This window comes from Medicago sativa, chromosome 2 (assembly GCF_051527215.1).
Source record: "Medicago sativa cultivar Bolivia chromosome 2, Bolivia_mono, whole genome shotgun sequence".
Classification (NCBI taxonomy): domain Eukaryota; kingdom Viridiplantae; phylum Streptophyta; class Magnoliopsida; order Fabales; family Fabaceae; genus Medicago; species Medicago sativa.
Window position 1 is genome coordinate 2,027,858 of NC_140750.1, and position 72,089 is coordinate 2,099,946.

A 72,089-nucleotide genomic window follows, 5' to 3' on the forward strand; every position below is an offset into this window, starting at 1 on the left:
AAATCATAAACCAGTTGAAAATATGTTGGTCTGGGCTGAAAAAAATTCTAATCTCTTAACTATGCTATTTTGTATATAATTCTTGGATTCATGTTTGTAAAAAAAATACTACTAAGGAAGGAATCTTGCATGACCGTGTCTCAAGAAACTTACCTCTTAGTTAGATGACAAAAGATGCTCTGAATATTATAATCAAGAAAGCAAACAATTTGGAATGACAACTGAAGGTATCAATATATGCAACTCCGGGTATAGATGTGAGAGATGTAATGAGAAAGAAATAAACAGAACATTTAATAAATATACTAAAAGTTGAAATCAAAGGTATTTGAGCATAAACATAAGAGTAGCAGGAAAGTCTCATAAAGCTAGGAAGCTCCAAGCCTGATTTAAACTTACAAATAAAGAGGTCAAATGAAGGAAAAAGAAGTTATGAAATAGAAAACAATCTGCCCATCTTTTAAAAATGTAGCTTCCAAAAATCTTACAAAATTTAGGAAATAAACAAAACACCTTTGAATGCGACAGATGAATAAAAGATATGACCTGTATAGTCACACAAAATAAGAAAGGAAAGCCTTCCTTGTTTCATAGATGTAATAAAAAAGTACATAAGGCAGGTACCCTATTACTAGGAAACTTTGTTAAAATACATATTGCTTCCAAGATAAACCAATCTTACAATGAAGTTAGACAATAACTTTTGTAAGCATTTCTATTAATTGGAAAAATTAACGAAATGAACCAAACACAACCCATACTTCTATTAGGAAGAAATCCTATACACCTAAACTACTCTTCCATTGTTCTGTTTATCTACAATGCTCCAAAATTGTGATGAGCATTTCTCGATAAACCAACCTCTCAGTATGCATACAACAATTCAAATGTAAACATAAAAATTACCTTCCACAACAATATTGGAAAGTGGAGTAACAAATCCATCTCTAATTAAAATACATTCGCGATTAAGAAGGAGGTGTAGGATGCAAAGATGACAGCGGGAGCCTCTCCTTTCTAAGTTCCTTGACAATGGCAGCAAGTGCTTCAGGATTGACCCCAAGATCACAGAGGGCAATGAGAATAGAAAGTGCGTGACGGTCTAAACCCGTGTCGAGTATATTGGACATGTGAAATGCCAGGTCCAAAGATTCTCGTGCACTTCTGGCAGCTTCTGGATCCATGCTTAAAGCTGAGATGTGAATAAGATATGTTTACCAGATCAGAATCGCAAAAATGAAAACACCTAAACACATGTTAAAGTTACCCTCCAAACAACTATCTGAAACCTAAAGCCAATTTTTTAAAAACCTCATGTGGATCATACAATTAATTACTAGTGCCTGGTGAATCAAGTGGACCAATGTCACCACTACAAAGAACACAACGGGATCAAATAGAAAATTGATACGCGTAGGAAGTACAAAAAGTGCAGTAGGATCACAAACTTCATATAACATGAACTTGAACTAAGTCAACTAACAAAGAGAATTGATAGTATAGCCTGCAGTAGGTTCACAAACTTCATTCAACTTTACAGCCTGTTAGTTCCATTTAAAATTGGAATAGGCAATTGCCTCCTGGAATCGGACTAGAGTCCCATTTTCCTAAAAGTCCTCCTAACTTGCCTTACATAAGAGCTTCCCTTGATACCACTAGTTTTCCAATATGAATCACAAAATTAGATGATGCAATCCAATTCCAACCTAATCAGGTAAATCAATAACACCAATGATTTTTATCATTTCTCATGTTACAATGATGTTGCCAAAAGAATAGCATGTGCAATTTTTGATCGATGAAACATGTTAGGCAAACTAGTAATTTACTATTTAAAAAGTTAATTTTGTTATTTATAATAAAATGTGATGTTGAATCATGAATGAATATCTAATGACTCCTATTATAACTTAAGTTTCAAATACAACTAAAGTTATGAGTAATTTGATCTTCATATTTGCATCTTTGTGACTGCATAAAATCCAAAAATCGCAGTTATGCATTAGTTGATTAGGTAGGTAGAGAGTACTTTGAGCAGGTATTGTAATGTGGACAACATGGTCACCAAAAGATTGTAAGATTTGCTTACTAGATAACATAACAATTCCAAGGAACCCAACCCATTTGTATCTGATGAGTGAAAGTGTGATTCTTTTTTATAGGGTGACTAAATTTTAATTCTTAATCGCCATTAAAAAGAGAGACATGGAGGAACTCATTTTCTCAGTTTCCCCACACTGTCATCTTGAAATTGACATCTAGAGTGTGTCGACACTACAATGTATTGAATTCCCGAGTGTGTGCTTCTCTAAGAACCTAACCTACTCTACCAACACAACACAAGTGATATGATATGTTCAAAACCTAATTAATTGTTGCAAGCAGTCACAAAAATGCAAATCTGAAATGTTGAATGAAGAAGATTAAATTACTTGTATTTGATATTGATTCAACATATCAGATTTTATTATAAGTAACAAAATCAAGTTATAAATTGTTGCAAGTTCATAGTCTGGGTTGCAACATCTAATTATGCGATTAACATAACAATAATAAGAATTAATAATACTTAATCACATTCATTGTTGCTAATTGATTCACAAACCTGCTGTTGGTGCCAAGGTGAAGAACGTTTGCGGCGGTGGAGGGCAGAGAGTAAGAAGAAGAAGAAGAAGAAGAGAGATTTTATTTTATTTTTTAATAATAATAATCTCAGTCACGTGTTGAAAGTTGAAACTTCAAAATACGCAGACTTATTTTTGACATGCTTATAAAATTGAAATATATTAAATAAGAGAAAAGAGATATGCATTTTAGAATCTTTTAATGTTTAAATTTTTTTTTAATGTCAAAACTTAAGCACATAATTTCCTCTAACACGACACCTAAAATAATTTTATTAAACGAGTGTCGGATTTAGAGTACTCAAAACTCGGATTTGGATCCGCTATCTTTGAGGCAGAAAAGTTACAGTGACTTTATGTCTATCTTTCTCCTTAGCTCTCTCATCTTTTATAAAATATGCTAAAGTCACGATGACTTTCCAGTCACTAAAGTCATTGAATCTCAATCTTCAAAACTCTTACACTTGTGTTTAGCTTGGCGTTAAATACGTGAAACATGCATCATTGTGGTTGTTCTAAACAATCATTTATTTCACACAATAAAACTTTGACTCTTACCAAAGTTGGTTTCTATAAATGAATAATAACTTGAATTGTTGAAAACATAAGTGAAAGGACTAACTCGTTATATTGTATGTGATCAAATCATATAAATAAAAAAGTTAAGGTAGAAACTAGTAACTATAGATTTGAATTCAAATTTGTGATTTCAATATAATGTTACAAATCATGGAATTTTGTTACAGTTACCTCAAACTTATTTCTGGTCTCCTATGAAAATTCTTTTCATGGAAACCAAATAAGAAAAATGGAAATAAAAACTAACTCAATGTAGAGAGGATTTGAAGACTTGTTTCAAATCCTCACACTCAATGAATGCTTCAAGTTTCCAACATGAAGCATGTGGTCCCCCAATGGAACTTTTCTGTTACCAAGTTCATCAACCACACTCAAATCATTGCAAACATCTACCTTGAACCTAACCATTCCTTCTGATTTTCCTGCCAATTGCACTTTCTCAAAACCCAACAAGTGTTTCTGAGGTGCATTGTGCACATTAGGAGGGGTAAAGAATAATAACACTGAATGGCTACTGCTCATTTTCCCCATATTCTTAACACTAAGATGAATATCAAATGCCAAGTTTTGACAATGCTTATCGGCAACATCAAGTGACTTGCATTTCAAGGAACGACATTCGTGATCCTCGGCTAAAGGAACAGATACCAACTGAGGTGCTTTTACTATCTTGTGTTCAACGGTTCCGAAGCTCATTCCATCTCCAAATGAGAAAACAGTTTCCCCTTTATAAAATCTGTAAGTTCTACCAGGGTAACCAGTAGCAGGATCAGCCCTCATGTTCATGTTTGTCATTGGTACCTTTTCTACATACGATTGTGGATACCATGTCATTGGTAGCCTTCCACCTGAATCACAAAATCATCGACAAATGTCAATGTTGTATATTGCTTTGATTTTAAATAATGTCTGCGGCAACAAGTTGGGGTGCAACATCAAGTTGTATCAGCAGCATTTGACTGTGATTTCTAATATTAGGGAAACTGTGAGCGACTTACTTGGATTATAGGAGCCGAAAATGACATCAGCTATGGCAGCTCCACCAGCTTCGCCAGGGTAGCCAACCCACAAAATGCTTGTGATTTTATCATTAGTTTTGGCAAAGGAAACATCCATGCCTCCACCAGACATTATGACAAGAATCACAGGACCCTTGGATACATTTGCAACTTCGTTTACTAGTTGTTGTTGCTGTCCTGGAAGTAGAATGTTAACTCTGTCAAGACTTTCTGCCTCTATAGCTAGATTTGCACCTACAACAATAATGGTAGCATCTGCAGAGGCTGCAATCTTTGCGGCATCGTCTATCTGAGCATTGGCACATTGCACATCAGGACATCCAGGAGCGTAACTCGTAGGAACAAATGCTGTTAGGCCTTGCAAGGGAGATGTATACTTGCAAGGGATGCCTGCAAAATTTCAGTAACTTGTCAAATGTTATGAAGCAATGACACATACACGGACACTGATACAATACTGATACCGACAAGACACATAGACAGTATTTAAAAAATAATAATTAAGGTGATCGAATGTAACCGCATGTGTCAATTGTGTGTCTGTGTTGGACACTGAGACAACAGATGCATTCAAATAGATATATTTTCTGATCAGTTAGTATATTTTATGTTTCTACATAGATATAATGGATGCATTTACCAAAACTTCATATTATATCAATAATATGGCCAAATCATATACTTATGCAAATTGCTGAGGTAGGAAATTTTGATACCTTCATAGTTTCCAATCATGACCCTTGTAGCGTTAGCATTAGGTCCTATAACTGCCAATGATTTAATGGCTTTGGAACTTAGAGGCAATGATCCTGGACTATTTTTAAGCAACACAATCCCTTGCCTTGCAGCTTCACGAGCTAACTCTTGATTCTCTGGAGTGCAGACATCCTTTGGACCAAGGTTTCCATAAGGTTGCTTGCTTGGATCACCATCAAAGAAACCAAGACGCATCAATGTTGCCAAATTGTTCGATACAGCATTGTTAATGGATGCTTCATCCACAAGCCCTTGCTTTACTGCCCCTCCTGTATATTGGCCAAGATAACTTCCACAGTCCAAATCTAAACCTGCATGAAATCAAAATTTACATACAACCAAGATCAGTAAACAACTAGAACAGCAACCCAGTCCGAAAGTAAAAAGATACAAAAAACACAAACACGCGATATTTGATCACATAGTTCGGCCAATTGTGCTATACATTTCAGATTGCAGAGTACAGTTCGTGTTTAAATACTACGACCATATCCAACAAGTGTAAATTGCAAACCAATAATTTTTCAGTTAACTAACACAAAATGATTGAAAATCCAGCAATTTTCATTGGAATATGTAAGTACAAATTTTCTCATATTTTGTTTGTTACCTGACAGTATGGTTTTGGCTGCAGCTTCTTCAGGAGTCTTAGTATAATGCTGATCTTTGAAAAGCACTTCTACTGAGTCACAATCAGAAACTATATATCTACATTCACCACATAATAATATTCATATTATTTAGTGTGAAAACAACAAGAATAATGAAATCTAACCAAATGACATTTAAGAGAATTATAAGTTACCCATTTAATTTCCATTTGCCTCTGATAACTCCCTTAAGGAGGTCAGGATCTGCACAAGTTGGTTTTCCATTAACTTTATTGTAGGAACACATGACACTAGCAACATTCCCATCAATCACACAACTCTTAAATGGAGGTTGGAATGTGTCATCCAAATCTTGCTGACTCACCTAACAAAATCAACAAACAAAAAATGATTTTCTACATTCATAACCATTCAATCACCTACTAAAGTGATTGAATGTGGCCACGTGTGTCGATATCGTGCAAGGGTCGGACACTGACTTGTGTCAGACACTCATGCACGCTTTCAACCTGAAGTGTCGGCTTGCTAGTACATGTACAATCACATTATCTTACCACAGCATCGAAGGTGTAACGCTGAACACCTTTCCAATTATCAACATCATAAGCTGTGTAGTGTTTGCAACAAGCAGCAACCTTAAGCTTGTCGGAGTCTCCATCATCAGTTTGCTGCAAACCTTTCACATATCCTGCTGCATATTTGCTACTTAACAAAGGGTCTTCCCCTGGTGTTTCTTGTCCCCTTCCCCATCTTGGATCTCTGAATATGTTAATGTTTGGTGACCAATATGTCAAACCAGCCAACCCTACATTGTACATTGCTCTTGCTTCATTTGAAACCACCTGAAATTACCATAAATTAACCCTTAACACCACTTTAAACCCTTTTTATTTTTGTAGTTTATTTTGTCTATAACCTTAACTTTTAGTACTTGATAAATGACAAAGTATATACTTCTGCAACAAAATAAATGAACTTTGCTTTTTCATTGGTTAAAGCAATTAATTGTACACTTTTGCTTCAATATGCAAGCTGGAAAAAAGATATACTAATTTGGCAAGTTCAAACTGAGAACTCACCCATATTTTTGTTTCATTTATTATTGTATTGCTCAATTTAACATTTGTACCTAAAAGGCTTTACTAGCTTTTATGCTAAATTATGCTAAAAGCATTAAAGAAAGGATGATGAAAAATAAACAAAATTCAACTATATAACTGCCACCATCTACTTCCTTTAATCACTAACTAATATACATTTAACCTCATTGCTAAACCACCTACTATTAATACTGAAACCTACAAAATTCAACAACAACTAATATCCTCTCAACTCCATTTTTGAAACTAGAGATCCATCCCTTGAAAAAATGCTATAGAGGTCAAAATACTTGTGAACGTGGCATGCCATGATGGTTACTTCTTTTAAATGACATTTCACATTCAAAATCTAACCAATATCTGAATTTTTCTTTAAAAAAAATCCACCAACTCCAATGAATAAAATTAACAACATTTTATGTCTTTATTCAATAAAAGGTTGAAAAACATCACCTTTTCCCAGTTTTTGAGAAGCTACTCCCAAGAAAGAAATTAAAAAAAAAAAGAAGAAGAAGACTTCTTTATGTGTTCCACAATAATCTATCTAAAAAGGGTCTTGTTAACCAGTGCCCCAAAAGTGGAAATTTTAAATCAAAAAGAACACTTTTTAAACTTTTAATGCAATGACTGCACAACTTTCAAAGCAGGATACTACTATATTTGACTCCTTAACCAGTGCCCCGGGGGCACTGGTTAACATTTCCCATCTAAAAAACAGTCCCAAAATGAATTAAACTATCAATTTTCAATACGATATTAATCACTTTTTTTTTTCTCAGACCATATCGTCTGATTAATACTAATTTCATCTCTCCGAGACAAATAAATAAAAAGAAGATGAAAAGAAAACTCACACTTCCAATGGCTTGAAAAAGTGAAGTATTGAAAGAAGCTGCTGTGAGAATTGGCATAGGAAAACTAGTAGCACCTGGAACCAAACTTGAAAAATGTGTGCCAGGACCAATGTTAGAGACTCCATGAAGTGCTTCAGACCACCATTCATACTTTGGTATCCCAAGTCTACTCACTTCAACTGCAGAGTTTCCAAGGTTCCCTATCTTCTCTTGCAATGTTAGCCTCTTCACCAAGTCTGAAACCCTATCTTCCACAGACAATGAATTGTCACAGAATCCATAACTTGATACATTCGTATTCTTGGCAACATCACAGGCAAAAACAGTTGATGTTTGACCATAAACATGGTTACAATTCAACAAAACTGTCACATAGAAAATTGAGAAACAGAGGAAAACAGAGGAAACCTTTGGTTCTCTGTTTTTTGTGTTGGCCATAACTGTAATGTAACCTCTAAAAATCTTAAAAAACAACAAAACAAGCAAAAGGGTATGTTTTATTATGTTTATTTTCTATGAATAAAATGAAAAATGTGTCATTTATGAACACTTTGTTTTTTCTGATGTGTGATGGAGAAGAAGATTGAACTTTGAAAGAAACACCCTTTTGAATGCAGTTGTTGTTTTTTGGCGGAGAGCCAAAAAAAAAACAACTGAAAGAATCAATGTATTGTGTCTTACGAATCTTACCTTAACTTTGGTCTCTGTGTGTGTCTGTGTTATATACTTTTATATATATAGATATACACTTCTGCATAGTGCGTGCAAGGTGGTTTTTTTAATTATTTTTTTTCTATTTTGGTTGAATTATTATGTATAAAATAAAGTCAACATTTGCTTGCTACGGTAAATCATCACGTGAGAAGAGTACTTTTTTGGCATTTGTTTTTGTTTTGGGGTGCAGTTAAAACAGATTGTGAAAAGTGAAAAAAGATTGCTACAAAAATAAAATTAATAAAAGGGATCATATGGTATTGAAAAGAAAAAAAATCTTGTTCCTAAAATAATAATTGATGATTGCATGAAAAAGGGTTCTGTATATGTGAGGTAATTGTGAATCTTGTGAAGTCTAGTTGGAGGGTACCATTTTTTGTATATCCCAACTTGGACCTATGAAGCTTTTAGGTTGTATCAAATAATGATAATGAATTTAAGGGGTGTCATTTTCATGGATAATAAAAGCCTATTGCACTTAAATGAAGCATATATTATGTGGTACCAAGTATAAGGTAATGGGTAAGTATTTTATGACCTTTGTTTGTGTTAGATGTTTGATCATTAAAATGCCATGTTGGATTGTTTGTTCATGTATGGTGTCCTCAAAATTTTGAGAGTAGTAACATTTGTTAATGATATAGACTAGAATTTAGGTGGTATCTAAAGTTTGAATAGAGTGTATGTTAGGACCAGTTTCTTTATTGCAAATAACTTTATTCGGTTGGTGGTTCAATTCTTGGAAACAAAGAGAAAATGATGGTATAGAAGAATAATTGAAATGTAGATATGAAAATATCTCATAGCTCATTGGAGACAGCAGGAATATGGTTGAAGTTTAAGGTCATGAAGCCCGTGTTTGTACAGGGGCTAAGCAACTTAAACTTGACTCAAATAAAATAAAAGATTAATTTATTGAGAGTATAAAAAAATATTTATATATACATTCAATTAAATTACATTAAAATATGTACATTTTATAGATAAGTTTATAAAATGTTTACATGATATGATTTGGTTGATAGCATGTGTAAAAAAGTTTTACATTGTCGTTGTATATAAATTAAATTCACAAAATATACTATTTTTATGTGTCAAAAATCAATTTGGTTTCGAGGTTGAGTTCGAGGTTAATTCAATTGTTTGTGCAATTTGATAATATTGATTTTAAGATATGAATGATGTCTTCCACTCAAGCAAGACCAAAACCTAAATTGGTCATGTCAACTTGCATGTCTCTCATTACAACTTCCTTCACAAACTTGTGGGTTGAGTTTATTAGGCGACAAATCATGCTCTTATATAAAAGGGCACAATATTAGCTAGTTTTACTATTATTTTAATATCCCAATTTGTACTGACCTTATTATCAATGAAATGTTATAAGCAACTTTATTTTAAAAAAATGTCAAAAATCAAAATAGTATTTACTATTGAAATAAATAATAATATTCAATTGAATTAATTATTTGATATTAATTAAATTACTATTTTTATAGCTAAAAAAATAAGTCATGATATTTTGAATTCATTTTAACGAAAAATTAAATTATTTTTAAAATAATCAAAATCAAAATAATACTAGTAAAAATATCGTCATCGAAATGAACACAAGTGATTGGTGGGGTTACTACTATTCTCTACGTGATGGGCCCGCACAGTCTCAGTTTGGCCAATCATAAAACCGTGAAGTCTAAGTTTGGGTCAGTGGGACCCATCCAGTGGCCTGCAGAAACAAGCAGATAATGTAGTAGGGGTATCTTGGTGGAGGGGACTCTCTTTGTGGGGTCAAATTTGATTCATTAACCAGTCTTATTGCTGAGGCATATCCTACCTGTAAAGCACCCAATGAATCATCATATTATCCAGTTTTCAAAAATATATAAAAGTTTTTCTTTACAATTATTCCCCATCTTTAAAATTAGTGATCTAATAACCGTTTCCATATGTTAATTTACAATTTTGATATTTAATTATCTATAATAAGAATTACAGAAGTTAAATTTAAAAAATATTTATCGAGAAAAATTCAACTACAGTTTATATATTACGTTATTAATATAAACATAAGGTGGAAGTGGCGGCGGTGGAGAGATGAGGTTGTTGTTTGCGGCAGGAGGTGGAAGGGGGATGAACAAGAGTGGTTGAGTTGTGGAACAGAATGGGGAATATTTTAATCCTAACCCTTGATTTTATTTTGGCCACATGTCACACATCTATGAAGTGAAAAGGGATAAATGGAGACTTGGTAAATGGAGCAAAGATGCACTCATGTCACACATCTATGAAGTGAAAAGGGATAAATGGAGACTTGGTAAATGGAGCAAAGATGCACTCAAACATAAGATGAAAGTATGTTCCGTTAATAATGTCAGGGTCGGTCTCGAGAGGATGCAACTATTATCGCCGCTTACTCTCGTGCATATAGTCAAATTAAATTGTCTATTTTGAAATGGAGGAAGTGGTGTTCGTATTGTATTGTACACCAAAATAATTGTTTGGTGTTTAGTTTGTAATAATTTGAAGGGTTAAATATGTGTTTGGTCCCTATAAATATACCAACTTTTCGTTTTAGTCCCTCTAAAATTTTCCTTAAACTTTTAGTCTCTATAAAGTTTTCAATCACTACTTTTGGTCCCTATTTTTAAGTTAAATTTTGTATTTTTTAATGAAATTGTGCAGAAATGTGTAGAATATTGTACAAAAAAATCCCCCAAAAAATTAGAATTTTTTAACAAAACATAAATTAATTATGAATTTTTAACCGTCAAACATATAAAAATTAATATTAAATTCATGTTTTGTTAAAAAATTCTAATTTTTTTTGGGAGAGATTCTTATAATATTATGAATTTTTCTGCAAAATTTTATTCAAAAATATGTATTCTACATATGAGTTTACTTTAAAAGAGGGACCAAAAGTGAAGATGGAAAATTTTATAGGAACTAAAAGTTGAAGGAAAATTTTAGAGGGACTAAAACGAAAAGTTGGTATATTTATAGGGACGAAAAACATATTTAACCCTAATTTGAATATATCGGATTGGATAATTCAGATTTCAAAATGAAAACCATTTATAGGAATTTGAAAGAGAAATATCAGTTGCAAGTAGCAAGTTGCAAGTTGGTGCAGCAGAGTGGTCAGTACTAGTATACTACACTTTCGTGTAATAAAAATGGGCCAATGTTATGTCTGGAATTCATTCTTGACGTTATTCATTAATGCCTCTAATTACCCGCGAAGCTTAACAACAATTATCTCTCTTATCATAACTTGTCTGCTAGCTAGGTTAATTTGTTTTTGTTTTTATAGATTTTATTAATAAGTCATTAAAATATGCAAATGAATAATTACGTTGAGCTAATTTGTCCATATCTATCCACACATGACATAAGTCAATTTGACAGACAAATATAAGACTATGTGCAATGGTGCTGTTGAACCTGACATTAAACAAGCAAAAGCACTGCAATGGCATGTTGAAACTGTGTTGAATGAACTGCTGGACGAGAGAGAGGATTAACGGATTCAACACCAATTAATCTGACACAGGATGCCACGTGGCGGCGTGCAATTGGCGTGCAAATAGGATGCTCGCCATTTCACATGGCATGCAAAAAAAAATTAAAAAAAAAAAAACAAATAGGATGCTCGCCATTTCACATGGCATGCAAAAAAAAAAAAAAAAAATAAATAAATATTATGCTCTCCATTTCACATGGCAAACAAAAAAAAATAGTAAAAAAAAAACAACAAATGGCGCCATTTGATATGTTAAACATGGAAAAAAAAAATTAAATACTTAAATATACATGCTCGCCAAATAAAATTACAAACACACACAAAAGTTTGGAATGTTTCGTGATTGAAGATGATTTGTATCGTACTAAATAAATTGCTTGTGTGTTGTGTGCTTTTTTTTTCTTGCATTTTAAGTTATTTGTGTGTTGCGTGCTTAGTTTGTTGTATTGCATTTTAAGTTAAGAAAATAAAAATAAATTATTTAAATAAATTTTGTTTTTACAAAAAAAAATGTTAAGTGTTTCTTTATTTTAATTTAATTATAATCGATAATTGTAATTTTATGTAATTATAAAAACAAAAATATAAAATTAAATAAGAATAAGAAATAAAAGGTGGTGGGGTAGAGTGTTGAATGAAAAAAAACCATTGGAGAGGTTAAAGTTGAATGAGTGTTGAATTAAGAGAGAGAAGATGATGTGGAGTGTTGGGAATTGAAAAAGTGGGTGTTGAAGGGTGTTTAATGTTGGTGACCATTGTAAATGGTCTAAGGAGTCTTGCTTTTTCGGTGATCTAGAAAGCAACTCAAGCTTATTCTGCCTACTGCCAACAACCAACGTGCTTCAATATTTGATTTCTTATTTTTATATGTAAAAGCTGCTTAGGGTAAAATCAACCATTGATATTCCAACATCGAATTATTAATTCTAGAGGAAATTAAAATTAATACCATAAAAGAAAAATAAGTCAAAAAAGAGGGGGGAAAACACACAAACACACAGAGACACAAGGCACCCTACACAAGGGAACAAAAGAGTGGTTACTACATGGACAAATACTTTTCAACCAATAAGTCATTCTAGTTAGGTGGTATTTGGTTTAATATTTTCTTATATTCTTTAATTATTACTACCTATCATTTGGCCACATTTGAAAATGTTAACCTTCTAAATTTTGTTCGGTGTAACATCCAAGATTTAATCATTTATCATCATGTTTTTTATTTTTATATATTTGGTTAATAAGTTAAGGAAAAAGCTATGTAATATTGCTGACTTGTATTTAGAGCAATTTAAAAGAGTATAATAATAAAATATTTGGACATAATGGAAGGTTCGTTGCACATTTGATTGATCATGTTAAAATTTAATCTTGGTGATGGTGGTTCTGGGTAAGGTATGGAACAATGGTGGACCAATTTTATGTTTTGATTGAGCATTGTAAGTAGTGGAACTTAGTTTTCTTCCTTGATTCCTTTTGTTTGTTGCTTTTAATTTCCATCTCCTAAAAAATATGTATTCATGAATAACAATATTATCCTAAGACACACGTACATCCTGTAAAGCATCTATTGTGCGTATACGTGATCATGGCTTAACTAACATTAATTAATTAATTATACTATTCTGGATCTTCAAATCTAGATATGGACTGCATGCACCCAATGCATATCCTATAGTTTATTTAAAAGAATCATAACCTCATGTGTTGTGTTCTTAATCAGTCCAATAATGAGATGATAACTACTTATATTAATTCTCCATAAAATGGTAGGCAGAACCGCCACATCCTATTTTTTTAGCTAGTTTGTCACATTCCATTATATTTTGGTCTAATCCAAATTAGTTGTATGTGATGTGATTCAGTGATTCTTCTAAAGAATTAGACAATCACTACGTTACTATAATTAAAAGTAAGACTATGATTGATAATGAAATGTGTCACATATAGTCATGGCCACTAAAAAGGTACGTACATCACATGAGTATCTTTCAATTTCATGGCTCATTTCAGCGTAGACGGCAAGTGTGTGATAGATAGATAGATAGACCTATTATTATGGACACGCAGCCTCAAACATATCTGGTGGTTGTGCATTGCTCAATATATACTCAATAAAAATGTGATATTGATTGAGAAAATATAATATATAATTTTAATCTCCGATTCTTAGAGAAAAAAAACCTAGTAATCAGGAGTTTGGTTTGGAGAAAAGTAAAGTATATTCCTATTAAAAATTGAATTCGGATTTTTTCAAACAATACATCGATCTTAGAGGTATTCATTAACCATATGAACTGAATCATTTAGTTAATGAATGAAAACTATTATCTTCAAGAAAATTACTCACGTTTTTGGAATTCAAATTTTTTTATATACATATGTTAGGGCCTAAATTATAGGTTTGCTCTTAGGTCACAAAAATCTCAGAAACGGACTGAATACTTTTTTTTAAGAAATGGTTTAATGAGACTAGTAGGATAGAATTTGGCTTGATACCTCTTATTTTCTTGCAACATTTATGTGTATTTTGACTATGTATTTGCAGATTCATTCTCTAGAATTGGCTCTTTTATGTTCTTGGGGAAAGAATGTCCCTTTAATGTTTAAACTTGCTTTCTCTACTACTATGAAAACAAGTTTAATAATTAATGAAGTTTTGTTTACTATATATATGTAATATTCCAAAAGGTTTCTGAGTCTATAAGACGTAATTTATCCTAAACTAGTTTTCATTAAAAATATATATATATATATATGTGTGTGTGTGTGTGTGTGTGTGTGTGTATTGTGATGCTGTTCATCTGTTTGAATGAGAAAAACAAAAGAAAGGTCAGAAAAACGCATTTAAAAAAATAAAGAGAAGACAAAATAGGGAGAAAATATGTTTCTTTTTAAAATAAAAAAAAATCGGGGAAGGTTGAAACTTTTGTCCTTTCATAAATCTCAAATGACAGACAATATAAGAAAAAGAAAAGAAAACAAAAAGACCACCTACGAGGGATAACACTTTTTTTTTAATGGCAAAATATATTACTAGTATATATATATAAGGAGATTAAATCTCAAGTATTACACAAAAATGAGAAAATAAAACCACCAAAAAACCCCAAATCATAAGTACCTAGGCTGAAGAATATATGCCAAATATTTTCCCTAACGAAATCCTCCCAAAAAAATTAAAATCTTTGCAAAATTGCAATCTCTAAAAGCGCGCATGAGAGTTTTGGGAGCAGAATAACAAATAGTACAATATCCTAAAAAAAAAATAATAATAATGGTACAATAGGATCTTAGAGTTTTAGAATGTGTTAAATATATTTTGTTACTTATAAATATGTCAATTTTTTCGCTTTTAGTCTCGTAAAATTTTTGTTAGATTTTTAGTCTTTCAGAAAATTTCATCACCACTTTTAGTCCTATGTTTTAATTAACTCATGTCTAGACTTCATATTTTTAATGAAATTTTACATAAATGAGTATAATATTATGTCAATTTGTCCAAAAAAAATAGAATTTTTAACCAAATATAAATTAAATATGAATTTTTATGTTTTTGTTGCTTAAAAATTCATATTTAATTAATGTTTTGCTAAAAATATTTAATTTTTTTGGGAGAGATTGTCATAATATTCAACACATTTTTGAAAATTTCATTAAAAAATATGAAAACTAGATATAAGTTGACTAAAAAATAAAAACGTATTCATAGTGATGAAACACTTTTGAGGAACTAAAAGTCTAACTAAATTTTTAAGGAAAATGCTTCCTATCGCGACAGGAATTAAAACGAATTTATCCCGAACAGTACAATTCCCACATGCCTGTTACTGTAGCAGAATCATCTTTTAAATCCAACCATCCATTTATTCTGCCAAAGAACGATCTAACGTTGGAAATTCTTCTGGATGAATTCGCTATGTTGTCCATCGGGACATACAACACTAATGAATTTTTAATGAAAGTAAAACAAAAAGTTAATAAATCTATAGAAATCAAAATCATATTTAACCCTTTTAAAAATGGAAAAAGATTGGTGAACACCCTTCTCCATACCACTCTTCCATACACCCCTTATGTGGCATGGGTATTTTTGAAATTTCACACAACTTGCTCTTTCTCACCCTCTTCTCTCTCTTAGATCTCCCTTTCTTCTCCCTCTCACTCTGCCTCTCACCCTTCTCCCTTTCTGCTTCCTACTGCAAATATGGAAAGTATATATTTAGAAGTGGTTAAGGAATATCTATGTTTACTCTTAAATCTTTTAGCTTGCATTCTGTTAGCATAGCTTACGGATGATAGCTGACTGTGTTTGTATGTCATGTCGTGCACTCATGCTAGATTGCAATGTTGATGATTGCTGGAATGGAATGGCATATTGGCATGTCCTTTTCCTTCTATATGATTTTGCTGTTTAAAAATGAAGATGTTGTAAGCTTCGGGTTTTTCAATCACATTTAAATCTTGGTCCTTTTTTTTGATATATCATGTTTGTTTTGGTCATTCGTTTTGGATCTATCAGCTGCATTTAATACTGACAATATTATTTGGGATGATACTTAGTTGCTTCCTTTCTATGGTTGAATCAGCTACAGTGAATCCCAAGGTTTTACTTGAGCTCTTCTCAATGTACCATGATTGGCAAGAAGAAAGGGTCGAAGAACATGTTTTTGAAACGAAATCATTGATAGAAGTCAATAAAAAATCCGAGTCAAGCTCAGAAGAATCAACTTCAAGCAACTACGTTCAATTTTTTGAATTTTATTTTATTATGTGATGTACTAATTCGGCCAATTTGTAATTTACATGTGAAAAAAAAAAATCAATTCGAGCCAATTTGTCAGTGATACATTCAAAGTTACCACCATCCATGTACTTTAGATTATTAAGAGCATCATATTTTATGTTGTTAGGTCAGATATGAGAATGACGGCCAATTTTGAATGCAGGGAAAAAATGGTTACGCCTTTGACAAATTATGGTTATATTGTTCGTTTATTTGGTTATCTGTAACTTACATGTGCAAAAAATAGTGGTCACGCATATGTAAAAATGTGGTCATACAGACCATATATTTGGCTAGTTTTTCTTTCCCAGGTGTAAATAATATCGTTTTAGGCAAATCGAACGCATGATCTCATTTGATCACTGCATTAAAAGCCTTTCAAACGATAAATAACTTCTTTTACAATCTGCAAGTTTATCACGCCTAAAGACGGACAAGTTCTAATTTCTGAAAAAATAGTGGTCACGCATGTGTAAAAATGTGGTCATACAGACCATATATTTGGCTAGTTTATATTTCCCAGATGTAAATAATTTCGTTTTAGGCGAATCGAACACATGATCTCATTTGATCACTGCACTAACAACCTTTCCAACCATAAATAACCTGATTTACAATCGGCGAGTTTATCACGCCTAAAGACGGACAAGTTCTAATTTATGAAAAAATAGTGGTCACGCATGTGTAAAAATGTGGTCATACAGACCATATATTTGGCTAGTTTATATTTTCCAGATGTAAATAATTTCGTTTTAGGCGAATCGAACGCATAATCTCATATGATCACTGCACTAAAAGCATTTCCAACCATAAATAATCTGTTTTACAATCAGCAAGTTTATCACGCCTAAAGACGGACAAGTTCTAATTTCTGAAAAAATAGTGGCCACGCATGTGTAAAAATGTGGTCATACAGACCATATATTTGGCTAGTTTATATTTCCCAGATGTAAATAATTTCGTTTTAGGCGAATCGAACACATGATCTCATTTGATCATTGCACTAACAGCCTTTCCAACCATAAAAAACCTGATTTACAATCGGCGAGTTTATCACGCCTAAAGACGGACAAGTTCTAATTTATGATAAAATAATGGTCACGTATTTGTAAAAATGTGGTCACACATACCATATATTTGGCCAGTTTATATTTACCAGGTATAAATAATCTTGTTTTAGGCGAATCAAACACACAATCTAAATTTGATCACTACACTAAAAGCAATTCCAATAATAAATAACTGATTTTACAATCTGCGAGTTTATCACACCTAAAGACGGACAAGTTCTAATTTCTGAAAAAATAGTGGTCACGCACCTTAAAATATGTGGTCACACAAAACATATTCATATTCATACTCTGTCAATATCTATCTTAAGAACCATAAAACCATACATAGTGCGATTAGAAGGAATAGTACATTACAAGCTTAGTGAGTACCATACTATAGTATTGTTCAAGAAAGTTAGTAACTAACAACATATTATGTTTCATTAATAACTAACATGGTCCTGGTAAATTTAAAAGAGCATAAAAAAATTTACATTAAATTTTGATTACGCCACTACATTATTTTTATTCTTCCTCGTATCACTCTTCACCCACGGTGTTCCAAGAACCCCGCTCTTGACACGATTTCTTGACTTGTCTTTTATTCGAGTGAACACGGTTGATGCTTGGTGATCTTCATCATCTGATACATTTGATGATCTTCATCATGTGGATACCCGAACCTTTGCTTGGTATTATATTGTAGAATTCTCAAGCTTCACATTTGGTATTCTTGCACCCATCTTGTTCAAGTTATCATCAATTTTCTTTGGCATGTTAGCCTGTTAAAAATCCAGCCATAAAAGGCCATCGTACTCTCGCCAAATAGATGAATCACAACACCAATCATATACTCTAGCCAATTAACTCTCTCCCAAGCTCAATATGACAACATTAGAGGCCATCATTTCAACACTAACACCTGCATAACAGTCCCACAATACAACACCAAAAACTGAACCAGAACACAAGCTTACGATGAAAAAAAATTGGCTGCACTATAGTGAAGATTGAGCAGCTTGAATTGACAAATAGAGAGATGTGAAAGCAATAATAGGTGAAGCAAATAACGAGAATTTTACAAAGGTTTAACACAAGCCTTAAACCATGTGATCAGAGTCAATTCAGACTTAATTCAAGCTATGGATTCACTTCAATGCCGAGTCAAACAAATTTGGATCACGCAAATGTGTCCATGACAGAGTTTTCAGACAACAATTCAGCTTCAAAATTCAGCTCATTGTTCATTAATGATCAAGGGAAAGAAAGCAATTCAAGCAATAGCTCAAATATGAGTACTATTTATCCATCTCAAATGAGAAGTACTGTGATGGAAAATAATAATACAGGGTTTTATTGGGATGGATACCCTTTGTTTCAGTTCCAAGTAAATGCTATAAAATCTTATGATTATGGAACTAGTTCACGGGAAGAAGGACAACTTCAAACTCACAAAAAGAGTCATGTGTAGGCCTGCCATCTTCTTAAGAAGATCAAAGTTGAGGTTGCGTGGATTATCACTATAAAACCATCATAGAGATAAAAACAAAAAACCTCCATTAAATCTATGTCCATTTGATGAATGTGTATAAAGAAAAGAGTTGCAGCTGAATATCATTATACCTAACATAAATTGGACATCCACCAATTTCATGAGTTGCGCCACATCAAAGGCTACCATACGATGGCAGAGACAATGCAACAGCCCCAAACCGTCATCCCTGCGCAAAACCTGTCTAGAAACAACAATAAAACTATAACCATTAATGGATTAAAAGTAATACCTTAGAATGAAGGATATCAAGAGCTATAATGCCCTGTTTGCTAGTTTTGTTTAAGGGATGGCTAGATATCTGGGTATATGTCTCTAGAGCGTCAACAGAATCCAAAGTTACAGGAATCTGAAATAAACCATAGAACATGTCACAAACAAGTTAAATGTATATAATAAACACCATGCACCAGCAGTGCAAAGTGGCTGCAGCCACTGCCTCCTCCTGTCCACATCACAACCACATCCAAGATCATCCTTAAACCAATCCAAACCCCCACCTCCCCTTCAAAATATAAAAACCAAAATTCCAACAGTATAGAACATGAAATTTCAACATGCAACCCATCTCGCATCAATCATGTCACCGTTCTCAGGACCCAAAACTTGATAGCAAGTCTCCATGTCACATTCTTCATAACATTCATGTATTTTTCAAAAACTAATAATATTCCCAATATACCATGAACTCTAGGTATGGAAAAACATTCGAAAGAATATCACTCCACCTTTTGATCAATTAAGCTAACCAGGAGGATTGTATTTAATTTTTTTTTCCTCTTTGGTGCCTATCGTGCAATTAATTTATCGCTAATGGATCATACTAGTGGCTTCTAATGTCGAAAACCATAACTACATAGCTAAAAATCCGTCACGTAGCAACCTTAATATACCTAGAATTGATGTCAGATTTTGAATTGGATCACTGTGAAGACCCAAGCACAGAGATAATTCAAATGTCTAGGTAAAACGAAACCCTAGAATTAGAAAAATGAAGACGAACTTATACAAATTCGAACCTAAATAAACATAACCCTAACTGTAATTAACATTGATCCAAATAGAGAGTCACATGAGAATGAAAAAAAAAACGATTAATTAAAGAAATGGGTTAGAAGAAAGAACCTTATTTCGCCTTCCACAACTTGCAACAAAAGGGAGATGAATGAAGGAAAAGAGAAGAGAGGTCGGTCGGAGAAGAGAAGAGAGGGATGAAGGAAAAAGGAAAAGAGAGACAATTAGTGGAGTGTGGGGCCCACTATGCCACATGTCATTTTTTTATGTGGGTGTAGGAGTGGTATTGCCACCTATGGTGGTATACCTATCAGGACTCTTTAAAAATCGTGAGAAGAGATTTATGAGCAACTAGCAACGTTACAATAGTTGCAATGATTATTATCCAATAAGGTGTTTTTGTATATTCAAAGGCACATGTCAATTACAATGAGTAAATGTAATGGAGGACATTAGAGAGTGGATTAGTGATTAGCATTGGCTCGTTTATATTCTACATATTGAAGGTCGGTAGCTACCTATCTACAAGGACATAATTGATGTTTTGCAGTAGTGCTGAAGCAGAAAGAGATTATGAATCTGAATAAGGTTTGTTGAGTTGATGATTGTTTTCATTGGCATTGAAACCATTTGCACTTACCTTTACTGGCCCACTTTTTGTTTTATGATATTACAATCATTATTATTGCTACTATACTTAAGTTTCTAGGATATTTTGTACCCAGGAGAAATGTTTCTAGGATATTTTGTATACCATCTTGTTATACCCTAATTTTGGACCTAAAAATACTTGCTCAAAATGTTTTTCCATCTCTGATATGTGCCTATTACTATTGAGTAATTGCCAATTTGATATTGTTTTACCCTGATATTATACTATGTTTTAGCTGCATGTTTTACTGTCTTTGTTTTGAAGAGTTTTCAATTGTGACTTTGTCTATGTTTTCTTGCATTTCAGGCCATCCAAAAGGTTTTTCTTGCATATCAAGTCATTTGAAATTGTCTCTGATCAATTGCATGTTTCTCTGCATTTTATTTCAATGTTATTTGCAAAAATTCATAAAAAAGGGTATTTTAGTCATTTCCTGCATTCAAACTCATTTTAATCCCTGAAAATTGTCTCTGAGTCTTTCCAATTAGTTGGTATAAATTTTTGCTTCGATTCCATGTTAAAATCCATTTCAAAAATTGCATTTGAGTCATTTTGAGTCAGTTTAGTCCCTAAGGGCATTTTGGTCATTTCACACAAAAATTTGACAGAGAGAGGTTACTTTGAAGTACCTCATTTGTGTAGTTGGTTCATTTTAGTCCTTTTTGTGTTTTTTATTGGTTTCACTTTACGTTATTTCCAATTTACATTTTTTACCAAATTTTATTATTATTTGCATTTTAGTCCCTATTTTCCTATTATTTTTATTTTAGTCCCCATTTTTCTTTTATTTTCATTTTAGTCCTTTTGTTATTTTTCTTTTAGTCCTGTTTCCTTTTATTATTGCATTTTAGACCTTTGCAGTCCAGTCCTTGTTTCTAACAATTGCAGAAAGGTCCCTTTTGTCCAAGTCATCAGTCCACGCCACATGTCACCTTCTGATAGGTCCAGAGGCCACTTGGCAGCCTATAAAAGGCCACCTAAGCCCAGAACAGTAAAGGATCCCAATCAATACACGCCACATCACAAAAACACCTCTGGAATTTCTCTCTCTGATCTCAAAGATCAAAGCTCAAGAAAAATTCCAGAACCTCAAGAACATTCATCAAGAACTCAAACCCTAACCGTTTCAAACCTTCAATTCCAAACCAAAACTCCACAAATTCGCACCAATTTTTACCAATTCCACAGAATACAAACGCAATTCACGTTCCATCGCAACAAAATTCAACAATTTCAACGAATTCGAAGTGGTTCTCAGAGATTCACCAAGGAATCATCATCATCGAACCCTAGCCTCTGCAATTTTAGCATGAATTCGCCACCGAAGTGACGAATCGTACGAGCACAGAGAAGAGGTGAGAAGAAGAGGAATCGAAGAGAGAAGAGCCAGTTCGACAAATTCACAGAGAAGAAGCAGAAGACGAAGAGTGAGAAGACGAAGAAACTCCGATTTATTTTCGGAGTTTGAATCAAAACGTTCACCAGAAGCAAAAAGGAAGCATCAGAACATTTTCTCACCATTTCTTTGTTCAAATCTCCGATTTCCAGCAGGTAAACCTCATATTCTTCTTCTTCTTTCGAAGTTCCACGCTCTGCCGTTTACAAGTGCTTTTCATGTTTAAATCAGTATAGATCGAAGCATTCTGAGTTGTTTTCTTCAAAAAAGTTTCAAGATCCAAAACGTTTCGAAACCGTAAAGGTTTAGGTCCGATCTACACTGATTCATGGAGTTTTTGTGATTTATAGTTTGAAATTTGTGTTCGTTGCGAAGAAACGAGTAGAAAGATGTTTAGATCAGGTTTTTCTGAGCTAAGAGGTGGCAGTTAGGTTTCCGGCACCGGAATCTTCACCGACGGTGGTCAAACCCGCCGGAGAAGATGACCGGCGTTTTAGAGAGAGGGAGGAGCGTTTTAGGCTTAGAGAGAGAAAGAGAGGTGTGAAGTGAGAACAAACCGGCCTATTATGCTTTTATATAGGTGTGAACCGGACCGGTTCATTCGAACCAGTCTGGTTCACCTTTGAACCAACATTTCCACCATTAGATCTAGGTTGAGTTTGATCTGGATCAATCCAACGCTCCTGATGCGTTTGGATAATCCAGATCCATTTCCCCTTGGGCTTGGGCTTAATCTTTCTGTTCATTTCGTTTCATGCTTGTTTTTTTGCTATTTTAATACTGCTGCTTGATAATTACACCCCTGCCATGCCTAAAAAGCCTTAAAAAAAAATCTACAAAAATTCATGCATGTTCCTTGTTCATTTTGTGATATTTCTGTGATGATTTTGCATGTTAAAAACTAGTAAAAATAATGTAGTAATTTTCTTGCTTATGTGTGATACTTTGTGTAAAACTTGAGAAGATCTTGCATGATCTTGACTCCTAATCTTGAATGTTTGATATGGAACCTTACTATATGAATTTTATGAAGATTGTGACTTTGAATTCATGAATTTGGTGCTGCTTGTGATATGTTTTGTTAATGCCTTGTATTCCAAGTTTTGTTTGTGAATAAATAATGTGGAATTTGCCTAACTTTGGTCTTAGATGCTTGGTAGAGTGTATTCCTTTAATCCTCTTTGTGAAAACTGAATTGAAACTCTTTGGGGAACTCTTTGAAATATGAGGATTATAGGTCATATTCAAACCTTGCATTGGTGATGAATTTTTAGGTCTATTTCACATTATTTTTGCTTGTTTTTCATGTCAATTTTCTTACTTTTGTTATGATAGCTTTTACTTGCCCTATATCTTGTGCTACTAACCCTTTCATTTCATGTTTCATTCATCCATAAGCATATCATCCTCCATCTTATATTCTTAGCTTTTGTTTCTTGCAATTTAAATTTTGCCAAGACTTAGCATGTAAAAACTTAGGGGTTTTGTAATTTTCTTTATGCTTTTAAATTCTTGCAAGACCATAGCATGTAAACTAGGGCCTATGTAAAAGGACAATGGACTCTAATGATGTACACCGACACAAGCACCGACACATGCACACACATCACATGGATACTTTAGATGAATGTTTAGGGAATGTATGCTTTAGATGTATGCTTAGGAATCACGATACTTAGAAAAATTCTCTTTCCCAAAAAACATGAACAACTTCACTCAAATAATTTTCCAAATAAACCTTGGGATCAAAATCCCATTGGATTTCCCCTTTATTTTCTTAAACAAAAATCTCAATGAACTTTAATCATACTTAGACTTCTTTCTTGCAAAATAACTAATTCCACCTCGCATTTTTCCAAATCTTATGTCCTTGAGACCTCTCTCTCTCATTCTTCAAAATTCCATGTTCAAAATTAAAATCAACCAACAAAAACAAAAACATTTTTTGGAAGAGAACTACATGGAGTTTGATCCCTTAAAAGGGTATGTAGGCAAGAAGTCAAAACTTCTCCAAGTCCAATAAAACAAAAATTCAAACACATTCTTCTCCCTCCAATTCTTAACCTAGCAAACCCTTAGGTGTAAATAACATTTTCCAATAGCATTTAAAAACAAAGCGCGCGCGTAGAAAGTAAAGACGGTTCCTATAGGATACTATAGTCGTTATGGGTGCCTAACACCTTCCCATGACGAAAACAACTCCCGGACCTCGATTCTCAAGGGTTTTTCTTATTTTTCCCTTCCCAAGAAAAAATGAGATATCAAAGGTTAAAAAGGTTTAAACTTAATCAATGTTTGACACCCGGAAAACCAAGATAAAACACATCTTTCTAGTTCTAGAAAGGAAAAAGAATACCCAAAAAAAGTTTCTAGGATATATATTTGGATTTTGCCTGTCTCACTATTAAAATTGTTCTTTAACACCCAAAAATACATGAATACTTCCGACAACAGGTAATTGTCGTTTGTTAAATGATTTCAGCGACAGTTAAATGTTGTTGCTGGTAACTTTTCAATATTAGGCCTAAACTCTTCCACCTCACATTTCATTCACCATTTTCTTTCCTTCTTCCATATTGTTCTGGACCGGCTAGATCGCACAATCCCATCAAGACACGTGGATCGATCCCACAAAATAAAGCATAAGAGTAAATAGGCAATTACCCCCATGAAATTGTAAGTTTCGTCAATTACCCCCTGACATTAACAAAACTTCAATTAACCCCTTGAAATTGCACAACGTTAATCAATTTACCCCCCCCCCCCCCCCCCCCCCGTCAAATTCTTCTGTTAGTCAACATGACGTTTTGCAAATACCCTCCTGAAGTTTTGCACTTATATGCAAAATGCCCCCCAAACTTGAAAATTTATATTTTTTTTTATCTTCTTATCCTTGACTATGAGTTGTATGTGAAGTGAATGATTTCCTTAGTTGCTTACCAATTCAAAAAAACTTTTCAGGCATAATCAATTTTGGCACTCACAGTATCAATTCTTTTTCAACTAATTGAATACGACTTTGAATGTTAGATGGCAAAACCTATAATGCATAGCTAGCTTTCATCTTTACTGGTAGTTGCAAACAAGCATCTCATCATTGTAGTCTTCATGCTAGCTTGAATGGTTCTATTCTTTGCAAAAGGAGATTTCCACATTAACATTAGATTTCAATCAAACAACTCTAGTGAATTATTCTTCATTATCACAGTATAACCGTTTTGCATATGTTTTCCAAAACTAAGCAGATTGCATTGCATTTCATATACATATAACACTTCTTATAAACCATATTGCCTTTCATTTCTTCAATTTCAATTTTTCCCATTCCTTCTACTATTAGAGTTCTATGATCATTTAGCTTTACTTTTGTAGTTTTGCCAATATCAATTTCTTTCATCAATCCTTATTACACGTCATACGATTAGAACTACTAGTATCTAAAAATCATATTTCTAAATTGCATCTTTAATTACCGGTTGTGGTCACCATTAATAAGAGAGGATCAAAGTTTGAATAATCTTGTGAAATCTTTGCCTCCTCATCATCTTTCTTGTTTTGTAGTGCCTGAAAAGTTCAGTTCACATACCAAGGAAATCATTCAATTCACATACAGCTGTGAACCCCGATACTTCAAAATGGATGACGTATCGTATCCCCTGCGTATCCTGCACCGATATCTGCTCGATACTTCCCGATATGTATCAAGAGAGTATCCGAAGATTAAATTTTATTTTTTTAAAAAATAATTATCCGATACTTCCCGATACGTATCAGGAGAGTATTCGATAATTATCCTACACCGATACCTACCACAATACTTCTCAATTAATGTTAACTAAAATAACTTAACTCTTGAGTAAGTGCTTCTTTTTTGGATCATATAGTATAGCACTAACAATGTTCCTTTTGATATATAGTATAACACTTACAGTGCTCTATTTGGGATATATTTAGGGGTGTTCGCGGTGCGGTTTGGTTCGGTTTTGAGCTTAAAAGTCATCCAAACCGCGAGATAAAAAAGCATGCGGTTTGGTTTGGTTCGGTTGATTTTTAAAAAGTCATCCAAACCAAACCAAACCAAACCAATGCGGTTTGGATTGGTTCGGTTTGTGCGGTTTATCGCGAGATAAAAAAATATTACATTAACTCTAATATTGCCAACTTGTTACAAAATAAACATAGGACATTTTATTTTGTTGTTTATATGATAAAATATTAAGTAAAACTTATATCAAAATAGGTAAAGTTAAGAAGAAACATAAGCATGAAACAAATTATTGGGAAGTAAAGGAAACAAATTCATCACTGGAAATGAATAGAAAGAGATGGAAAGGAATTAGAATCGAACCTGATGGTGCAACAATGGAAAAATCGAATCAAAAGAGATTATTCTTGAGCTATGTAATTGGGCTAGTACATATTTAAGTAATATTCATTATTCTTGCGGTTTGGTTTGGTTCGGTTGCTGAGATGCAAACCGCAAACCGAACCGAACCGCGCGGTTCAATGCAAAAGTCATCCGAATTCATCCGAACCAAATGCGGTTTTTTGCGGTTTCGGTTTGGATTGGTTTGGTTTGCGGTTTTTCTATTGGGTTGGTTCGGTTTTGAACACCCCTAGATATATTGTGTATGTAATTGACTAATCATCACTCTCTTAATCGTCAATATTATTTATATTTATGTTGATGTGCTACGAGCCTATGACTAGTTTCTTTTGTTTGTTAATATATTTGCATATTAAAAAATGGTTATAATTATAGTGTACATTTAATTATATAATTTTTTTATTAACGTATCTCAGCCGTATCGTATCTTGATTTTTGAAATTTTCCCGTATCGGCGTATCGGTGCAGTATCCGTATCGTATCTCGTATCCGGGCTTCATAGGCTCTCCCCCATTACAAGAAGTGTACAGGGAGCAACACAAAGAACCAAAGTTAAATTATAATAATAACCTCAAACACTCAACAAGATTACCCTAAAAACAATGTAGGTTTAACCCATTATTGGTGTATATCAAAATCTAAACCAGCTTCATTACCGACTAGAAAAAATATATCAATTTAATTTTATCAAACAATTTAGACACTGCCTCTTCGTTGTCTTGAAAACAACGTGACTTTCGTTCTAGCCAAATAATGATCAAATTATGTAATAAGACTAATTAAATTTTTATTTAGATAATTGATTATTTAATTAATTCATATGGACTCAATACGATGTCTAATGAACGATTAACAGAATAATGGGAAACCTAATGATCGTCACATAAGAGGCTATTGTCTGAATACACGGTATATACATACTTTCTCTTCTTCCCATTATATTAATTCATCCAATTTGCATAATAAACTTTACTTTGGATCTTATGGCTTACGGTTATTTGCTCCAAATCTCTATGGATGTTATTTGAGCAATTTGGATATATATTCTTCTTTTTTTTGGATCCAGAAATTTCGAGATTTTTTAAAAATTTATGCTAAGAATCCATAAATTCATATTTGTTCTTTGACATCGATGGCCATATGTTTATTGATGCTGCATGTGAATTTCTTTTAAATCGGCCATATAATGTATAGATGGTTACTTTTGTCAAAAAATGTTTAGATGGTTACTTTATTCATGTGAATATTTAGATTTGGGAAAAATACTCTTTTCAGAATCGAAATTAAAGAATGATCGAAATTAGAGACATATATGTATATAAAATGCCGGTGTAATTAAATCCATTTCGTGTAGCCTGTTAGAAACGAAAACATCCTAGCAAAATGCATAAATGAAAACGGGTTAAAAGATGCATTACGTGCTTATGGACGTCAAATGAGTGTAGAAAGTAGAAATTTTCTAGTAATCCTTCTCCAATGACTAAGACCAAGATTTTGCACTGAAAAAATCGTACTTGAGGGTTTTTTATGTGATTTGTTGATGGTGATCGGATAAAGGCAACAGTGGCGTGCGGTGTTCCGGCACGGTGGCAATGCGGTTCAACGCCTCTATCGTTGAGAAAAGTGTTGCTGAGTATCATTGTATGTGTGAATGAATGAGTTGTCCTTGAGGAATGGGTAGAATCCTTATATAGACCAAGGTGGTGCAAACGACTTCTGTAAATGGCTCCTCATAAAAAAGTTGTTGAAGGACACGTGGACGGTGCAAGAAAGGCTAGGGCACGTTCCAGCGTGGTGGTCCACACCGTAACTTGCGTGTTCCCTCAAGGCATTATGCTTTGGAGTAAATAGGCAATTACCCTCCTGAAATTGTATGTTTCGTCAATTACCCCCTGACATTAGCAAAACTTCAATTACCCCCCTGAAATTGGACAACGTTAATCAATTTACCCCCTCCGTCAAATTCTTCTGTTAGTCAACTTGACGTTTTGCAAATACCCCCCTGAAGTTGGACAACGTTAATCAATTTACCCCCTCCGTCAAATTCTTCTATTAGTCAACTTGACATTTTGCAAATACCCCCCTGAAGTTTTGCACTTATGTGCAAAATGCCCCCAAAACTTGAAAATTTATATTTTTTTTTCTTGTCCTTAACTTAAGACCTATGAGTTGCAGAGAGCCTATCGGTTAATATATAATCTCATTTTAGCTTATTAAAAAAATTAAAAATATATATATTTATAACTTGACAATGCCGAAATACAATTAGTAAACAAAAAAATACTTAAAAAATTAATAAATTTGTAACAATATTTTTTGTTCTAAACAACTTGCCTAAAAGATTTAACCACTTTTTATATATAAGATTTGACACATAAAGATTTAATCAAACTATACCCGACCCAATCTTTGGCTATTTAAGCAAAACCTTAAAGCACTTTTAGGTTAAAGTTTGCTTCCAAACACCATCTCTCGTAGAAGCGATGGATAGGATAGGAAGTCTACCAGATGATATTCTGACTCGCATACTCTCTTCTGTTCCCACCAAACAAGCCGTAGCCACATCCATTCTTTCAAAGCGATGGATTCATCTTTGGCGTTACGTCCCCGTTCTCGACTTCACCGAAACCAACATGGAAGACCCAGAGTCCATTCGCCGCTTCAAGGAACTTGTGTCACTTCCGTCTTGCTCTCGCGAAAAGCCTCAGGTAATCATTCCATCAACACTTTCATCCTCGGCATTCAACGCTATTCCTCTCGAACTCATGCTCCCGGTGATAGGAATGGAACAACAACCCTTAACTTGGATACGATCAGAAGAACCATATACCATAATAATTTGGCTAGGAAAGTAACATTAACCCCTAGTTTGCCTATTAGAATATTAACTTGTACAACCCTTGTTGTTCTCAAACTCCGTTGGTTTTGGTTCTTTATGGATGCTAATTCTCAATATAATTTTCCCTCACTCAAAACACTACATTTGAAAGACATTTATCTTCATCATCGACATGAATTTACGCTTCTTCTGGATGCATGTCCACTCCTTGAAGATCTTCAACTATCTAATATACACTTTGACCGTTCCACTCGTTTCTCTTCTTTATATCGTAAACAACAATTAAGCGGCTCAAGCTTAAAAAGGTTGAACAAAGCAGATATAACCGACCATGGTTGCTATTTTATGGTGAAATCACTTTCAAATGTGGAGTTTCTACGCATACAACTATGCAAGGTTTGATAATGCATGCCAATGAAAAAGAATAATGTGATAAATTTCTATTTTTAATTTTGGCGAATTTTACCCCATGTTTTTAATACTGTTTTTTTAAATAATGTAGGGTTATTGTCCACCTAATGACTTTCCTACATTCCATAATTTGACTCATCTGGTGCTCAACTATAACTGTGATATAATTGTACAAGTGCTCCACCATTGCCCTAAGCTTCAAAATCTTGACTTTTATGAGGTATGTGTGGTAAATATAAGAAACGTATTTGATTTATTTTTCTTTTCTTATCGTGCATTTTTATGTACTCCAATCTAAAATGAGTGACGATTAAGGTTTTTTTATCCATATGTTAAAGGATGTGTCAATTTTACTTAACTAACCTTATTTACTATTTGGTGGAATGCTTTGAAAATAATGTGCACTCAATTAATTAAGATACAATTAAAACGACACTCATTTTTTAAATCGGAGGGATTATTATTTTAATCTATTATTAACTGAAGTTGCAAGGCACCAATTGACAGGATTTGAACACTACAAGAGATTTACAAAATTGGGTGAATCCTGAATCTGTTCCAAGTTGCCTTTCATTAAACCTTACAACTTGCAATATGCGGGACTTTGTTGTAGGCCAACAACGTAATAGCATTATGTTAGCAAGGTTTATTTTGGAGAATGCAAGAGTTTTAGAAACTATGTCAATCTGGTGCTACATGAGATGGCCTAAAGCACAAAGAGTATTATACTCATGTCCAAGGGCTTCTGCAACATGTCAACTTTCAATTGACTGTGGCTGCATGTCTACTTTTAAAAGGCATAACAAAAGAACTAAGAATAGAAGAGCTAAGAATGGAAGATAAACTTGCAGAAAAGGGTGAAAGGTATGGCTTCGGATTGAAACCACAAACAAGAAAAATATTCCTTTTCATTTGTATTTTACTATTTGATTGATTGTTTGGTTCACATAATGTTTTTGTCATCATGCTTGAATGATGATGGCAATCAAGTTACATACATCAACAACAATAACCAAGCATTATCCCACTAAGTTGAGTCGGCTGCATTTATCAAATTACATCATAATATTTTATGGTAAATCATATTTTGATTCAACTCATTAACTTCTAAATCTTTCCTAATGATGACAATCAAGTTACACAAAAAAGATTTTGGTTTCCTACTTTCCTTGAGGAACTTGTATGTTAATACTTACCATATTTAATTATGGGATAATATCCAACTTTTCTTAGTAATGTAGCAACCATGAATGGGAAGTTTCTTCCTAATTTTAAAGGGTAGTACAATAGGCATAGGAAAATAAGCTTTTGGTTTCTTGGTCACTTTTGCAATGTGTGAGTGAAGGACCATTAACTTAAATTGTTATAATTAATAAAAGACAAATAACAAACACGTTGAAGAAGGTAAACACTATATAGAAATATTTGGTTTTGTGGAGTCTATATATCCAAATTCTCTTAAAAGGTCACAAACATTGACATGATGAAGTGCTGAGCTGAAATCTATTAATGTTTTTGGCCATTTTGGTGCGATTTGCTATATATACCCCATGTAGCACAAAAATTTCAATATACACCCTCCTATAAAAAGAATTGGTTGTTCTTAATAATGTGCTCAAAAATTCATTATCGAAGAAATTGGGGATATTTTTTTGGACCCTTTATTCTTAATAATGTGTCTCACTAATATTAAAAATATCGATGATATTTATTATCCAAGAAATTGGGATAATTTTGATAACAAAACAAATTCTATTTTAGTTGAAAATGAGTCTACTAAAGAAATTAACCTTAATCTTGTCTTTCAAAGATTCCAGAAAAATAAATTATATCAATATAGTAATGTCAACTTTCTTGAAATGATTGAAAGAATTGCAGAATTGAATTTGATATATGCAAGATCATGCGAAACACATTCATCATTATGAAACCGATGTGAGATCACTATGAAAAAACCCGATGTGAGACGCATCAGCTTTTTTATTTTGTTGTTCTTTTTATCAATAGCTGCATTTGACATACGATGTTTTGGGGTGGTAAAATTTCAGTCTACTTCGCATGTGCTATTGTTATTTACTTCTAAGGTATTTTATTTTGATACGTGGATATTTAATATTACAGACCAAAACATCAACAACTTACAATTCATAACGGCTACAAGTCACAATACTTGGCTTGACTTGACTGGTAAAGCAGTTCAAGTCTAATTTGATATTTTACATTGTTCATCTCAAAACATACTAATTTAATATACAAGATTCTTGACTCTAAATAGTTCAAGACTTATAATTATGCAACATAAACAAAAGTATGCGCTCAATGTCACATTTTGTCTGAAACTTCACAAAAGATAATTATAATATAAACATCAGACGATAGTTCATAGTAGATTACTCAGCCGCATTCTTACCTTTGTATACATGTTCATCTAAAAATATAAATGGGGATGAGATCTACTTGCTCATGGAGTTTCTACTAATCTATAGTTCTTATCACTTGATCACCAGATTACAATATAATCATAATTCAGGCTGACAATATCATTTAATCAATAAAACTTAGATATTCCATACAACTTTGCATGATAATAATTTGTACATACGAAAATGTCAATTTTTATTTTGGTTTTCTTTTTCTTTTTCTTTTTTGTTTTTTTCTTAGCATGAAAAAGACAGACGTGAGGATATCCAACTCATCGACCCGTCGGTAAGGCGTTACATATAATAAACCAATACCTTTCAGACTCTTCTTCTCACTTTGTATATCAGTTTGTGGTAATGAAGAAATAACATACTATTTGTTTTTGGTTTGGAAGCATTTGGGTTTTGATTTTGCAATTGTTGGGTATATCTCCGGTGTGCCCTTGCGGTTGTCTGATCATGCGTTGTTGTTTAGTTCATTGAGTGGTTTCTCTAGAAGAATGTGACTATCTATGCGTACTTTTTTGGTTAGCCTCTGTTTGGGTTATTTGGCGGGAACGAAATTCACATTGTTTTTAGCACAAGGAAGAGATAGTGTCTTAATTTTTTGATAAAATTAAACTGATATCTTTTTTCGTGGCTGAAAGAAACGAAATCTGGTTTAGATTTTGATATACATCAATGGTGGGTGAACCCTGCATTATTTTAGGGTAATCTTCTTGTTGAGTGTTTGGGTTTTCGCCATCAATAATCATACATGTGTATCTTGTTACTCTCGACCTCTGTCGCCTCTCTGTCAAAGGCTTCTCTTTTTCTTCTATTGGATTTGGATTTCCATCACTCAAAACCCTTTCGTTGCAACTCATTAAATTAAATGGAATTCGAGATTTCATGTTGCTTCTAGCTGGATCTCTAATTCTTGAGGATCTACGATTGTCTGATATATACATTCTTGATTCTCTTACCATTCAATAGTTTAAAAGCTTAAGCTTACACAAATTGACTAAAGCAGATATCAATCAATGTTTGTATTCATGTTATATGATGAAAACAATCTCTACTTCATTTCTCTATGCGTAGATACATCCACTTTGTACTACAACATAGACTACAAGGTCCGTTTCGTTACGAATAATTACATGGATCAACATGTTGAACACCGACACATGACATGTGATTGGTACATTCAAATAACTTCATTTTCTCAAATTAATACTAGTGTTGTTGTGTTGTATCATGTACTATTTTTTCATATATCTCAATTGAATATACTTGAATGGGATGTCAAATAACAAAACTAAAATATGATTTATCTGAATTTTTTGTGGAGTTTTGCCTTAATTTGATAATGTGTTTTTTGTTACCTAATTTAGGTGAATCGCCTGCAATGCTGCAACGCTCTTATGATGTCATTACTGTCTTTCATAATTTGACCCACTTAGAGCTTCATAATTTATTATTTTTAGGGATGGAGCTCCATAATTATTGGAGTTTGGTATTAGAAGTGCTTCACCATTGCCTTAACTTTCAAAATCTCAAACTTTTTCAAGTTTGGGGCGCATATTAGTATTTGCCTTTGAGGCTTTAACCTACTCGTTGCTTTTCAAATTTTATTTGCCTTTGAGGCCTTAACCTATGCTTTGCTATTCAAATTTTATTTGCCTTAGAGATCTTAACCTACGCTTTGCTATTCAAATTTTCAAGAAGAAATATACAAGAAATCAAAATTAGTATTCAAATTTTCAGGAAGAAATATACAAGAAATCAAAATTGGTCCTGATAACTTGTCATTGGTCTACAAAAAGATAAAACGTCACATTACACCTAAGGTTTTATCCACCGATGATGGCAAGGTTCTCAAAACAATATCCTATCCTCTTGATCCGAAAAAATGTTGACTTCATACATTATTTTAAAGAAAAGCTTCTAGTCACCAAGCATAATGAGTTCATTAATCTAGCTTTCTCTACGGGAAATAAGTTTATCTTACTCTCAAAAACCAAACTATAGATATTTCAAACTTTTTTGGTGAAATTATTAGGCCACTTGAGCATCAGTTGTTATGTCATCCATACTTCAATGTAAACAACATTAGCATAACCATGATCAGAACTTTAAGGCAGTGTTGCAACTTAATTGACCCATTTAAAAATATTTTTTTTTAAAGGACTAACCTGATACAAACGTCAAAACTTAAAGGATCTCTAAATATATTTTGCATTTTTATAAGTCTTGTCAACTTAATGCCTTTATGGCACAACGTTAAGAATCCCAAAAATAGTTTTGCATTGAAAATATAATATTTTGACTCTTAAAAGTTGAACGCTCGACTTTTAAGATGAATTTTTCTAGGTTGAGCTTCTTAATTACTATGTGCACTTGGGGCACGTATTATAGTATTTGCCTTTCTATAAGGTTTTGTTCGTGAGTCTAATGGAGGGGAAGACTTTGGAAATAAGGAAGAAACAAGTGGAAGAAATATAGGAAATTAGGAGGGAAGGATTTTGGGGGGGGGGGGGGGGGGGGGGGGGGGGGGGCAAATTCCTCCTCATTTGGCTGAACTAAAAAAATATATTGGAGGATGGAGGGTTTATGTGAATTCTTTAAAATTGAATCTATGTTGTTATAATATAATATTCTTAAAATTAAAAATATATTAATCATAAGCATGACTGTATAATTCTTTAAAAAATAGTGAAATTTTTCTCTATTTACCCCCAAAGTCCTTCATTCCCCTTCCCTTCCCTCCAAACTCTCAAACAAGTATATTTTAATAGTTATAGGGGTAGTAAAAGAACACACACACACACACAAATGAGAGACAAGAAAATAATTAATGATGATGATGTTCCTCTCCTAATTATAAAATGGTAACAGATATAATTTAAAATTTGTCCCTAAAATAATAGAACGTTACAAAATCGTATGCGGTTATTTAAATAGCTATTTGATAGATATTAGATGCATATTTCCCTCAAAAAAAGATATTAGATGCATATTATATAAATGTAATAGTTGTTAAAATTTACAACCACATTGAGTTCTAACATATATAATATTCACTTTCACATGATATACATGATTCAAATAGTCATATTTAATACATTTTTTTTAAGGAAGTCATATTTAATACATGAAAAATGAGAAAGATAGATATTTGTTTTGTAAAATATAGTGATGGTTCATGGTAGTTGGTGTTGTTATTGTTTGTGATTGAAATGCATGACTCCAATAGCTTGGAGTCATGAAATATATGATATATATTAGTTATGTTTTTATAGTCTCTTTATTGATTTATTCAAGCAAGTTGAGAATGATTTGAGTTATTTACTTTACAATTTATTTTATATTAAAAAAAAATCTAAGTGATTTAACTTAAGTGGTTAAAGAGCTTCACCGAAAGGACAATTGGTTCTGGAAAACCTGAATTCGATTCCTGTGTGGAACGTTTTTTGGCCTGACTTTACTTACCTCGTGGCCGAACTTTGGATTACTAGTGCCTCTTTTCCCTAGAATCTGGAGGATTAACACCAAAAAATATCAACAAAAAAAGAATAAATTTAGTTGTTTATTAGAACTATGAATTGGTCAATTTTCAAGAAAGTAGTCGATTAAGTTATCTTCTGTTATTTATTGTGATGTTTCTTAGTTTATTTGTTTCATATGCATGGAGGTGTCTTGCTTTATATTGACTTCTTGTACATGCATATCTGGTACAGGGCCGACCCATAGCCTATCGAGGTTGGGCTATGTCACCGGGCCTCAACTTTTTTGAGGCCCAAAATACTATTTTTTTAACATGTAAGGAACTAAAATAGTTATTATATAATTAAAGCGAAAATAAATCAAGCATTGTGCATTGCTCTAGTGGTGCGGGAATGTATAGTTGAGTGCATGGTCTTTGGATCAAGTCCCTCCCACCTGAGCCATTTTTGCAATAATTTTTTTATAGTTCCTTATTTTAATTTTTTTTCGGGCCCAAAATTTAATTTTTTTCTTCAACCTTTGGAAGACTAAAACCGGGCCTAGAAATTGTTTAAGACGACCCTGATCTGGTAGCACTATTTTTTGTATATTTATCGCATAATTTTTTAATCTTCACTTTGACAACCCAAGTTTTTTATTCAAGCTCCACCATCGAAGACAAATGAAACAATTATAATAAGGAAATTGCTCTTCTTGATAAAAGTTTAATAGAGCCATGGATCATAGATACAAATTATAACAAATTATTGATAATAAAGAAAGAAGGAATAAGAAATTGTGTACCTTTGTGATTTAGGTTCATGAAGAACAACTGTCTATGACTATAAAGGGATGACTACCCTCATTCCGTTTAGGTTTAGGTTTTCACTGTTGAGAATGTTTAATCGTCTGATGGGGATGACGTTTGAATAGCTAAACGGTTGAAGGCATGGACCTCTCATTGGACTTAGTTAAATGGTCCAACCCATCACGGTCTATTTAAAAAGAATAACTCAATCACACATATTCATCAACTAATTAGTGCTTAACACAATAGACCATAATTTATAATATAATATTAACTTATAATAATTGATTATTGCCAATCCATAATTGATTAATTAAATAATTAATCCAACACTTCTCCCATAAAAAATTGCTCCATCCCAACAAACTGACGAAAATACTCACAACGTGACTTAATTCACGTTCGCTACATTGGTACATACCACAGAAGTTAACTCACGAAGGTTATAACCCAGCGTGAGTTAACTCATGCAGGTTATAACTCAAGCGTTAGTTAACCCATGTAGGTTATACTTCAGCGTGAGTTAAGTCACGTTGGGTTTAACTACTGCGTGACTTAAGTCACAGAGTATTTTGGTCTGTTTGTATGAAAGTGAACAATTTTTTATATGAGAAGAACAATTTTCTTTTAATAATACTACCTCTGGTCCTATTTACAAGAAACAGTTGACTTTTTAGGTTCATTGAATAATTTATGTACTCGGTCTAGAATATAGACCAAATACATCAATTACTCAATGAATCTAAAAAGTCAATTGTTTCTTGTAAATAGGACATGAGGGAGTATGAATAAGAGATAGGTACCATTATTTTAGTTTGCACAAAGCACTAAAAATCTTAGGATTAATCATGTATACAAGAATTTGAAACCAAAATATGACAACAAAACAAAGACGTCAACAGTTGTCTCGATACAAAACAAAGGCGTTGTCTCCGGTACGCGAGCCCGGGTAAAGATCCTCTCCATTTGTAATTTGTTTCATTTGTTGCAATTTGGAGAGAGATAGACACAAAAAAGTAAGTGGTGGGTCCTATCACTAAGTGGATCCCACCATCATTAATTTTTTTGTGTCTATCTCTCTCCAAATTGCAACAAATGGAACAAATCACAAATAGAGAGGATCTTAACCCAGCGAGCCCTATGGGTCTCGTACCGTACGAGAGCTGATTTTTAATTTTTTTTTTTTGTCTGTAAAATGGATTATAGCCATTGGATATGTTTGAAAGACAATGGATGGTTGGGATCTAAATGTATCTTGACTTACCAAAATAATTATAATATTAATTAGTAAAGGTTGTTTTCGGAACTGTGTTGAAAATTTGGAAATGTTCCCCAGGAAAGGAACAGTTTATAGATATTAAAATGTAACTTTTTTATAAAAATTTTAAATTATTGAATGTACACACCATTTTAATTTTAATTTGTAACAAACGGTCTTACGAGGTTGTTATAATTTAAAAAAAAATACTTTAAAAAACATTATATTGATACTAGCGAAAAGACAGGCATTCACGCGCCCGTCTTTCTGCTTTTTTTATTGCACTAAAGTTTAAAAATTATGAACGTTGTTTTCAATGAAATTTTGATTTTGATTAAAAGTGTAAATATAAATGATTGTTGCTTTCAAATTATTACAAATTAAATTAATCTTGTTTATCTATTTCAATGACACCAACAATATAACGAAAAAATATAATTTAAATTCTTATCTTTTTAATGACACCAACGACAATCATTTTTATAGAAAAAAACAACTAGTGTATTTACCCGGCGTTTGCCCGCGTTAAGGATGACCAAAATTTGGTATGCATGGTATCCACAAATTAAATTCATAACGGATTGGTACATGACGAATATCTTAATGGATACACACAAATAAAGAATATAGAATATTTTATAAAACTATAACCATTGTGAAGCCTGTTATACCCTAATTTTGGACCTAAAAATACTAGCTCAATTCTTCTTTTCTTGCATTTCAAGTCATTTGAATTTATCTTTGATCAATTGCACCTTCCTCTGCATCTTATTTCAATGTTATTTGCAAAATTCATGAAAAAGGGTATTTTAGTCATTTCCTGCATTCAAATTCATTTTAGTTCTTGAAAATTGTTTGTGTCTTTTCATTTGATTTGTATAAGTCCTTGTTTCACTCTCATGTTAAAATCCATTTCAAAAAATTACATTTGAAGTCATTTTGAGTCAGTTTAGCCCCTAGGGGCATTTTAGTCATTTCCTATGTTAAAATTTCTTTCAATCTTTGAAAAGTTGTCCCTGAGTCCTTTCAATTGGTTTGAATGAATTTTTGTTTAATTCCATGTTAAAATCCATTTCAAAAATCACATTTGAAGTCTTTGAGTCAGTTTAGCCCCTAGGGGCATTGTAGTCATTTCCTGTGTTAAAATTCCTTTTAATCCCTAAAAAAAATTGTCTCTGAGTCTTTTAATTTGCTTGTATAAACTCTTGCTTTATTTCCCTGTTAAAAAACCATTTTAAAAATTGCATTTGAGTCAGTTTAGTCCCTAGGGGCATTTTAGTCATTTCACACAAAATTTTGACAGAGAGAGGTTACTTTGAAGTACCTCATTTAAGTAATTGGTTCGTTTTAGTCCATTTTGTGTTTTTTTGGTTTCACTTTACGTTGTTTTCCATTTACCAATTTTAAATTCAATTTTATTTTAATTTTCATTTTAGTCCTAAAAATTTCTAAAAATTGCACTTTAGTCCTTTTGTTTCATTTTATTTCTTTTTTAGGTCTTTTTTAATTTGAATTTTAGTCCTTTAGGTCAAACTTTTGTTTTAATCCTTTTTAGGTCAATTGCATTTCAGTCCCAAAGTCTTAAAAATTGCAGAATAGTCCTTTTTTTAAAAAATTACAGATTGGTCCCAAAATTTCAAAAATTGCAAAAAAGGTCCTGAAAGTTCCAAACTCTGCAAGGCCGAAGCCAACCAAGTTCAAATCCACATGTCAGCAAGCTATTGGTCCAACATCACACATGGCAGCCTATATAAAGGCCAACTCATCAATGCACAGCACGGAGATACCATTCATTCATTGACACATCATCACAGAAGGTTCTAACAAACTTTCTCTCTCTTCTCCAAACCCTAACCACCGTAACAAACCTTCCACCATCACTTCCTCCACCGTAACAGAATCAGAAACCACCACAAACTCTCTAATTCATACCAATTCTCCATCAAATTCATCATCAAACATACGAAATCAATACAAATTTTCAGAAGATCAAAACAAAAATGTGTTCAATTCAGCAGAATTAGTTCGAATTTACAGAAGATTCTCAGTGATTTTCTGTGAAAATCATCATCATTCAAGCAAGTATTCGTCAATTGCGAAAACGAATTCCTTGCGATCACGAAGGATTTGGTGAAAGAGAAGAAGAAGAGAGATTGAATTCGAAGTGAACCAAAGAAGAAGAAGACGGCTTACCAGAAGAATCAAAGGCTCTCTTGTGGATCTTTGTTCGAATCTCCGTTCAAATCCAGGTATAACTCAAAGAACCTTCTCGTTTTTCGTTTCCAATCTTCATCGAAGGTTCACAATCGAAAATAAACGGTGAAACAAAGTGGATCAACAAGTCCTAAGACTTGTTCGTTCGAAAAGTTTGAAAAAGATTGAAAAAGCTTGAAAGCCGAAACCCTAAAATGTCAATCCATGAAGATTCACCGTTTATTTACGAAAACAGAGTTCAAATCCAGAATTAGTGTAGAAAATAGGTTAGGTTAGGGTTCAGTTTCAAGAAGATTCGAAAAAGATTTGAAACCCTAGGAACCGTAAGTTTAAACTCCGATCTACTTCGTTTCAATCACGATTTCACAAAAATAATCTTAGATCCGTAAAGAGGGGAGGAAGACGAACATTTCTGGGTAATTAGTCTAAAAAAAATAGCATCAGGTCGTCGGAGAAGATGAAGATTCCGATGAATCTTCATCTTCCTCCGCCGTCCTCCGCCGTCCTCCCCAGTTTCCGGCAAGATTAGTGTTTCAGAGAGAAGATGAGAGAAGAACGAGTGAAGAGAGAGAATGAGAAGAGAGAAATGAATTAGACCGGTCCACCAACCCTTATATAGATAGTTGGACCGGTTCGGTTCAGCTTTGGTTCCTCTGTCTTTGCATCCTGGCCGTTGGACTCAGGGTTTGATCCATCTGGATCAATCCTACGGCCTCTGTGGCTTCCTGAGATCCAAATCCATTTCAGTCTTTGGGCCTGGGTTTGGTTTTGCTGTGGATTTCGTTTCACCCCTTTTTCTTGCTATTTCAATACTGTGTTTTAATTTTTACACCCCAGCTTTGCCAAAAACTCTTGTAAAAATTCCATAAAATTTTCCATATGTTCTTGATTTTTTTTCTTGACATTTTTGTGATATTTCTATGTGTTAAAACCTGAGGAAAATATATGTAGTATTTCTTGCTAATTTGTTTACTATTTTTGTTAAAATTTGTGAAGTTTTGTAAATTTTTGAGTCTAAAAAATCCTTTAAAATTCTAAAAAGATTCATGAATGTTTCTTGTTAGTTTTTTGATATTTTTGTGATAATTTTGCATATTAAAAATTGATAAAAAATAATATGATGCTTTTCTTGCTATTTTGTGATGTTTTTGTATTAAAAAATTTGTGGAAAGCACATGTTCTTGATCCCTAATCATGATACATGATGTTGATTTGTGAAGTGTGAATTTATAATGGTTTTCTTGCTGTTTTGGAGTGTTTGTTACTGCATGTGAATATATTGTATGAGTTTACTTGTCTTACAAGTCATGTGAGTGTTTGTTTGTGAAAATAAAGTGCCAAGTATGTCTAAAACATATCATGGTCCTTGACTTGAGTGTATCCTTGTAATCCTCATATTATTGAATGTGATAAAACCTTTAGGAGAGTTGGCATGATGTGAGGATTATAGGTCATACATTTGTTTTGATATTATGATAAGTTTTAGGTATATCTTGCCACTTTTAGGTTAAGGTTTCATTACTTTTTTGCTAAGCTTTTAGTATTTCTTTTTGCTTCCAATTTCCATTCTATAATACCCTATGCTACTAACCACTTTACTTCATGTTTCATGCATTCCATAAAGCATTTCATCCTCCATCTTCTATTCTTGGTCTTTATTTTCAAATTCATGCAAAATTAGAATGTAATACTTAGGAATCCTTGTATTTTACCCTATGCTTTTAAATTCTTGCAAGACCATAGCATGTAACTAGGGTATGATGTAAAGGACAATGGACTCTAATGATGTACACCGACACAAGCACCGACACATGCACACACATCACATAGATACTTTAGATGTATGATTAGGATATGCATGCCTTAGATGTATGTTTAGGGTTTGAATGCTTTAGATGTATGTTTAGGATTTGAAACTTAGCAAAAAAAATCATTTTCCAAATAAAGATGAACAATATCACTCAAATCATTTTCTAAATAAACTTTGGGATCAAAATCCCATTGATTTTCCTTTTATTTTCTTAAATAAAATTTTAATGAATTCTTAATCATACTTAGACCTTTTTGCAAAATGACTAATGCAACCTCACAATTTCACAATCTTATGCCCTTGAGGCCTCTTTTCCTCAGTCTTCAAATTTCCATTTTCAAACTTAAAATCAACCAACAAAAACAAAAACATTTTTGGAAGAGAACTACGGTGGATTTGATCCCTTAAAAGGGTACGTAGGCAAGGAACCAATATTCCTTCAATTCAAATAAAATAAAAATTCAAACATCTTCTTCTCCCTCCAATTCTTCACTTAGCAAACTCTTAGGTGTAAATATCACTTTTCAAATAGCATTTAAAAATAAAGCGCGCGCGTAGAAAGTAAAGACGGTTCCTATAGGATACTATAGTTGCTATAGGTGCCTAACACCTTCCTATAGCAAAAACAACTCCCGGACCTCGATTCTCAAGGGTTTTTCTTATTTTTCCCTTCCCAAGAAAAAATGAGATATCAAAGGTTAAAAAGGTTCAAACGTAATCAATGTTTGACACCCGAAAACCAAGATAAAACAAAGCCGTATAATTTTTTTTAAGGAGTTAATTTATATGTCTTTTGTCTATTTATTCGTTATACTTTTTTTTTGGTAACCATGATATAGGTTCACAAATTCCACTATCGTTAGAGATGACTAATCCTTGTTAGGAATCAGTGGGGCACAAAAGGTGGGTTCATCCTTTTCAATTGATTTTTTTTCTCGTACGCTGAGCCACTAAACAAACTCATGACCACATGTTTAAAAGGACCCAAAATTCTTACCATTTGTACTAATTCATTATTGATTTTGTTACACTTTTTATTCTTGCATTGGACATTCATTTCATCATTTATATTTATTTTTAAGATATTATTATAATTGTAAATTTAAATAAATCCAATTCAATTTAATATACTTACATGTGTATTCGTGCACACAGACTTATTTAATATCTAACCCGGGCAAGGCCGAACTCTAAACTAGTTGAAATAGATAATCATTGTTAGTTTTGTTTGTTATAACTTGAAATCAACAAACATTTATATTTTTAGTTTTAATAAAATCAAAATTTCATATAAAAAAAACATCATTTATAATTTTCAAACGCTAGTGGTGATAATAATAATAATAATAATAATAATAATAATAATAATAATAATAATAATAATAATAATAATAATAATAATAATAATAATAAAGTAACACTTCGATTAAAAAGAAATCTAAGAGAAAAAAAAGTCTTGATTGAGTCCAAAACATAACATAAACCTTACGATAATTGACTCAAAGTTGATAAATGCTTATTTCACATTCAAAATAGCTGCAACGAACTTTTGTTAATATATAAGGAGGTAAACATCTAAGAAGAACAAATGAAACAAAAATTGATAAATTTAAGTTTTTTTGTTGTTGCTTGATAAGCGAAAATGTTCCACGTCATTTGCTTTTTCCTTATATACCACAACGTATCGTAAAATAAAATCAAAACATACTTAAAAATAAATAAGTATCTTTCACTCTTTATTCCTAGTAAAAAAAAAATACCCAAACAAAAAATAAAACGGATATATTGAAAATTATTTATTTTTTATTTGCCAACCACATTGTCCGTCTTTTTTTGCCAACCACATTGTCCATCTATTGATACTCTTCCCACTTCTATATTTTCATTTACTCTCTTATGTAATTGTTGATGTTTGATTCTATTTGATGGTAAAAATAATTGTTGTTATTGTTTCTTCATATCGAAAAAAATTAGTATTTGCAAAAACAGATACAAGATATATCAAACCAAAATGACTCAAATTAAATTGTGTATTTGTAAGGTTATTGAAATTAAATTGGATAAAATGAGGAGAAATTAGTGTGTTTAGAAAATTAGAGGGCCTACTAGTTATAATTAAAAGAAAATTTAATTTTCCAGTGGTTTAATATTTTAAACATTGTAACAAAAAAAAAAATTACATTTTAATGTCTCTAAACCGTTCCTTTGAAACATTTCCAAATTTTCAGGACAATTCCCAAAACACCCTTTACTAATTAAGTCAACATACCTTTAGATCACAACCAACTATTGCCTTTCAAAAATATCCAATGGCTGTAATTATTTTGCAGATAAAAATAAATAAAACAATCTGCTCTCGTACGATACGAGACCCATGGTGCTCGCGTACTGGAGATGGAGCCGGTAGTTAGAGGTAGAGTTAGTTAGTAACTAGCTTGTTTGTTAAGAATTAGTTAGATTACCTATTATTCAAGTAATTAAGTCTATAAATACTTGTGTACTCGTACTATATGACCAATCTCGTTTATAATCAATAATGTGACTCCCTCATCAAAGGTTCAAGCTTTTACTGATGTGAATTTGGTTCCTTGAAAGCTTAAGGTCAAATGGAATATTGTCTTATATCATTAGAAAATTTCCTTTGAAATTTTTCATATTTATAGAGGTGAATATTTGTGCAGAGAGAAAACCAAGGTTGGCTTTTTTGTTGAATGTTTGATGGGATCAATTGCCTAGTTATTGTTCTAGAGAAAGTTTCTTTAGAGACGGAGTTGGTTTACCTTTTTATGGCTTTTGTTGATCTTGTTTTGATGGGTTTGGTTTAATAATACTTTGTTTTCCTTTGTAATTAATAATACTTTTTGACAGATTGTATAGGATTGGTGGTGCATTAGGGTGTCGGCATAGTTGCAATGTCAATGTGCTAACTTGATACAACCTTCTACAATTTTGCTTAAAAATTAATATATAATTCACTCTCTCTCTCTCTCTCTCTCTCTCTCTCTCTCTCTCTCTCTCTCTCTCTCTCTCTCTCTCTCTCAATTTAGTCCATTTCTTTAGTTTCTTAGAATGCAAGAAACACTTTTGGACTACCAAATTGGTATTATAAGCCCTCTGGTTCATGAGTGTAGAGTACACAAATTTTGGGATTAAGAATTCATTATCAACTGAGCAAATATGGCGGGTGGTAATGATTTTCCAGGCCCATTGATGACAAAAATTGGGGAAAAAAGGCAAATCCAAATGAATGGGCTATTCAGATTTCAAGATGTTCTTGAGGTGGTGACAAATGGAGTTCAAGAACTTTCTGCAAACCTTTCCTTGGTTCAAAGAACTGCCCATAATAGAGATGCAAAAAGAAAGATTGCAAATCTATTCTTTATACATTAAAGTGTTGAAGCTGGCAATTTTGACAAGATTTCTCATGCAACTTGTTCAAAAGAAGCATGATATTTAATGGTCAAGTACTATGAACGTGGTGACAAAGTTAAGAAAGAGAAATTGCAATAACTTAGAAGACAATATGAGCTTATGAAGATGGGGAGAATGAAAAGATTGTTGTGTATGTGGCAAGGCTTCAAACATTAGTGCCCTCAATGAAAAATTGTGATGAGAACATCACTTATCAAGTGATCATTGAGAAAATAATGAGGGCACTGTCACCTTTCTTCGATCATGTCATCATAGAAATTGAAGAGTCGAGTGATTTAACTACGTTGAATATGTAAGATATTCAAGGATTGTGGAAGGCTCATGAATTTCATTCAAGCATTGCAAGCACATATATTCAAGAAGATTAGTGAATTCAATTTTTCAAGTATTTAGAAGTGTGTCTCTTAGTTCTCTTGCACCCTTACCCCAAACTTAGTTTGTTACAAATCCCAGAAGCAACCTCAAACTTAAATTCATGTCATGACAAGAAAACTAAAGCTTCTAACTCACTCCGAAGAGGGTAAACAAATTTAAAATTTTAGGTCAACAAGGCTTATAATGCAGTATGTCACGAAAGAAAGGGGTTAATTTAAGGCTCAAAGTGGTTTAGCAACGGATAATTATAAACAAGGGTACCTTAAAAAGGCTCAGAGTACCAATAAAATTGTCTCAAGGTGTGTGAATGTACAAACCAATCATCTAATTGAGAATGAATGCAAGTTCTAGAAAATAAACACATGGATGGATACTCATTTAAGTGAAAGTTGTGTTAGCTAGCACATGCACTTCATCCCTTTTTTGTATCTTTCAATCCTTTTCTTGAACTTCCAAGATATATCATAAACAATTCTGTTTTGGTGCTCAAATACATTAAGTTATAGGCTTGGAAATTCTCATCATTCAAGCAATTTATGTGTCAACAAGCAAGATGGGGTCAAAACGCCATCAATATTAATTCAATTAAGTATTTGAGCTCCTTTTCCACTTTTGAATCAAACACAATAACAAGACTATATCCTTCATTTTTGAAGCTAAATATTACTACATTGGTACATAAATGAGACTATAATTAACTACAAGTCTTAACATTTAGGTAAATCCTTAGGAGGTGGAAGCATTTGAGTTTGAGGATTAGGACCATCTTTCACTAGAAACACCATACTCATTCCCCAAGTAGCATGTCGCTCTATATGGCAATGCAGCAACCACATACCTGATCATAATAATCAAATATTAATATACAAATCAAATATAATATTATAATTTTGATTTGGTTTAAATACGTTTTTAGTCGTAGCAAGTATATCATATGCATTTTTAGTCTTTACAAACATATCGCATTTTGCTTTTGGTCTTTGGCGTTTTATTTTAGCTCTTGTAAAATTTATTTATACTAAAACTCGTTCGTGTAATACTTATTTTAGTCCTTACGTTGAAAGACTAAAATCAAATATTCTGTGATCAATTTCAATATGAATAAATTTTGAAAAACTTACTATTAAAATAAAAGAAATGTTTGAAAAAGTTCACCTGGATTATTAGCCCTAAATCTGATAGCAACCCAACCATTATTTGGTACTCCAACTGTGGTTTCCTTTGGTGGATCAATAAGATTATAGTTTTTGGGATCTTTTTTAGGATCAAAATCCCCAAAACCCCAACCAACCACATAGAAACTATATCCATGCAAATGAACAGGGTGATTATCACTTGCTAACACATTAGTCCCTTGCAGTACAAGCTCAACACTTGCATCATAGTCCAAAACCAACACCTTTGTGCCAAATGATGTACTCAAAAAATATTCTGGTAATTTATCAGCTGTGTAATTGAATTCCCTTGTTGGAATTCTTGGAAAATCCATTTCAAATACACCAGGGATTTTATAATAATAGGCACTAAGAAAATCAATATATGGATGCACAAGACTAATGTTGTTCACACTAGCTGCAAACCTTTTGCCGAACGGACCGGTGCAGGGTTTATCTTGAGTACAGTTGAGCAAATTAACAGAAATTGTGAACAACAAATGTGTGTCAACTTTTGTAGGAACATTTATTGGATGAGTTTTTGTAGCAAGGCTTCTGAATTTCTTTGTAAAGCTAGTTGATGCTTCTGTTTTGTTGTAAGGAGGAAGTTGAGGAAGAATAGGCTTTTTTTTGTGATGATGATGGTGAGAATGACTATATATAAGTAAAGCTGTTGTGGTAGTGTTGTCAAAACCAGCACCAAAAGCACTAGAGTATGATCTTGCAGCCATGAAATAATGACCAAGAGGTTGATTTGCTTCCAATAGAATGTCCATAGATTGACCAGGTGTGATCATTATGTAATCTGTTTTTATTGGTTTTAAGTATAATCCATCTTTACCAACTACTGTCAATTTGTGATTTTCAATGGCAAAGAAAAGTTCTTCATCCATTACTGCATTGATTATTCTAAGAAGATATGTTTTTCCATAGTCCACAATCATCTTGAAAGTATCTATAAACATCACAAGGAAAAACTAATGTTTAGGGAAGAATTTTTTGATACATAACATATGTAGAGTTTAATAATCATATATACCGACAAGAGGAATGTTAAAGGCACATCCTTTAACACACTCTCTTTGATTCGTTAAAATATGATTTGATAGTGTAGGAAGGGAGTGGACCTTTTTTGGAGCAGGGATATAGATAACCAGGTTGACCATTGATGGTATATGCATTTGATAGAATTGGTTCTCCTCCAGTTTTGTTTGCTACATTTGGAATTTCCATTACTTGTTCTTTCCACCACTCTCCTACACAATGATGAAAATGTCAATTAAATACAATTTTGATCCCAATATTTTGTCTTATTTTAGATTTTGGTCCTTAATTTTCAAAATGTCCAACATTTTTCCCATCTATGCATTTAGGGTTGATTTTTTATGATGTGATATAAAGGTACTTATAATGGCATAAAAATGAGTTATTAGGTGAGAATCCTCGAAGACAATGTCACGTCATCAAATGAGTTGCTACATAAGTATTTTATCGTAGAAAGTCAAAATTGAGGACCAAAATCGTAAATGAGACAGAATAAAAGGATTAAAGATGTATTCAGCCATATAAAAAGGGTAAGGAGTGAGTACCTAGTATAATTGGAACCTCAGCATGAGGTCTAGGAAAGGGATAAGTGTGTCCAGGTTTGGGATAAATGATGACAGCTCCATGAACTGTAGCTCTTGCCCAACCATTATGTGCATGCCACCATATTGTTCCTTCTTCTGTGGTCAAATGTACAATTTGTTTGAACATGTTTCCTGGTTTAATTGGGCACTGTGTTATGTATTCAGGTCCATCTGACCATGGATTCCTCACTTGTCTTGCCCCATGCCTGCAACCAAACACTTCTAATCAATCATATACTAGACCACGATACATAGAAACATGTACACCATTGATATAACTAAATTACATAATAAAAAACACTCATAACACAAAGATATTTTATTTAACCAAATACATTAAAGATAAAAACACTCATAACATACAGTGTGTGAAGTATTCCTCGGCTTTGCCGATGACTATTTTTTATCAGAGAACTTAATTGGTTACTTTTAGTGGAGTCTCTCTTCCTAATCACGTTTTTTATTTCTACAAAATTAAAATCCTAGACTTTACTAAAGATGTACGAATCCAATTTAACTCAGACTAACAAAATGTTGGGACATTAGAAGGGATTAAATCACGTCTTAAACATTAGGTTATACTGATACCTAAATAATTACTCTAAGTGTTAATATGCATATTACACTTTAACATGTACAATGTCAATCTCATCTTCATCTCGTCTTCATCCAATTTATTAGTGAAAATAACAAGTTCCAAATCTGGCTCATAAGAATAATGATAATGACTATAAGAAAGTCAATCCCTTCAAATGAATCTAATGCACTTCCACCAAATTTTTACAGTTTACTCTCACTCTCACACCACCCGACTTACTCTTTCCTAAAGGAATGAATATTTTATGCACAAGAAACAACAAATATTGATTTTGTAAAAAAAAAAATGATTAGATTATATTAGAATTTAATTTTATACTATAAAAATATCTTTTAAACAATTATGTGTTGCCATATTTTTTAAGAGTTTAAAAAACTGATAATTTGTCATGCTCATTAACTAACACTGTATATATGCAAGGTCCGGGGTTCAAACACCGACCACAACAAAAAATAACTAAGACGGTATCGCACACATCAATGAATATCGCTGTAAATCATTTTAACTGCATTTTTTCATTTGTATGTGAGAAAAATATTGTTCTATTTTCTTCGTATGCGAGAAATTACTCTCATTCAAATGAAAACAAATATTTGTATTTGCATTTATTCATTCATGTGCGAGAAAAATAACGTTCTTTTCCGTCCAAATTGACAAACCCCGGTAGGGTGTAATTTTAAAGAAATTAATGGGGGGTAAAAGTAGCTCTCCCAAATTATGCCCAAAGAATACAAATGCACTAGCCAATATCCAAGTTGAACCCAAATTTTTATTTTTGAAAACAAATAACTTTGGTACATGTCAAATTACTAGATAAATGTTTAAACTAAAGTAATAAAAAAAATGTACAAATTATATGGTTTGGTAAGCCACATACCAATGTATTGTTATGTTATAATTTGCCTGGTTATAGACCTTGACTATAAGTGTATCTCCTCTATGAGCTTTCAATGTTGGACCAGGAAATTGCCCATTTACCGTCAAGATGTTCTTGGTATTACATAGTCTTGTGAAAGATGAAGATTTTACCTGCAGAAAGCACAAATAGTTTATTTACAAATCAATTGTGCATTACCACCATCATAAGTTAGTGATAGAGAAATTAAGAAGCACATACCACAAACTTGTGATGGTGAACTTTCCCATTTGCAGTATGAATCAGAAGAACATATAGTATAGAGAGTGCCAAAAATTTTAACATCTTGAACTTGTTGGAGACCATCATTAGGCTAGGATCATATGGCATTGCTATGGTCTCAAATGTTTATACTTATAAGGGCAATTCTTTTTCCCTTAAAAAAAAAAGGCAATTCTTTTTAGAATTTTCTTTATTATAATTATGTTTTTTTGATTCTGTAATAAACTCAACAATTTACCTTCTATACAATTTTTTATTTTCCTTTAGAGACTACAGATTTTGCTCACACATTTAGCTTTTGTGATAAGTTTTTCCGTTGTTGTACATTCTCTCTACCTTTTTTGATTGAGATTTGAACATTGATTCACTTTGTTGTGAAAGTCTAATCTCTTCCGCTACATATAATTTCAATTGGTTGTAAGTGGTGAATATTTTTTTTTTTTGGGTGCAATGTAACAGGTGAATCTTATCAAGCCTTTTTTGGATTATTCTTATAATATTAAGTATGAAATTTGATTTAACCTTTTTATTTTGACAAAATGAAATTTGCTTTCTTTAGCAAAAAAATTGAAATTTGTTTTAACTGTCTTACCTATGAAATTAATTAACAAGTTAGCCTGAATATTCAAACTTCATAAAAGGAAACTGAAAATTTTAAAAGGAAACTAAATCATTACCCAAAAGCTAATATTTTATTTTTTTACTATCAATTGAAATCGAAGCTCAAGATTGATGAACATTGTGAGTGAACAAATGAAATTGTGAGTTGGAGAAGATGAAAAGGGTTATCGAGAATTGATAGAATAATGGAGGCATGTGTGTTCTTTAATTTGATTGGAATATTAATTTAATTTCGTTTAACTATGATTGTGGGGAGAAGAAGCTCAAAAGGGAAATGAATTTATGAAAATTGATATAATAAAGTGAGGTGCATATGTGACTTTTTAATCTGAACCATTTATTTTTGATCTAATAGTTGATGATCATTCTCACCATTCTCATATAAGATAGTCATTCTCATAGTATACATCCTATATATATATATAATAATCCTTTATTATAAAAGCTAGACTTGGTTAGCAAATATGTTGCCTTAATTTGCCCTAATCCCTAGCATTTTTCCCTCCTAAACATGCTAATCTAATCTCACCCGTTGATTCGATCTCTATTCTCAAACTCCTCATTTTCAATCATATAACTTAGTTAATGCTAATTGGAAACGAATAACACACTTTTAATGCAATTGAAAACGAATAACACACTTTTAATGGCAATTGAAAACGTAGTTAATGCCAATTCGATTAACAACCCCCTACATGTTAACTTGAGAAACTTTCAATATTAACGATTGCATACCAATTATCCCCTCCTACCATCATTTTTATATCAAAACAGTTTAGACTTAACAATGGAAAGTGATGCACTAACTCTCTTAGCATTGCACTGCTTGAAGGGTACAATGTTTCATCTTCTTTCTTGATCTCTTATGTGTTGTTTCGTTTATATTTTTCAGCATGCGCTAATTTTTTTGAATCTTTGATCTTTTTCAGCTCCATTAGATCCAAATCCTATAACGGATTTGGACAAGTTTGTTAACAGATTGCGAGTTCAATATAGAAAAAAATATTGTATAGATATCACGAAAAATCTTCTATGGGCGACAAAAAATTGATGCAATATATTTTTTGTTAAATTTTCTGTTTACATTATTTACGGAAATGGTACTTTTTTGATGCTCTCCGTTTGTCTTTATGATGTGATTTAAGATCAAGCAATGCAGGGCTATGTGAAATTCTGTTAACAAGTAGTCAATTTTATTTTGATACTCACATTTACGTGCAAGGATAAAATGAAAATTACCACGTAGCTATTGCTAATCGAATAAAAGAAAACAGTAATGATATTTATGGAATTTAATGACATTTCAGGAAGAGTGAAAGAGATATCAGCACGTAGCTATTACAGAAATCGAATTACTAATTTGACTGTCATCCATGTAACAATTCAAATTTCAAAAAATTTTGAAATTGATTAATGATATTTGATTGTGAATAATATAAACTTATTGCTCATTATTGCTAATCGTTAACATCATTGTGAATAAAAGAAACTTATTGCTCATACGAAATGGAAAAGGTTAGTAGTGCTAATCGAATAAAAGAAAAAAGTAATGATATTTATGGAACTTAATGACATTTCATTTCATGAAGAGGAAAAGAAAGATTAGCACGTACTTATTTCAAAAATTAATACGTATCAAGGTTAATTGCTTTTATTTAGTATGCACTAATTGCTTTTATTGCTTTTCGTATAGGAATTGCTTTTAATTGCTTTTATGCAGTATGCACTAATTGCTTTTAATTGCTTTTCGTATAGGAATTGCTTTTAATTGCTATAACTAATTGTTGTTAATTGCTTTTCGTATAGGACTTGATTACAGAACCGTTTTAGGTGCATATTTTCGTATAGGAATTGCTTTTAATTGCTTTATGCAGTATGCACTAATTGCTCTACCAATTACTACCTATTAAAAGCAATTATGACTGCAATGATGATATTAACATAAGACTCTCCAACATTTATGCAGTAATTGCATTTAATTGCTTTTATGCACTATGCAGTAATCCACGAAATGTTTGAGAATTGCTTTTATTTAAAAGGTTAGTAGTGCTAATCGAATAAGAGAAAAAAGTAATGATATTTATGGAACTTAATGACATTTCATTTCATGAAAAGGAAAAGAAAGATTAGCACGTAGTTATTGCAAAAATCGTTTAGGAGAGTTAATTGTCCTCCATGTAACAAGTCAAATTTCAAATATTTATGAAATTGATTAATGATATTTGATTGTGAATAATAGAAACTTATTTCTCATTATTGCTAATCGTTAACATCATTTTGAATAAAAGAAACTTAGTGCTCATACGAAATGAAAGAGGTTAGTAATGCTAATCGAATAAAAGAAAAAAGTAATGATATTTTTGGAACTTAATGACATTTCATGAAGAGGAAAGAAAGATTAGCACGTAGTTATCGCAAAAATCAAATTAGAAATTTGACTGTCCTCCATGTAACAAGTCAAATTTTAGATATTTATGAAATTGATTAATGATATTTCATTGTGAATAAAAGAAACTTATTGCTCATTATTGCTAATCGTTATTTCAGGTCATGAATAGATGGTAAATTAGTAAACTTTCAAAGAAGACTTGCCAATTACCTATTTAAATACCACTCAGTTGTGAGAATACAACTATTCTCTTCTTTAAGCCAATTAATATTTTTATCATTGGTTAGTCTTCCTTTTATCACGAAGTCTTTCGTAATGTATCTTGATAGTTAATGTTCAAACCTTTTTGTTATGTATGCTACCATTTTATTTTGTTGCTATTGTTGTCTTAGAAGTGAACATATTTTTAAAACTGATATAAAACTTCTATCAACTATATATGTTTACATTATTGCTATTGATTCAATTAACTTTTACGTGGTATGACCCGTGCGGTAGCACGGGTCAAGAGTGTAGTTAAAAATAAAACTAGAGGAGAGTGAGAGTAGGTGAGAATGAAAAGAGATGGAGAAGGTTATTTTTTAAAAAATGAGAAAAAGATATTTGGACAACTTAAGTTGTCAACCACCTAGTATATGTACTATCTTATCTATTTTTTTTTTTTTTACTATTACTTTTTCCACCTTGTGGCTTTCCTCAAGCGCCCTTTTTTTTTCCATTTTTACCCTTTGTCTGGATTTCGTTTTCCGGAACGCATTGTTAGGGATTTTCAGACTTATCCGGATTTTAAACTACGAAATGGTTTTTTTTTTCAGAACTTTTACAATTTTAAGCTTTGAAATTCGTAAAATAAATGCAAATAAACATATAAAATAGAAATAAAAAGACAAAAAGATAAAAACAAGTAATTTTATTGATATTTGAATAATACATTACAATAATGTTGAAGCTTTTTAAGCTTATTACATCCTAAAACTATTTCTAATCCTATCTTATTACATAAGCTATACCAGTGGCTCCAGCCACTGGTGGAGAGGAAAGAGAGTGGGAGGAAAGAAGATGGCAGGGAAGAAAAAACCAATGCTGCCTGATGGGACATACCAGTAGCTTTGGTGTTGGAAGGGAGACATACGGGGCACAGGGGCCTCTAGGGAACAAGAGACCATGATGGTCAATATGACACCCCGACAAACCAACCTCACACCCAGACTGACCCCTTCCCTATTGACCGATCATATTACCCCTGATGGATTTCTAAAGAGGCCTCTTTCTATGAAAGGCCAACGATGGAAACACATCGTTGTAGAGGAGAAGAGGAAAAAGAAGAAGGTGTGAAAATGTTTGAGGAAATGAACTATATTTGTAGGGGAGGGGAGATAAAAAAAAAGGTGGGGAAGCCATCAATGCCGGTCAAAAAATGTGTAGAAACACAATTTTCAACTTGACCACCGTCCAAAACGTTTGAAAACGTTTTCTTTGTGGTACAGACCACCGGCCAAAAGCTTCTGGTGCACTCCGAAATATATAATCCGGAATACACATAAATTTCGGACTTTATATTCCGGAAAGATACGATCATGGCGTGAACCAAAGGGAAACTTGGGACTTTGTGTATGATGATGCTTAGTTCGAATTTTAAAATCCGGATTGCTTCAGCATTGGATTCTTTTGTGTGTCCTACATTGCACCGACAATTTTCGTGGTCCACAATACCCAGATACCTCTATAAATAAGATACGATCACGGCGTGAACCAAAGGGAAACTTGGGACTTTGTGTATGGTGATGCTTAGTTCGGATTTTAAAATCCAGATTGCTTCAGCATTGGATTCTTTTGTGTGTTCTACATTGCACCGACAATTTTCGTGGTCCACAATGCCCAGATACCTCTATAAATAGGGGTCCCTGTTTTCATTACAAGTAAACTACAACGCCCAGATACCTCTACAACATGGAATTCCCTGGCATTGATCTGAACACCAAGCTAGCGGCAGTGTACTACAACGGTGGAACACCACCCCATCTGTTTAGGATTCGAAACGATGTCACCCTCTCCAGGCTGATGTAAAACCCACAGCTGACGAGGACAGGGGAGTGGTCGCCGGTGCACAAGGCACGACAATGAGCGGCTCCCGACAGTTTCTAGAGGAACCGAATCACATCGGAATGAGAGGGATCATGAGGCCGTGTAGGTATGGGACTACATGGTTGAAGGAAGGCTTATAAGAATTGTTTGGTACTACCTATATCAACAAGATGCATCTTCTTTTTGGTAGCTCATTCCATAAGAACTCCACAGCTAAGCGTGCTTGACTTGGAGCAATTTTGGGATGGGTGACCTACCGGGAAGTTTCCCGGTAAGCGTGCGAGTGAGGACAAAAACACGCTGAAAAGACTCGTGTTGGTTTGTAGGGTCAGTCGGCAATGCTTAAAGCAGTCTGGGATGTTACAGCTGAAGGATGAGCTGGATCAAATCAACCATCAACTCAACCGCAGAGACACCAGGAGGGTGGTCGGTGTCGAATATCGATGTCCATTGTCCGACTCAATCGGATCTCTTCGCTTCAGCCGGATGAAACTCGCAAACGACGACGACGTGAGAACCATGTTCTCTGTCTTTGGTCAGCACAACACTAGAGGACCGATCGAGTTGGACGCTTCGTTGGTTAGATCTGCTGAACAAATTCTGAAAAGTTTGCACCGGCCCAGGAACTACGAAGAGATCAGGGCCCTGCTAGAGGGACCAGAGGAGGAAGAAGTTAGTTTAGATGATCCGTGATAATGTGTTATGTTTTAATTAATCGTGTGTTTTATGTTGTTTTAATTGCGTGTTAGTTATGTGTTGTTGAATTAAGCTGTTGCATTATGTTTTGAATATTATATATATATATATATATATATATATATATATATATATATATATTAGTTAAACTTTCATTATGTTTTAATTTACGTCAAAGATGTTCATTTATTCGATAAAATAACCAAAGATATGCATTCCGGATTATGAAATCCGGATTTACATAGGGCGTAAGTGTATTCTGGATTACTAAATCCGGAACACCTCATCATAGGATTCTTTTGTATGGACCACATTGCACCAAGAGTTTATGTGGTCCACAACATCTAAGGACCTCTATAAATACACCCTCTCCGGTTTTCAGCTTCAATACCAGCAAAACACACAAACACACCAAAGAAAATCATGCAAATTTTTGTCATTAAGCTGAGGATCTTTCTCACACGGTCGTAAATAGATAGCTCTCTATTTGACTGCATGATGAAGATCTTCAGCATGCTGTCAAAAATACAAACAAACACACCAAAGAGACCATGCAAATTTTTGTCATTGTGCTGAGGATCTTTGTCATGCTTCCGCAAAATAGATTGCTCTCTATGTGACTAATAGATTGCTCTCTATGTGCCAACATGGTGAAGATCCTCAGCATGCTTTCAAAAATATATAGATACTCCTTGCTGCCTCCTTGATAGATAGATAACTCAAAAATATCAAGAGGTTGCTATGAGTTAGATCTTGCTGCCTGCCAGATGAATATGTCATTTGGCAAGGCAGCGAGATTTAACTCAAAGAAATCCTCTTGAAACACCTTGTCTTTCTTCATTATGTTGCAGATCTAACTCCAAAGAAGAGGTTCTTATGAACTCGATCATGTCGGCCTGCCGATCGTAACATGTTAGTTGGCAGGCCGGCAGGATCGAGTTCAAAAGCTTCTCTTCGAACACCTTCCCAAAAGATTCATCATTTATGTTATTATGGTTTTTTTAACTTTTTATTTGTCTTATGTTGCTTCTTTTTGTGTTATGTACCTTTGTTCTATTTTTTTCCAAGTCATTCGCCAAGAAATGCTCGAAATAAAAGGGTTTGGTGCAGTTCTGACTATAAGATCCGAAACAACTTCATGCAATCCGGATTTTATATTCCGGAACACCTCAGTAAAATTTTGGTCGGTGCCGTTTCACCAAAGGTTTGGCCGGTTAGTGAAGTTTTAACGCGTTTTTTGGACGGTTTTGAATGAAAAACACGTTTTCCTTGACTTCCAAATGACCTAGGACTTGTTTTAGTCTATAAAAAGGCTTGGATCTTCAACATTTTCCTTTATTCTTCTTCACCTCCTTTCTTACATTTTCTTCAATTTTTTTAAGTTTTTTAGGTAGCTTTTAGGAGTGTTTGTGGTGTCATGGTCATTGTTGACCGCTCATACGACCCATGCAATTGCATTGCAGCATATGCGGGGGTCGTATAACGGTCAACAGAGACCCTTGACATCAAAGAAAGACACAAAATTTCATATCGTATGTGTCCGGATTGTTGTTTCTGGAAACACTAACAATCTGGTTCGGAAAACGTAATCCGGACAAGGGGTATTTGTGAAACTTTTGTTGGGCGCGCGAAAAGGCAGCAGGCTGGGAAAAGTAAATCTCTTTTTTTTTTTAAGCAGTGAGGAAGCCTAAAATAAACTCTTCACTGTGCCCAAGCACCAAGTGTATGGAAGGGAGTGTGTGTGGAGTGTGTGTGGGTGGTGTAATTAGATGAAAACATTTCTTAAAAAAAGTAGATTAAAACTTATTCAAACAAACTTAATTTAGAAAAGAAAAATTTCTTTTGAAGTTTGATAAAGTTTTGAAAACATGTTAAATTGATTAGATTGTAATTTCTTGCTTACAAATACTTTAAGATACATGTTAAAGAACTAAAGATAGAAAACTAAATCTCTTTTTTTATTTTTTGTGCAAGATAAACATTATTAGAAATTGTGTATGTAATTCTTTGAAACATGTTAGCATTTTTTTCTTAATACAGGAGCAACATGAAATGGAGTAGTTGGTAAGTTGATATTTGTTTCCTAACTAATTGTGACAGTCAACCATGTGCATTGCGTATAGGCACAATGACTTGGTCAGAGTATTATTACTATTAAACCGTTAATTAGTGGGTTGATATGACGTACATGCTCTTTACTTGGTCCAATGGTTTACTTGGATTTTAAGAGTAGAATATCATATGGTCCAATTCTTGACAAATTGTTGCATATAGCAATTAACATGGAAGATCCCTGTTTTATGGTGGCATTTCACATGGGAAGGTATAAAACCTTCCCACCATAGGAAAATTCACTTTAACCACTAGGATCAATGGAAGAACACAATCTTATCATACACTTTCAACACTATATTATTTTCTAACACCTTCCACCACCCTTCTCTCTCCTTTCTCTCTACCACCAGCAACATCAAACAACATGTAATACATTGTTTTATAAAAAAAAAATCCGCATAGTGTTCATCTTACCCATTTTTTCTGCAATAACAATTAAAGTTTTGAATATCAATTGCTAAAATTAATTAAAAAATAAATGACCGCCATTTTAACTACTGTTAAAGTCTTCCTTTATTTTTTGTTTCATTTTTTTTTTTATTGAATTCAAGGGTTCAGCCTTGAAGCTTTATCCATTGTTGGCATGTTCTTTTTCTGGCAATTTTTTTTTTACAACTATGGGGTCCGTTGTTTGTGCCCATCACCGCCATCCCTTTTCCCGCCGACCACTGCTTCCGCCTTCCCTCTGTTGTTTGCCACCGCATGACTAGTTTAAAATACTTCCTAATCTTTTTGCTTCTAATTATCAATTCAAACATTTTCTGCAATAGGGCGTAATTTTTAAGGGTAGAAGAATTCAGTCTCAAAGTTCAAGCTATCATCCTAAAATGAGCTGATGGTATTGAGGATTTATAAAACCAAATTGAAAATTTCTTGGATCTCAAATTTATTTGACGTCTTACTTGGGCATTTCTTTAAAAAATGAAAGAAGCAGGTTGTGGAGAGGGTGGATCTTGCAAAGGCAGGTTTGTGGTTGTAGACATGCAAGAACGGCAATACAACAAGGAACAACTTTGCGAAGAAAACATGAGAGGATTCACATCCTGTGGTGTGTTTGATGTTGCTGGTGGTGGGAGGAAGGAGAGAGAAGGGTGGTGGAAGGTATAAAAGAAATAATCCAATGTTAGAAATGTATGATAAGATTGTGTTCTTAGATTAATCTAATGGCTAAAATAAACTTTCCCATGGTAGGAAGATTTTATACCTTCCCATGTGAAATGCCACCCTGTTTTATTTGTCTATACCCTCTCTCTCTGAATGTGTTCTTCTTCTTGTTTCCTTTTTTTAAGGTGTCTATTTCTATCAATTTCAACTTCTTGTTCACAAGTCTTGACACACATGTTTGTAAGTGTTTTCTAAGTATTTGGCAAATAGTTTGTTTAATAGTCTCAGTCTCTCAGTGCAAGAAGTTGATAAAAGTCATATGTTTCAAATGATTTTATTATTATTATTAGTCGACATTGTAATTTTTTTTTTACACTAATAGTTTGTTTGGTTGGAGAGAAATAGGTGAGAGAGAAGTAGAGAAGAGAGAAATAGAAGAGAGATAGCCTATTTCTCTTGTTTGGACAGGAGAGAAGATGAGAAGAGAGATACAAAATTCGTGGGTCCCACAACTTTTTGCAATCTTCTCTGTTGAGGAGAGAAATGGGATGGATGCATGTTATTTTGCTGTATTTCCATATATACCCTTTGTTCACTTTTTTAACTCAACAACTATAATTAAGCAACAAGAACTCATCAAATAATAGTATGAATTGCAACAACAAAAAAATAAACAATTATTTCAACAACCAAAAAAAAAGAAATTAAACAAAATTGCCACAGAATAATAGTAGTCTTTTTTTATTAACAGGAACATGCCAAATATCCTTTCAAAGAATATTGTCACAAACACGTAGAATAATCAAATGGTAATTAGAGTAATTATTTTAATTCTTCAAATAAAAATATTAATAGAAAAAAAATAAAATCAATTAACAAACAACTTTTTGACATTTTTTTAATTTTTTTTTGTTTACTACAAATATTAGATTTTTTAGGTAGGGACATTTTTGTCAACTCATAAAATCATTCAACTTCTTTCTTTTCTATTTCTCTTCTATCTCTCTTGTACCAAACAACACATCAAATCTACTCTATTTCTCTCATGTTTCTCTCTTCTCATACTCTCTCTCACCTCTTTCTCTCCTCACAATTTCTCTTCCCAACCAAACACACCCTAAGTGTATATGAATTAAATCCTTTGGCAAAGAGTATAACATGGTTTTTTTTTTAAGGGAGTATAACATGGTTTGTTATTGTAAAAAGTTTTATGTGAGTTTTAAAATCGTTATAAAAGTTTTCTTCAAAAAAAAAAATCGTTATAAAAGTCAACGTTTTTAATGGTAGGTCAGTTATGATTAAATGATTGTATAATTTTTTTTTGGCTTAATTACACTTTTGGCCCCCTAAGTATCCAAAAGTTGCGATTTTGGCCCCTTAAAAAAATATCTCTTTTTTGGCCCCTTAAGTTCACTTTTGGTTGCAATTTTGGCCCCCCAAACCAATTTTGACCCAGTCAACAGACACGTGGGCGCCACGTGTGTAAATTTATTTTATTTTATTTTATTTTTATTTTTTTAATTTATAAAAAATAAAAAAAAAATTTGTAATTAAAAAAATGTTTTTTTATTACAGAAATAAAATGTTTTTTTAATTACAAAAAAAATTGAAAAAACAATCTAAAAATTAATAAAAAAATTGAAAAAAATATTATAAAATTCTGGAAAATTGAAAAATTAATAAAAAAATTGAAAAAAATAAAAAAATTCTGGAAAATTGAAAAATTAATAAAAAATGATTAAAAAAATAAAATAATCTAAAAAATTCTGAAAAAATAAAATTCCGAAATTTTCTGAAAAAAATTAAAATTCAGGAAAAATGAAATTTTTGAAATTTTAATGAAAAATTTTAATTAAAATTCTGGAAAAATTCTAATTAAAATTTCAATGAAAAATAAAAATTCTGGAAAATATTTAAAAAAAATTCGAAATTTTCGAAAAAATTAAAAAGATTAATCATTTTTAAAAAAATGAAATTTTTGAAATTTTCATTAGTATTTCTTGAAATTTCGAAACTTTCATTAGTATATATGTCGAGCTTAGGTTTTTTCAGTGTATTTTTCAAAACTTCTAAATTTTCATTAGTATTTTTTCCGGGAAATTTTCATTATGTGTATTCCGGTTTACAAAAAATTATGTGTATTATGGTTTGTAAATACACAAAAAATTATGTGTATTCCGGTTTATAAATACACAAAAATTCCCGGAAAAAATACTAATGAAAATTTCGAAAATTTTTAAATATTTTCCGTATTTTCTAGAATTTTCAATTTTTTCAATTTTCCAGAATTCCGTTTTTTTAAGAATTCTGTTTTCAAATTTTCCAGATATTTTCGAAATTTTTAAATTTTTTTCAATTTTTAAATTTTTTTAATACTAATGAATTTTCAATTTTTTTAATCATTTTTTTATTTTTATTAATTTTTCCTGAATTTTAAAATTTTTTCCGTATTTTTTCAATTATTTTTCATTTTCATTAATTTTTCAATTTTCCAGAATTTTTTAATATTTTTTTTTCAATTTTTTTATTAATTTTTCAATTTTCCAGAATTTTTTAATATTTTTTTCAATTTTTTTATTAATTTTTTATTTTTCCAGAATTTTTATTTATTTTTTAATTACAAAATAAAAAAAATATTAAAAAATACAAAAATGCGTCCACGTCAGCGTTGACTGGGTCAAAATTGGGCTAGGGGGCCAAAATTGCAACCAAAAGTGAACTTAAGGGGCCAAAAAAGAGATATTTTTTTTAGGGGGTCAAAATCGCAACTTTTGGATACTTAGGGGGCCAATAGTGTAATTAAGCCTTTTTTTTTTTATATTTACATGTATATAAATTAAATCTTTTGACAAATAATTTAAATTTCATGCATTGTCACCGAAACCAATCTATTTTTTTGAGGGACACCTAATCCAAGCTATTATATATTTTATTTGAACGTGTTTAAGTTCGGGTCCAACTTAAACCAATTCGTTACGCACGAAGTAGTTTGGTTCGGGTTTATAATTTCAATTTTGTGAATCCACAACCCAACCTGTTAAAAAAAATAGGATTTTTTATTTTTGTGCGAATATAATTTGAAACGTTTATATGTTGATTTAGGCGATTTTCAATCTGTGCCTTCGTCTTTGAGTAGATATGTCATTCAATTATATTTATTTTGGGACATTTTCAAAATTATTTTGCATGAACTCAATGACCCGACTAAGGTCAACCTAATAATCATCATATTGGGTTAGTTCAAATTTGACGTTAAAAATACTGGTTTTTAACCTTATCCAACCAATAAAATTTGTTCAAATTGGATAACGAGTTTAACTAAAATATATCGACCTATGGACACCCTTAATTGTATAACATATCTACTAAGGGGCAGAGGTACACTATATAGCCTTAGTTGTTGAATTTTTCTAAAAAAACTTAATTATATAATACTTTGTGACCTATTATGAGTATCACGTTTGATTTTCCACAAATTAAGAAGTTATAAATGAAAGAAATATAATAATTTTATCAAATTAATCTTATTTAAGTATTATTGTATTCACATTTATCATAAATACAAAGTAAATGATATTGACTTGGAAGTCACGCTAACCATTAGAGTTGGACGTCACGTCAATAAATCATATCATATATAAAAAGACAAAATCGTTCAAAAAAGTTTGTTTAAAAGGTTAAGAAACACACACACACACACACACACATATATAATAACCAACAGATGCCCCTCTAGCACAAGATATGCTAGAGAAAACATAAAATCCAAAGTTACACAACAACAGTCCAAGCTACATTAAGTAGTCGAGAAATGAAAATCAACCAAAACCAAAATTACATAACTGATTGTAATATGATTTTAACCACCAGAAAGTTTGGAGTTTAACCTTTTCATATAAAGAAGAAATTTGTTCCGTCTGATTATGAAAAATTCTCCTATTATGATCATTCCCAATGATAAACAACATGGAGGTCCAAATAATGTTATAAGCCACATGAGAGTTCTTGGAAAAACCACCAACCCCTAAACTGAATAGAATGATCTAAAATATTCCCAAGAAAAGCCGTTGAAATCCCTAACCATCTAAAAATCAAAAGCCAAAGTCGACCGTAATAATCAAGAGTGAAGAATAAATGACCTAGGTCCTCCACCACTCCACATGCCTCCGAACAAAAAGAGTGGGCATACTCCAAAATATATCGCCTGCACAAATTATCATTTGTCGCTAGTAGATTCGAAAACAAGCGCCAAATAAAGATATTAACCTTTAGCGGAATTGCCTTGATCCATAACACATAATTGAAACCTTCATTGTGAACATTTTCAGCAGCAATTAAATTATTATATGCACTTTTGACTATGTACTGTTGTGAAGAATGAAGTTTTCAAATCAATCGGTCTGCCACTTCAACCTGCAAAATAACTTGAGATATCCAACTCACACACTCCCTCACCAAACCTTCCTCCCACGCGAACAACTTCCTCCGCCATATGAAAGATCAATATCACACAATCATAATATTTAGAGATCCAAATAAACAATTAAGCCATAATATAGTAAAATGTGAAAACAACATTCATTTTAAAACAATTTAGTTTTACAAATGTGACACACATGACAATGGGACAGTGAATACTATTTATATGATATATTACCTAGAGCATATTAACAACTTGTCAAAAGAAAAAAGAGCACATTGATAAAACTAGAAAGCCTACAACTATTGGACTTGGACCCTCTCATGCATACATTCTTCTCCAACAAAACTAGTGTGAATGAGTGGAGAGTGATGATAAGGGAAAATTAAGAGATGATAAAGAAAGAGAGAATATTTAAGAAAGATAGAAAAATTAAAATATTGTAGAAGGGGTGTAAAGAAATTGTGGGAGAGCATCCACGCCCTACATCGGTTGCCTATTTTTAATGCCACGTTTGCTAATTCTAGAGAGCAGCAATGATTCTTTTCATTTTAGTACAAAAAAAGGTAAATTACCAACAAAATTATTCAAATACAATTATCTATGATTATTAACTCATTTTTGGATAAAAAAATGATCAACACTCTACGCTTTTTAATTTGAAATGATTTATCAATTCTATTCACTACTTTTATTTCAAAATAATAGTCATTTTTGCATATAAAAATATTCAAAACAAGCATCGTTTTATTTGCACTAATTCTTCTAAGTCATTATATGACTCTATATATTTATGACAATGACCAACGCTCAATAGTTAATAAGGACTTCCCTCTCAAATATTTTTTTTCTTTATTTTATTTATAACTCCTCTTAATATTTGTTAAAAAAATGCAAGACGCCGTAAATTTAACAAAACCTAGTTAAACAAATGACTAACTAAACATATATTTGAGGATCAAAACAACTAACAATAAGAAACAATTGATGTATATTTAATATTTTGATATAATAAGAGACTATAATAATAACGTTTCACACATTCATTGATCAAAATTATTGTTTGCTCTAACCGTTTATTTATTTTGACCTAAGAATATTAGTTGTTTATTCATTTCCGCAGAAGAAAAACAACAACCTAAATAGTTTTGTCAAAAAAAACCTAAATAGTTGAGTAGTTGCGACTAAATAAGATTTTATATTTAGAGTTGAAAATTAAGAATGTATTGTAAAAAAAAAAAATTAATATAGTTGAAAATTAAATAAAACTCTTATAAATAGGACAACAAAAGAATGTTATATTTCCCCTAAAAAAAGAATGTTATATTTAAAGACAAAATTAGTACTCGTCCCGTCTTCAATTAGATGTTACTTTTGAGTTTTACATTAAATGAGTGATTAACGGTATTAATTTATGGAAAAAGCTAACTTGTGCCTCAATAACACAAGATAAGAATCTAAAAGTAGAAATAAAATCATGGAAATTGTGTATTCTTAATTGTGAAAGCTTTAAATTTTATCTTTTTTACTTGTTCGTTTATTGATTAATTTTTTTTTTTTTAGCTTTTTAACTATTGCCCTAAGGGCACAAGTTAGTATGACCTTAATTTTAATGGTAAGATATGTTGCATTTATTAAAACATTATTATTAATTAGAGTTAGTGGAGTAATAATTGATTTCTTTTTTTTGTGATGCAATAGATAAGAATATGTTAATGAAAAATATCAATAAATGTTTTATTGATATTAAGAGTATAAAAGAGATAAATAATTTGAAAAAAAGAAAAGTAAAAATAACATTTAATTTGGAACGGGATTGTGACTTACAAATAAGAATTTAATTCTGGCAACACGATTCAAACTACGTAATCTTGTTATTTATGGTTAAGTAGAAATCAACATGTAGGTATACTTATACTAGTCTTAGGTAAATATGGTCCTTAAATGGATCCAATGATATACCACATGAGTGACACAAATAGTAGTTACGTTATCTTGTTTTAACGTTTGAACATTGAAAGGTTCTTTCTTTCTTCTTACATGGAAGCAGAAGTGGTGTGGGGACAAGTCACAGCCGTGCATGCGTGCATCTTTGACCCTACTTTCTCTCTTCTTAATTAATCACATTTCTCATTAATTATTCACCCTTCATTAATCATCATTAACAAATAAAAATCACAATTATTTAATTTAATTATTTTGATAAAAAATGAAAGAAAAAAAGAATATTTATGAATTATTTTACAAAATTATCTGATTTTTTTTAAGAAATAGAAAGAAAAAATAGTAATAAATGGAAATTGTATGATAAGAAATAAAATCATTAATGATTCATTAATATTGTAAATTGACTTATGATAAAACATAAATAATAACAAAATTACCTCTTATCAATGCATTAAAGGGAAATGCTAACTTAGAAAATATCGAAAAAAACACTTCGATGAGATTTTAACCTTCTCTTCCATCAATGCAAAATCTTTTGAGATTTTTTTTACTACCGTATAGTTCAACTTGGTTCCAGAGGTTAGATTCTAACGAAAGTTAAAGAAAAAATATCTAAGAACACTCGATATGATATGTGTCTATTTCAACTTAACTAAATGTCAATATTCAAATTCAACTATGAGAATCAATCAATATTAAATCTATGGGGTAATAGTCACTTTAGTCCCTGAATATGTAATGATTAGTCATTTTAGTCTTTCATTGTATCAAAATTTCAAAATAGTATCTGATTGTGCATTATGTTAGTCAAAATAGTCCTTGACACTAAAATAACATCTCAATGTTCACAGTAACTCTTTTCATATAGAGACTAAAATGACAATAAACATGTACTTATAAGGACTAATATGATAATAAGTATATTGAAGGACGAATCTGACAATATTAATGAAAGATTTTAACGTTAAGGACTATTTTGACTAACAAAATGCACAATCAGATACTACTTTAAAGTTTTGATACATTGAAGGACTATTTTGACTACTCATTACAATTTCAAAGACCAAAATGACTATTACCTCTTAAATCTATCAATCAAAAGAAAACTTTATTATTTTACTATATATTATGATTTTACTCGGATCGACTCGAGAAATTAATCTCCGCATTTGTGAGATATGGTGTTAGACCAAAAAGAGTAGACGAAATTTCTGAGTAAAGAAAGGATGCAACATTCGTTGACCCCAGCTTTCTCTTTCTCTTCTTCTCCTTAACCTTTTCTTTCTCTCTCTAAAAAACTGTTCTTTCTTTCTCTGCATTTTCACCTCAAACTACCCACCCATCTCATCTTTCTGCTTCCATTCCAACCCAACAACACTACCAACAAATAAAGAACAAATTTTGAACCTACCCATCATTCAATTTTCATCAAATTATCAACTTCACTAACCATTTTTCATTTGGTCAACGTGGTCAAACTATTGTGTAGTTTGATGATTTGTATTGTCTAGATCAATAAAGGCTTTGTTTTTATTATCAAGCAATCAAATCAATTGTATATGAATGATTATGAAGTTGTATTGTTCTAGTTGAAGAAAAATGGAACAAGTGACTTCATCATCTTCTTCTAAAGCTTTCTTTCTTTTTTGGGCTATTTTGGTGTTTGATTTTGTGCTTAAAGCTTCTTCTAATGTGGAAGGTGGGTGGTGGTTACTTTGGTATTTACTATATTAAGCCTTTGATTGATTGTTTCATAAATGTTTCTATATGTGCTTTAATTTACTATGATTAGGAAAATTATTCACCTAGTTTTGATCTATACTAGGTTGCCCTTTAGCTTTATTGTTACTGTTCATATGTTTGATTGAAGAATTATACTGGAGATGACATCATAGTAGCTTTAGTAATATTCCAACTTAAATATTCTGTAGATAGGATCATATGATTGAAGAATTTTAGTAAATTTCATATATGGTGATGGTGTTCTGCATCACTAGATTAGGTTGTATCTTGATTGTTTAGTGGTGAGTGCTTAATCCAAAACTTAGGGAATTCACCGATGACCGGAATTGATGGTAATACTGTGTGTCATAATCTATAGGACTTCGTTATATTAGTTCGCCTAGTATTTAAGTGTATGCTAATAAGCCTGATTAGTGAAAATCGGGGTTCATGTTATTACGGTCCTCGGTGTATCATTATTTCACATTGCATCGTGGATGCCATCACTTACTTTATATGGATATGATAATGTTAGTTTTCAGGGCTTGAACCCTGAACCTCGTGCTTACTTGGTCTCCTATCTACACAAGTTATTATTATTTTGCAACTGAAGATTGGTTCTTTTTAGCACAGGTGATGCACTGAATGCATTGAAGAGCAACTTGAATGATCCTAACAATGTTCTTCAAAGTTGGGATGCTACCCTTGTCAATCCTTGCACGTGGTTTCATGTTACATGCAATGGTGATAACAGTGTAACCCGTGTGTAAGTTGATATGTCATTTTTACTGTGTTTTATGAATGTGAATGTTTGTCTATGTAGTGAATTTTTTATGTGTGCATTTGAACAGTGATCTTGGAAATGCGGATCTTTCTGGTACACTGGTTTCACAACTGGGTGATCTCTCAAATTTACAGTACTTGTAAGTTGTGATTCAGATATGTTATTGTTGAGTAAATTTGACTGTTTATGGGCATATTAAGATCAACCTTGTTTCTTGATTGATACTCTTGTATTTTAGAACTGTAGAAAGTCTTAATCTATATAAGTGAGGACTGTATTGCTACCATATCTTTTATCATTGAAGACTGAATCATGAAACTTTATACATCTTCATAAGCTTTCCTTGATATCATCTGGGGTTTGAAGATAGTTGTCTAAATTTTGAAGGAAAGATTATAAGCTTCACTGTATACATGGCTATCTATTTTGGTTTGTCCGGTCACGTTCACAACATATCAGCTAGTTCATACAAATCACATGAATGTGATTTTTCACCTTTCAATTATTTGTTGGACTTCTTTGTTTGTACAAATATGAACTTTCTTCCCGTTTCAATGGCAGGGAACTTTATAGTAATAATATAACTGGAAAAATCCCAGAAGAGCTAGGAAATTTGACAAACTTGGTGAGCTTGGATCTTTACTTGAACCATTTAAGTGGTACCATACCGAATACATTGGGCAACCTTGACAAACTACGTTTCCTGTATGACATACTTTCCTTACTCTCATATCTTTGATCTGCAAAATTTATTTATGTTGGTTTAATTTTTTTTCTTCCTTTACCTTGTTCAACATTCTATTTGTTTTTTTTTTTTGCTTCCCGATGCAATATGTGGTAGATTTTAGAGCTTCTACAACATGGCCATTCCATTTCCAGCAAAGCTGTAATATACAAAAATGCATGCCTAAAAAAGTATAGTCCTTTTATTTATATACATACTTAGGGGCTAAGGAGGCGGTGAAGGCTGGTTGAAGTTTCTTCAAATTTCGGATTTAACTGGTTTATAGAAAAGCTTGATTTAGCATACCCATATCTGATTTTTTTTTTTTATTCAAATAATCTTAAATGTGATAATCCAACACCCTACCATTGCCATTTCAAATAATTAAAGCTATGAGGTTCATAGTATTTTAAACGACTTGTTACAATATATGTAATAGCTTATGATATCTTGATATTTTCTTACAGTGTTTCAGTTTATATTATAGGATTAGTTTCATATATTCTAATAGAACTGGTGCCCAATTGTTTGCATGGTCTTTCCGTGCATTTTTTCTTCTTTTCCTTTTCTTTTTTGCATTAAAGGGAACTTGCATTTTGCACAACCTGATGTGTAAAAGTTTCCAATACGATTACCTAATTCATCCATGTAATTGTAACCAAGACTTCAATTTATGAATGTATCAGCCTTGAATGAGATATAATCATATAATTTCCATTTTTGACATTCACTTTGCACATTATAATTATTATTTTTTTTTTTTTTTTTGCATTTGATAACTAGTTGCCTATCATGACTTATTATTCTACTATATCAGTTGTATCTCACAAACTAATTATTCATCTTGCTCTCCAAAATAGGCGTCTCAATAATAACACCTTGACTGGCCACATTCCCATGTCTTTGACAAATGTTACATCGCTGCAAGTTCTGTGAGTGTTACTCCTTTATTTTGTTAGTCCATGACTTATAGATTCAAAGTAGATTCCTATTTATACTAGATTCATATATTTCCATGTGTAAATTGACACAATGGCCATCTTGAAATACAGTGATCTCTCAAATAACAATCTAGAAGGAGATGTCCCAGTGAATGGTTCATTTTCATTATTTACTCCTATAAGGTCGGTGCAGATAATTATTTTCTTATCTTGTCTTGTTGACAGTTGACCTGAAGCTTTGCTAATGCCATGTGTTCCACTTTACAGTTATCAAAATAATCCTCGCTTGAAACAACCAAAAAATACTCCCGCGCCACTTTCTCCACCAGCACCAGCTTCTTCAGGTTCATTGATGTCTGTTTTTTATTGAATATTTTCAATTGTTAAAGAATAACCTTTTTCAAAAAATTGTTAAAGAATAACTTGAACTGAAAGCTTCAATTCAGAATATAACCTTAGCTTGCTCACAGCTCTCTTGAATTCAAATTAGACTCAACTTTTTCCAAATATTTAATTTAAGACGGAAAGATAACCAAACTAGGTCAACTTGAAATTGATGTCATGTTAAAAGACCACTTGACCTAAAAGTTTGAGCTAAAGATGGTTTTCTACAACTCATAAAATTGAGGCTGTGTCAAACAAGTTTTCTATTTCACTTGTACTTAGCCACCGTTTCTTTTAGAATCTTCCTCCAACCTTTCTCTTATGTTACCTATACCATTATTTCTTTTGCTCCTTTTCCTCCAAAGAACAAGGAGAAATGATGTCATAATTGATAGTCATTGACTATGTGCTTTTTTCAAACACAATTGTATTGAACGCTTTTTTTTTTTTTTTTTAAAATTCTGTGACAATTTATTATTTCAATGTATATTTACTATTAAACTTTTAATCCTTTTTGCAGGTGGTAGTAATACTGGAGCTATTGCTGGAGGAGTTGCTGCTGGTGCTGCTCTGTTGTTTGCCGCTCCTGCAATTGCACTTGCTTATTGGCGCAAAAGAAAACCACAGGATCATTTCTTTGACGTTCCTGGTTAGTTAAATAACATAAAACATGGTTATACTTGTTGAGAAATGCTGCATTATATATTTATTACTGACGAACCAACATTTTGTCTTTTACCCCGGTAGCTGAGGAGGATCCTGAAGTTCACCTTGGTCAACTTAAAAGGTTTTCTCTACGTGAGCTGCTAGTAGCAACAGATAACTTCAGTAACAAAAATATTCTAGGTAGAGGTGGGTTCGGAAAGGTTTATAAAGGACGCTTAGCTGATGGCACACTTGTAGCTGTAAAAAGACTTAAAGAGGAACGTACACAAGGTGGGGAGCTGCAATTTCAAACAGAAGTAGAAATGATCAGTATGGCTGTGCATCGTAATTTGCTTCGGCTTCGTGGATTTTGCATGACATCTACTGAACGTTTGCTTGTGTATCCTTACATGGCCAATGGGAGTGTTGCATCATGTTTACGAGGTGCCCCATCTTTTCTCTCATATATTCTTTTCTGGCAGAAATGTTATAAGTACTAGTGTTCAATGCAAAATATGTTTCTGATTTATTATCGAAAAAATAACAATTAATCTTTCCTAGATATTATCTGGAAGCTACATTAACACAGAACACGGGAATTCATAAATAGCTCAAATTTTCAAATACAAACGAACACTCTTACTGTTGAAAATCAAAATTTGCAGTTTCATATTAAAACTGTGTTTTGGTGTATTGATTTTGATGTTGTAGAACGTAACGAGGTTGATCCGCCGCTCGAGTGGCCAATGCGGAAGAATATTGCACTGGGATCTGCCAGAGGGCTTGCTTACTTGCATGATCACTGTGACCCTAAGATCATTCATCGTGATGTGAAAGCTGCAAATATATTGTTGGATGAGGAATTTGAAGCAGTTGTGGGAGATTTCGGTTTAGCAAAGCTTATGGATTACAAAGATACCCATGTTACTACTGCTGTTCGTGGTACGATTGGACATATAGCACCTGAGTACCTGTCAACTGGAAAGTCTTCAGAAAAGACTGATGTTTTTGGATATGGTGTGATGCTTCTTGAACTAATAACTGGACAAAGGGCATTTGATCTAGCACGTCTTGCCAATGATGATGATGTTATGTTGCTTGATTGGGTAGGTTTTCAATTATCTTCAAAATATGTCATTAGTTTTTGAACAATTTTTGTTAACTGTCTGTTTACAGTGATTTTTGGTTAAGTTCTGCATCCAACACCATGACATGCATTGATCCCTTCACATCTATGAAGCATGGACATGGACAAGACACGGATATTGACACGCCAACACAGCTAATAATTTGAAAAAAAACAGATAATTAAGTGTAATTACAAGTGTCGGTGTCAGCCACGA

General features: G+C 32.5%; 3 protein-coding genes, 2 long non-coding RNA genes and 1 pseudogene across 7 annotated transcripts in view; 2 read left to right on the top strand and 4 right to left on the bottom strand.

Annotated features, from left to right (window-relative positions):
- Nucleotides 1-564: 564 nt before the first annotated feature.
- Nucleotides 565-2,736, bottom strand: LOC146943529 (mitotic-spindle organizing protein 1A pseudogene; annotated as a pseudogene). Of its 2 annotated transcripts, XR_015025595.1 has the most exons (3): nucleotides 2,606-2,729; nucleotides 1,629-1,706; nucleotides 565-1,192 (listed from the first exon to the last, which is right to left on the bottom strand). The product of XR_015025595.1 is annotated as a mitotic-spindle organizing protein 1A pseudogene, transcript variant X2 (transcript). The 2 variants fall into 2 exon arrangements; XR_015025594.1 differs by lacking the exon at nucleotides 1,629-1,706 and having other exon boundaries at nucleotides 2,606-2,736.
- Nucleotides 2,737-3,312: 576 nt separating this feature from the next.
- LOC146943530 (beta-xylosidase/alpha-L-arabinofuranosidase 1) lies at nucleotides 3,313-8,255 on the bottom strand. The gene is made up of 7 exons (XM_085741817.1): nucleotides 7,544-8,255; nucleotides 6,144-6,431; nucleotides 5,784-5,953; nucleotides 5,589-5,686; nucleotides 4,939-5,289; nucleotides 4,202-4,612; nucleotides 3,313-4,051 (listed from the first exon to the last, which is right to left on the bottom strand). Exons 1-7 carry the CDS (start codon nucleotides 7,979-7,981, stop codon nucleotides 3,480-3,482), a joined length of 2,328 nt encoding a protein of 775 aa, XP_085597943.1. The 5' UTR covers nucleotides 7,982-8,255; the 3' UTR covers nucleotides 3,313-3,479.
- Nucleotides 8,256-15,967: 7,712 nt separating this feature from the next.
- Nucleotides 15,968-16,756, top strand: LOC146943531 (uncharacterized). The gene is made up of 2 exons (XR_015025596.1): nucleotides 15,968-16,211; nucleotides 16,370-16,756. It is a non-coding gene; the product is annotated as an uncharacterized LOC146943531 (long non-coding RNA).
- A 1,143-nt stretch (nucleotides 16,757-17,899) lies between these two features.
- On the bottom strand, nucleotides 17,900-20,503 carry LOC146943532 (uncharacterized). The gene is made up of 3 exons (XR_015025597.1): nucleotides 20,296-20,503; nucleotides 19,242-19,519; nucleotides 17,900-19,138 (listed from the first exon to the last, which is right to left on the bottom strand). It is a non-coding gene; the product is annotated as an uncharacterized LOC146943532 (long non-coding RNA).
- A 25,753-nt stretch (nucleotides 20,504-46,256) lies between these two features.
- On the bottom strand, nucleotides 46,257-50,277 carry LAC14 (laccase 14). Its single transcript, XM_085741819.1, has 6 exons — nucleotides 50,149-50,277; nucleotides 49,909-50,060; nucleotides 48,395-48,639; nucleotides 47,933-48,061; nucleotides 46,807-47,760; nucleotides 46,257-46,489 (listed from the first exon to the last, which is right to left on the bottom strand). The coding sequence occupies exons 1-6, from the start codon at nucleotides 50,275-50,277 to the stop codon at nucleotides 46,359-46,361; spliced, it is 1,740 nt and encodes a 579-aa protein (XP_085597945.1). The 3' UTR covers nucleotides 46,257-46,358.
- Nucleotides 50,278-66,792: 16,515 nt separating this feature from the next.
- Nucleotides 66,793-72,089, top strand: part of LOC146943534 (BRASSINOSTEROID INSENSITIVE 1-associated receptor kinase 1-like) — a 6,384-nt gene continuing 1,087 nt past the window's right edge. Inside the window, exons 1-10 of the mRNA XM_085741824.1 lie at nucleotides 66,793-67,245; nucleotides 67,902-68,034; nucleotides 68,120-68,191; nucleotides 68,614-68,757; nucleotides 69,637-69,708; nucleotides 69,829-69,900; nucleotides 69,985-70,061; nucleotides 70,622-70,750; nucleotides 70,849-71,190; nucleotides 71,458-71,852. Of these exons, the coding sequence (XP_085597950.1) occupies nucleotides 67,146-67,245; nucleotides 67,902-68,034; nucleotides 68,120-68,191; nucleotides 68,614-68,757; nucleotides 69,637-69,708; nucleotides 69,829-69,900; nucleotides 69,985-70,061; nucleotides 70,622-70,750; nucleotides 70,849-71,190; nucleotides 71,458-71,852 (1,536 nt within the window). The 5' untranslated portion in view covers nucleotides 66,793-67,145. The remainder of the gene's footprint in view (nucleotides 67,246-67,901; nucleotides 68,035-68,119; nucleotides 68,192-68,613; nucleotides 68,758-69,636; nucleotides 69,709-69,828; nucleotides 69,901-69,984; nucleotides 70,062-70,621; nucleotides 70,751-70,848; nucleotides 71,191-71,457; nucleotides 71,853-72,089) is intronic.

Bases quoted from the DNA above. Each gene is read 5' to 3' on its own strand.
- LAC14 (XM_085741819.1), bottom strand. From the start codon at position 50,277: ATGCCATATGATCCTAGCCTAATGATGGTCTCCAACAAGTTCAAGATG. The intron at 50,061-50,148 runs GTATGTGCTTCT...TGCTTTCTGCAG, and splicing joins TTCACCATCACAAGTTTGTG to GTAAAATCTTCATCTTTCAC. The intron at 46,490-46,806 runs GTGAACTTTTTC...TATTATGATCAG, and splicing joins ATTTAGGGCTAATAATCCAG to GTATGTGGTTGCTGCATTGC.
- LOC146943530 (XM_085741817.1), bottom strand. From the start codon at position 7,981: ATGGCCAACACAAAAAACAGAGAACCAAAGGTTTCCTCTGTTTTCCTC. The intron at 4,613-4,938 runs GTATCAAAATTT...GAAATTTTGCAG, and splicing joins CATGATTGGAAACTATGAAG to GCATCCCTTGCAAGTATACA. The intron at 4,052-4,201 runs GTAAGTCGCTCA...TTTGTGATTCAG, and splicing joins TTTCGGCTCCTATAATCCAA to GTGGAAGGCTACCAATGACA.